The following is a 51,065-nucleotide window of genomic DNA, read 5'->3' as shown; positions in this document are numbered from 1 at the left end:
TGGTTACTGACCCTGAGCCAGACATCCTGGAGAGTGAAGTCAAGTGGACCTTAGAAAGCTTGGCTAACAACAAGGCCACTGGAGGTGATGGCATTCCAGTGGAACTATTTAAAATCTTAAAAGATGATGCTATTAAGGTGCTACAGTCAATATGCCAGCAAGTCTGGAAAACTCAGCAGTGGCCAGAGGATTGGAAAAGATCAGTCTGCATCCCAATCCCAAAGAAGAGCAGTGCCAAAGAACACTCCAACTACCGTACAATTGCACTCATTTCACATGCTAGCAAGGTTATGCTCAAAATCCTTCCAAGTAGGCTTCAACAGTATGCGGACTGAGAACTCCCAGAAGTACAAGCTGGATTTCAAAGGGGCAGAGAAACTAGAGACCAAATTGCTAACATGCGCTGGATTATGGAGAAAGCCAGAGAGTTCCAGAAAAACATCTACTTCTGCTTCATTGACTATGCAAAAGCCTTTGACTGTGTGGACCACAGCAAACCCTATGGCAAGTCATAAAAGAAATGGGAGTACCTGATCACCTTATCTACCTCCTAAGAAACCTATATATGGGACAGGAACAAACAGTTAGAACTGGATATGGAAAGACTGATTGGTTCAAAATTGGGAAAGGAGTACGACAAGGCTGTATATTTTCCCCCTGCTTATTTAACTTATATGCAAAATACATCATGTGAAAGGCCAGAGTGGATGAATCCCAAGCCAGAATTAAGGTTGTCGGAAGAAATATCAACAATCTCTCATATGCAGATGATACCACTCTGATGGCGGAAAGTGAGGAGGAATTAAAGAACCTGTTAATGAGGGTGATAGAGGACAGCACAAAATATGGTCTGAAGCTCAACATCAAAAAACTAAGATCGTGGCCACTGGTCCCATCACCTCCTGGCAAATAGAAGGGGAAGATATGGAGGTGGTGACAGATTTTACTTTTTTAAAAAAATTATTAATTTTGTTTATTAATACAAAATAAACCTACTACCACACCAAAAAACCCCTATAAAACAATACAAAACAATAAAATACAATTACACATGTGCTCCCATCACCTTCAGGACTCACTCAACATCAAAAAAACTAAGATCATGGCTACTGGTCCCATCACCTCCTGCGAAATAGAAGGGGAAGATATGGAGGCAGTGACAGATTTTACTTTCTTGGGCTCCATGATCACTGCAGATGGTGACAGCAGCCACGAAATTAAAAGATGCCTGCTTCTTGGGAGGAAAGCGATTACAAACCTCGACAGCATCTTAAAAAGCAGAGACATTACCTTGCTGACAAAAGTCCCCCTAGTCAAAGCTATGGTTTTCCCTGTAGTGATGTATGGAAGTGAGAGCTGGACCATAAAGAAAGCTGGCCGCCAAAGAATTAATGCTTTTGAATTGTGATGCTGGAGGAAGCTCTTGAGAGTCCCCTGGACTGCAAGGAGAACAAACCTATCCATTCTAAAGGAAATCAACCCTGGGTGCTCACTGGAAGGACAGATCCTAAAACCGAGGCTCCAATACTTTGGCCATCTCATAAGAGAAGACTCCCTGGAAAAGACCCTGATGTTGGGAAAGTGTGAGGGGAAGAGGAGAAGGGGACAACAGAGGATGAGATGGTTGGACAATGTCATGAAAGCTACCAACGTGAATTTGACCCAACTCCGGGAGGCAGTGGAAGACAGGAGGGCTTGGTGTGCTCTGGTCCATGGGGTCACAAAGAGTTGATTACGACTAAACAACTAAACAACAACAACAAAATTAGGACTCCCGAGGATTTTTGTCCCTGGACTTGTCTCACCAAAGTTTTTCCACAGACAGTGTCCACTAAAGCTCTATTGGGGATTCCATTAACTAAGGCTTCTACTTCCCACTCCAGTTTCTCTGATTCATGTACCTGTAAGGAAGCTGCATAAGTGTTCACCCAAGACCATTCCATAATAGGGCAGACTTCACAAAGTTGTTCCTCCTGCCACAAATAAAGTAGATCAGCTTTTTCTCTCCTTGCAGAGACCATCCCAGAGAAGGTAAAAGTATACTGGGCTTTGTGGTATAAGCGGATGAACTTGTTTAACCCCATTGGAGGGCCGAAACCTGGTCTCTTGGGCTGAGACCAAAGTTGGACAGGGACAAAAGGTCCTCTTGGCAGTGGAGCAGATGGCAAGGTGGTGTTTATTTTCTCCTTGCCTTTGCTTATTTTCTGGGGTGGAGCTGTGACAGTGCCTTTCCTTTCTTCAATGCACCAGAAGATTTCCAGTAAGGTTTTCGTTTCCTCCTAGGGGCCGGGTCTAGAGTGGCTACCAGCTGCTCTAAAACCACTGGCTCCAACACTTTGTTGGTAGAGCAAATTGTTGGCTTCAACCACCTCATAGCATTAGCCCTCATTTTCTGGGCCATGGTTCAGGGGTGCGTTTCTGGTTTCAAACGTAGCTTGTGAAATAGGAGTGAAGTCACATCCAGTATGCCTCTTCTGACAAATTTGATGGCCTTCCAGCTGTGCTTTCGGCCCCCCTAAAAACACTACTTCTCCACTCCATGAGTCTTCTTTCTCAGTGTATTCCTACTCTGGCTGGGCCTCTGAGACATCTGCCACCTCCACTTCTCCCTGAAGCATCTCTTTTGGCTGCTCCTCCAGAATATCAGTCACTTCTCTCCGGCTCCATTCTCATCTTCTTTCAGGTTTCTTCCACCTTCCTCTCTTTACCTTCAAGACCTCCTTTTCCCTCTTCTTTCTGCTCTCTCCCTCTGTCTCTAGCTTCCTTTTTATCTTCTGCATTTCCCAATTCTCCTATTCCTCCTCAAGAAACATTCTTCTCTTCCTGTCATATCTCTTATTTCCTGCCCTTTCTAACTCTCCCCACTTGTCATATTTGAGAAGAGTTTTCTCCAAGTCAACTGGAGAACTAGAAGTGAGGGATTCAGCCATTTCTACAGAGAGGTAAGACAGCCCACTACACGGATCCGGATGTACCTATAAGTCTCCTGTATTTCACAGGCACTATTTCAGATATTTTAAGAATGAAAACATAATGCCATTGCCCCCCCCAGTGGAGGTTAATGATTTTAACTCCACATGAGGAGTTAATCTGCTCTGGGTTTTAGCCTGAACTTTACATAAAACTATCCATGGTGCTGAATCTATTTTGTGAATAGTGTTCTGAATCTCAGATGGCTCCTCTAAAATGCAGGCTAAAACTTGGAGCAGAGTCATCCATTGACTCCATTATGTCATACAGTATCTTTCCCAGAGCAGTTCTTTCCACCACCCCTTCGTAGATTAGTTTTTTCATAGTCCTAATCCTTTTCATTAATTGGTATCCTGTAAACCTATCCCAATTTGCCTACTGTACCTCTTTCACATTGTGAGGGCAGGTTGAAAGAGAGTGGGTGGCCCGAAGTTACCTTATTTAAATCAACTTTCTAATAAAAAAGACTGAGAACTGTCACCGAAGGAGTCTTTTGTCTGTACTGTTATTAGCATACTGCTAATAAGTGAACAACTGCAAGGAATAAATACATATTTCCAAAGAACCTACGTCGTTTATTGCATCCCAAATCCTAAGGAAGATGTCATTCTAAAGCTCTAATAACCACACTTTCTAGGGAATAAGCCCAAAACACAGTTGGTTGTACTTAGTTAATAGTCAAAGGATTTCGATGTCTATGGAATGGAAGTGATTCTCTGCTCCAAAGAGAGCAACCCAAGAATACATGTCAGCAAAGGTCCGGTCGATCTACAGTACTTAGAGCACACTTTTGTTCCTAAATCATATGAAAAATTCGCACGAAACTGATTACTCTAGTACCGAAAGGAGATCCAAAAACAAGCATCAGGTTGCAACAAAGCTCTGTCCAGTTGAACTGGTACCTGCATCGCCTCGAAAGCCCTTCCTAATGAAAAAGTAGTGTTCAATTAAACAGAGACCCCTTGTGGTCCAATCAATTGCATGCAAACAACTCCTCTTTAATATTGTGCTTGCAAAATGGATACCCCCCCCTGCATCCAACCGGAAGCGGGAACGTCTGAGTCACTCTAGTCATTCACTTTCTATGACCTGGCAGGGGGAAAAGAGGGAGGGGGCTTCTTTGTGCTGCGCTTGCGTGTTTCATGGTTTCCTGAGTAGTTGGCGGCAGCGGCCATTTTGTGAATCTCTGGGTTCCCCTCCCCCGTGTCGCTTTGGCTCCTAGTTTTTCCTCTGTTAGGTTTTGTACGGAACGGGGCATTTCGGGCCTCTCCCCGTTTTCCGCCCCGTGTCGGGCCCTCCCTGTACTTTCTCGCTGTGTGCGGTGGCCTGGGTCGGTCTGGGAGCGGCCCTCCTCCACCGCCATGGAAGACGACGGGCAGCCCAAGACACTGTGAGTGGGGTGGGAAGCGGGTGTGCACCTGAGTAAAGAGGGCCGTGACAGGCTGGAGTGGTCACAGGGAAATTCTCGGGGCCGTAACCTGTGAAAAAGAGCGTAGCGACTGAGGGAAGAAGGGGAACGAAAGGAGACTGGGATGGCAGAGTCGTGTTACTGAGGCGGCGAAAGACATACGGAGATGAGGGGTTCAGGTAGTTTTCGGTAACTGGGGGCGGGGGGTGTAATATTCAGGTCAGAATAATGAAAACGACATGGAGAAAAGGAGAGGGAAGTAGAAACGGCAGGCGATTGGGGCAAGAAATACTGTCTCGGAAAACTTGCTTTTTCTCATGTGACTGTGGCACATTGTAGAGTTGGAGGGACCTCAGCTATGGCCTGTTAAGAGTCGTATCTCTGAAGCCTATGGGTCTCCCCCCCCGCCCGCCCCTTATGTAGCTATAAATTGCTCGAGTGCTGGTTTGTCAAAACGTGGGACCATGACCACTTATCTCTGTTAAGTCCCCAAGTTCTTCACTGTAAGCTATTGGGAGCAGACATGATTCAAAACAGAGTACGTCTTCTGTCTCAAGAAGCAAAAATGTGAAATGAGATCCTTCTTATTATAGCCATTGTAATTTGGCAGTGGATAGAGTTTGGCATAGACTGTGACTTTGGAATTTTGTGGGTCCTGTTCTTTCTTCGGTACTGTGTATGTTCCCTTGCAATGGGACTATCTGCAAATATCAGTAAGCTTGGTGAATATGAGAAAATGAGAAGGCCAGAAAAGTGTTATGCCTATGGTATGACTGAGAGGTGCGCTCAGTGTAATAATGAAGGGACACATTGGATGAAATGTGCAATTGAATTCAGAAATCTTCCTCCCATTTATTCTATACATACAAGAAGAGTATCAAATAATATAAAATAAAGTTAGAAGAAAGTGGTGATCAAACAAGGTCATTTGAGAGTGAGACTATCTGGAATTTAAATTCGTCGTTGTTTAGTCGTGTCCGACTCTTTGTGACCCCATGGACCAGAGCACGGCAGGCCCTCCTGCCCTCCACTGCCTCCCGGAGTTATGTCAAATTCATGTTGGTCGCTTCGATGACACTGTCCAACCATCTCGTCCTCTGTCGTCTCCTTCTCCTCTTGCCTTCACACTTTCCCAACATCAGCGTCTTTTCCAGGGAGTCTTCTCTTCTCATGAGATTGCCAAAGTATTGGAGCCTCAGCTTCAGGATCTGTCCTTCCAGTGAGCACTCAGGCTTGATTTCCTTTAGAATGGATAGGTTTGTTCTCCTTGCAGTCCAGGGGACTCTCAAGAGCCTCCTCCAACACTACAATTCAAAAGCATCGATTCTTCGGTGGTCAGCTTTCTTTATGGTCCAGCTCTCACTTCCATACATCACTACAGGGAAAACCATAGCTTTGACTATGCGGACTTTTGTTGGCAAGGTGATGTCTCTGCTTTTTAAGATGCTGTCAAGGTTTGTCATCGCTTTCCTCCCAAGAAGCAGGCGTCTTTTAATTTCATGGCTGCTGTCTCCATCTGCAGTGATCATGGAGCCCAAGAAAGTAAAATCTGTCACTGCCTCCATATCTTCCCCTTCTATTTGCCAGGAGGTGATGGGGCCAGTGGCCATGATCTTAATTTTTTTGATGTTGAGCTTCAGACCATTTTTTGCACTCTCCTCCTTCACCTTCATTACAAGGTTCCTTAATTCCTCCTCACTTTCTGCCATCAGAGTGGTATCATCTGCATATCAGAGGTTGTTGCTATTTCTTCCGACAACCTTAATTCTGGCTTGGGATTCATCCAGTCTGGCCTTTTGCATGATTTATTTTGCATACAAATTAAATAAGCAGGGGGACGATATACAGTTTGTCATACTCCTTTCCCAATTTTGAACCAATCAGTGTTTCCATATCCAGTTCTAACTGTTGCTTCCTATCCCATATATAGGTTTCTCAGGAGGTAGATAAGGTGATCAGGCACTCCCATTTCTTTAGGGACTTGCCATAGTTTGCTGTGGTCCACACAGTCAAAGGCTTTTGCATAGTCAATGAAACAGAAGTAGATGTTTTTATGGAACTCTCTGACTTTCTCTATAATCCACCACATGTTAGCAATTTGGTCTCTAGTTCCTCTGCCCCTTTGGAATCCAGCTTGTACTTCTGGGAGTTCTCGTTCCACATACTGCTGAAGCCTACCTTGGAGGATTTTGAGCATAACCTTGCTAGCATGTGAAATGAGTGCAGTTGTACGGTAGTTGGAACATTCTTTGGTACTGTCCTTCTTTGGGATTGGGATGTAGACTGATCTTTTCCAGTCCTCTGGCCACTGTTGAGTTTTTCAGACTTGCTGGCATATTGACTGTAGCACCTTAACAGCATCATATTTTAAGATTTTAAATAGTTCAACTGGAAAGCCATCACCTCCAGTGGCCTTGTTGTTAGCCAAGCTTTCTAAGGCCCACCTGACTTCACTCACCAGGATGTCTGGCTCAAGGTCAGCAACCACATTATCTGGGTTTTCCGGGATATCCAAATCTTTCTGGTATAATTCCTGTGTGTATTCTTGCCACCTCTTCTTGATGTCTTCATCTTCTGTTAGGTCCCTCCCATTTTTGTCCTTTATTTATGACCATCTTTGCACAAAATGTTCCTCTAATATCTCCAATTTTCCTGAACAGATCTCTGGTCTTTCCTTTTCTGTTATTTTCCTCTATTTCTTTACATTGTTCATTTAAGAAGACCCTCCTGTCTCTCCTTGCTATTCTTTGGAAGTCTGCATTCAATTTTCTGTAACTTTCCCTATCTCCCTTGCATTTTGTTTCCCTTCTCCTCTCTGATATTTCTAAGGCCTCGTTGGACAGCCACTTTGCTTTCTGACATTTCCTTTTCTTTGGGATGGTTTTTGTTGATGTCTCCTGTACAATGTTACGAGCCTTTATCCAAAATTTTTCAGGCACTCTGTCCACCAAATCTAGTTCCTTAAATCTGTTCTTCACTTCCACTGTGTATTCATAAGGGATTTGGTTTAGATTATATCTGACTAGCCCAGTGGTTTTTCCTACTCTCTTCAGTTTAAGCTTTAATTTTGCTATGAGAAGCTGATGATCAGAGCCACAGTCAGCTCCAGGTCTTGTTTTTGCTGACTGTATTGAGCTTCTCCATCTTTGGCTGCAGAGAATATAAGCAATCTGATTTTGGTATTGCCTATCTGGTGATGTCCATGTATAGAGTCGCCTCTTGTGTTGTTGGAAAAGAGTGTTTGTGATGGCCAGCTTGTTCTCTTGACTAAACTCTATTAGCCTTTGCCCTGCTTCGTTTTGAACTCCAACGCCAAACTTCCTTGTTATTCCTTTTATCTCTTGACTTCCTACTTTAGCATTGCAATCCCATAGAATAAGAAGATCTTTCTTTGGTGTCAGTTCTAGAAGGTGTTGTAAATCTTCATAAAATTTGTCAACTTCAGCCTCCTCAGCATTGGTGGTTGGTGCATACACTTGGATTACTGTGACGTTGAAAGGTCTGCCTTGGATTCATATTGAAATCATTCTATCATTTTTGAGATTGTATCTCATTACAGCTTTTCCCACTCTTTTGTTGACTATGAGGGCTACTCCATTCCTTCTACGGGATTCTTGCCCACAATAGTAGATATGATAATCATCTGAATTGAATTTGCCCATTCCTGTCCATTTAAGTTCACTGACGCCCAGGATGTCTTGCCATCTCCTGTTTGACCACATCCATCTTACCAAGGTTCATAGATCTTAGATTCCAGGTTCCTATGCAGTATTTTTCTTTGCAGCATCAGACTTTCCTTTCACTTCCAGGCGCGTCCACAGCTGAGCGTCCTTTTGGCTTTGGCCCAACCACTTCATTAGCTCTGGAGCTACAGTACTTGTACATGTCCTCCGCTTTTCCTCAGTATTATGTCGGATGCCTTCCGACCTGATGGGCCCATCTTCCAGCGTCATATCTTTTAGCCTTTTGTTTCTGTTCATGGGGCATTCTTGGCAAAGATACTGGAGTGCCATTGCCAATTCCTACTCCAGGTGGATTGCGTTTAGTCGGAACTCTCCACTATGACCTGTCCGTCTTGGGTGTCCCTGCATGGCATAGCCCATAGCTTCTCTGAGTTACTCAAGCCCCTTTGCCACGACAAAGCAGCAATTTGTGAAGGGGGAATTTAAATTCAAAGGGTGTTTAATTTGGAGGGTGTGATCATAATACGGTCCCCCAGGCCTAAGGAAGATATAAAATATTTACTCAGTGAAAGGTAAGTTTCTTGCTGCATTCTAGAAATCAAGTGTTCCAAATAGATGTGCACTATACTATTGTAATTATTACTATTTCTCAACTATTGATGCCTGCATTTTAATTTTCATGAAGTAAAATATCAGTTTTCCACAGGCCACACTTCTGATTTTTGACAGAAAAATGTAACAGAGAAGAACCCTGGTAGTGAGGGCTTCTCAGACTATCAATGTGCAAATAAGTCCAGTGTGTTTCTTCGTAATACATGTGTCTTAAGGGATTAAATATTTACTTTATGAGTGTTAGCTTTGAGGTAACAAGCCAAAGTAATTGGTAACTTGTTGGTTGTTTCTGATCATGTTGCAAAAAAGCAAGCACTAAAAACAAGCAAAGTAATAGTAAACATACCTTTATCTTAGTTGAAGATGCAGATGAGGAAAACAGCAGCATGTTATATACATTACACAGTTTCAAAAACTGATGCTCTAATGTGAGAAATACAGCAATTTTTGAAAAATTCCGATACTGTAACTATTTTAATAGGAGTCCTAGCCAATCATTTAGAAATTTTGCCACCAAGCAGGCTTGCACACATCTTCCATGATGGAAATTTCAGGTTAAAGCAGGATATGTAGGAAGTTACAGGTTATAAGAATAGCAATTATGCGAGGAAGAGTGCCCTAAGAAAATGGGTGTATGTTGGCCATTTGTGTTATTTTTGACTCTCTTGACAGTTGTTAGAGAAGCTGGCATCAGAAATTTCTCCGTAATAAAAAAGATATTTCTACTTTTAATTTATAATGAATTTGAAATGCAATTTACTTTATTTTGAAATGGTCACTCAACATCTATGGTTCATTCAGAATATCTTAAGATATTTATCTTCCATCCCCCACTTCCCAAAAGTGAATAAATCACTAAAACAGAATTTCATTGCCAGCCTCATCTCCATTCCAGTTGCATGCCAATTCACCAGTTTAGCCTGGTTACTTTGGATCTTTAGGAAGTAATCTTAACCAACTCAGGGGCTTGAAATTTTGTCTTTTGGGTTAAATCAGTGGTCAGGGAACAGGAGTAAATTACCCCAAATGGGGTAAAAATGAAAATCCTGGGGTAATGAGGACAGTCGTAGCAGGCATTTTATCCCCCAGACATTTTATTTCCGACGATGCTGTGTGTAGACGGGCATTTCATCGCGGGGAGAATGAGCCCCGGCGAGGAACTGCACAGGGCACCTGCCTGCCCTCATCGCCTCCAAAGTGGGGGGGGGCGGCATACCGGGCCAGCTGGACTGTGCTGGGCGGAGCCCTGCCCAGGGCTCTCCTTCCTGCCCACGCCCACCCGCAGAGTGGTCTGGCAAGGAGGCCCCCTTCTTGCCCTGCCTCACCTGAGCTCATGGCTGGTGGACCTGCTGGTCCTGCGGCACCCGCCTCCACTTGTCAAGGACGTGCTTTCCCAGTGGTGTGGTGGCTCCAGATTAGCTGCCCATGTGGCGGCAGCAGGTCCCAGGTGAGCGCAGAGGCGGGGGGGTTGGCTGCGGACGACGAGAGCCAAGGGGGTAATGTATATACATATGCAGTATAAATTTTTTGAGAGATAAAAGGTAAAAAAAGTTCCCTGACCACTGGGTTAAGTGGAAGAGAGGTGACAGGACTAGGAATGGAGATGGGGTTTGGAATGTAGATAAGCAGACTAATGTATCAAACTCAAGTATAAAGCATAACTTCTGCAAACTACCTATTTGTAGCTTTTATTATTTCCCAAAGTTGCAATCATATGCATGCATATTTGGAGTAGTTCCCCTGAAAGGACTTCTGCGTAAACTATGCCAACATGTCACATTATTAGGGATCTGGCTTACATACTCTTGTTTCTGGCACCTGCTGCAGATCTGTAAGTGTGTGTCTTAAATGCAGGTTGGTTCTGTGTTTCCTGCATGTCTGCTTAGTTTTCTTTATCAGAACACTGCCATAGTTTTGCATTTTTTGCTTTATAAAGGAAACAACACAGCATTGTGTTAGCTTTTTGACTTCTGTTTTACATTCCAGTCTTCAGCTTAAATGAGAGACAGGTGGTTTCATCAGCCATTGTACTGTTTCTTTCACTATCATAACATCAGTTAGTCCAACTTTTCAAACAGTGGAAGTAAAACATGCTTGAAGGATAATATTGTGGTATGAAATATTGAATGTGCATGCTGTGCTCAGATGTATTTTTCTGTAAAGTTAGTATCTCTGTGATGCAAGAGGAGGTTTCTTAAGAAATAAAATGCATTCTGAATTCTTCTGTATCCGAACATTGAACTACACTTTGTCTCATGCATCTTGTCCTGAAAACATTCATTGATATACTCTGAAGTATTTGTAACTCTTTACAAAAATGAAGAAGTCAAATAATCCTTGTACTTGAAGACTTTGGACCAGTGTACTCATTATCTTTTTGAATGTTATATCACATCATGTGATATTGAACTCATATGGTAGAATACCATTCCCTAAGTAGCCTTCTTTTCAATGTTTTGCTAGTTACCCTGTTTTCCTGAAAATAAGACCTAACTTGAAAATAAGCCCTAGTATGATTTTTCAGGATGCTCGTAATATAAACTCTACCCCAGAATAAGCCCCAGTTAAGTGAAACCCTGCCCTCCACCATTCTGCAGCAACCAGAAGAAGATGAAATGACGGTATTTGAATAAATGTAGATTGTTGTACATGGAAAAAAACATCCCTTGAAAATAAGCCCTAATGCGTTTTTTTTGGGGGGGGGGAGCAAAAATTAATATAAGACCCTGTCTTATTTGGGGGGAAACACGGTAGTAGATATTTTTATTGTGACAGTCCATTTCCTACTATTTTATTTAAATTTTATTTATGGTCTTGATTTCTTTATTTATTGAATATGGGATTTGATATTACATTGGAATTTTACATTGTTCTAAACTGCTCTGAAGGGCGTACAGGACATTAATTTCTATGTAAATATGCACAGATCCAATTATAATGTGTCCCCTGCCAAAAGAAAAGTGACCAGACAGTATAAGCCGAGCTTAATGGTGTATAGCTAAGGGCATGATATGAGTCCTTTTCTTGCCATATGTTGAGACATTTCCTTAATCATTCTGTCTTTTCATACTTATCTACCTTTTTGTTGAGAAAAAGCAGAAAGCTGCAGCAAAAACTGAGCAAGTTTATTATGTCATCAACTATTAATTTCCTTTGCAGTCCTTGTAATAGGATCACTGCTCTCTGCCCGCTAGAGGAAGATTTCTGTTGGATTTACATTGCCAAGAATCAGAGCTGGAAAAATATCAAGCATCTGGTTGTGTGGGTGCCAACAACAGTTATGCCCGTTCATCTGAGTTTGAAATATTTTGTTTTCCCTTGCAAAAGTTGATAAAGATACAACATTGCCATAACATTTATTTAGAGGCAACATGGTTCTTATATTACTAGACTTTATAACACTTGAATGACCAGAGGTAACGTATTCAATTCCATGTTATTTGGGATACTTCTTTATTACACTTCTAGTATATTTACTAGATAGTTATTTGCCACAAGTGGAGCACAGGAGTCCAGGAACTCTTGTCAAAGAAACAGGAAATACTTAGATAAAGCAAATAAAAATTAAATAAAGGTTTCTAGTTTGAGAGTTCTTCACCACATGACATCAAACGTTGCAGAAGATATATTAGGGCCCCTGGGTCGTATAGTTAGTGAAATAATGATAAAGGAGGATCTGATGAAATGAATTTTTTGGTTTCCTAAACATAGGAAAGGCTGACCCTGTCTTTGCTGTCCTTCTGCAAGCAAGCAGATACCTTTCTCTTCAGGCAGGCTTGCTTTTAGTAACAGGCTGTCTAAGAAGTTTTTGAAAAGACTGTTTCAATTTTTGTTCTTTTTAATGTGTTTCTAATATTGCTTTTCTCTGTAGATTTAATACACTATTGTTTAATTCTTTTTAATACTTTAATAATTTATTATTTTTAGATTTTATACTGTTCATAATACTGTAAGCCACGTTTGATCCTTTTAAGGAGAAAAGCGGGGTAAGAATATTTTAAATAAATAATAAAATTTTCGACTGAATTTGAATACTTCTAATTTCCTGTTGAGAAAATGCTGTAAACTGTCAGTGAAAACTATTGATTTTTGAAGTTACATGTTTTTAGACTTTTTACTTTTTTTCATTTGTTATTTTTTAACAACCTTTTGTGCATTGTGTTTTGTGTAGACAAATAGTATGTTGAAGGAAATAAAAATTCCATCCTGTTTGTAATTTTGTCAGCTTTTGACATCACTAGTACACAAAATTACAGTAATCACATCAGATATGAAGAGGTATTTGGGTCCAACACTCCTGCAGTGTTTGCTTGTGATCTTATGATAATGAGTTTCCCAGTACTGTAGGACTTATTTCTGGATGCAATAAGTGTGCATAGGATTGACCCCTTAACTAAACATAGAGGCAGAATTATTTTAACTTCTATTTTATAGAGCCTGAATAAATGCTTATTTCCTGATGTGCAGAACAGTACCTAGTATTGGAACCTATATATGTCAGAATATAAACTACTTCTGTTATCTATCTAGGTTTCTATACTATGCCTGTCAGTGCAACATAAGTGATGTCTCATGAATTAGGGAGACAGCCTATAGAGGTATAGTATATGCCTTTATTTCATTTATTTATCATTTTACCAATTATATGTTCTTAAGAAATGGCTTGCAAAATCATAGCATTTTGTACAGATATTTAGTTTGCTGTAAATATTTGGTTGTTGTCTTCCTTCAGATTAAGGTAATTCATTTATTTAGAATAAATATTTTCCAAGTGGTAAAATGTGCTATTTTTAAAAAAGAAAAAAGAGACCCAAATCTTGTGCTTCTATAGGCTGGCTTCATGTTCCTAATTATTTTCTTCAGTTGAAATGAATTAATTCAAAAACAGCTAATATGTGATTTCAGGTACAACTTGCATATTTTTTTTGTACTGAATATTGTTGATTTACCATTGGTTTTCTAGGTAACTCACATTTTCATTTAAGAGATTTTTAGGCTTTGTTCTCCAGTGTCTCAAAGGAGTTATGTAAACGCTAATTAATGTTAAATGATCAAATCATTTCAGATATTTTCAGTACTCTTTCAACAAGCCTGCAGAGTTAAGATAGTGCTCATCTGCTATCGTCTTTTTACAACTAGTGCTGTAGTGAATTGACTGAACTGACCAAGATCATTTTTGTTAAATTCAGTAATAAATAATTTCAGTCAGAATAGTCAAGTATGTCAAGCATACCTTATCACTCAACATCTGATGGCATTCTAACCCTCAAACATTAGGTCTGCACATTGAGTCCAGACCTTCAAATACAGTGGTGCCTCGCTTAACAAGGATAATCCGTTCCAGCGAAATCCTCGTTAAGCGAAATAAAAAATCCAATTGAAACGCATTGAAAACCCGTTCAATGCGTTCTAGTGGACTGAAAAACTCACCGTCCAGCGAAGATCCTTTACAGGTGGCCATTTTCGGTGCCTGTAAAGCAAGGAATCCATCAAAAAACACAACGGGGAGCCATTTTGAAACCACCAATCAGCTGTTTTAAAAATGTTGTAATGCGAAGAATCAGTTCCCAAAGCAGGGAACTGATCATCGCAAAGCGGATTTTGCCTTTTAAAATCATTTTGCGATCGCAACAGTCATAGGATAGCGGTTTTGTCGTTTAACGAGGCAATCGTTAAGTGAGGCACCACTGTGTCAGCCTATCTTTCCTCTTATAAAAATTTTTGACCTTGAACACTGAGATTGAAGAAGAATTCAGTATATCATGATGTGCCTAGTTCTTTGTTTATATTGTTCTTGATAAAAGCTGGAATTTTATTAATTGTATGAATTCTTGCTTGGATCACATTGAGAGTTGATGTGTACATCTGGCAGGGCCTAGGATGCCCCCTTCAGAAGATGAGTTACCCGTATTTTTCGCTCCATAAGACGCACCTTTCCATAAGACGCACCAATTTTTTAGGAGAAGAAAACAGGAAAATATAATCTGTTTTCTTCGCTCCATAAGACGCACAGACTTTCCACCCCCCTGTTTTGTGGGGAAAAAGTGCTTCTTATGGTGCGAAAAATACGGTATCTTTCCTACAGTGAACCTAACATCTGTAGGACATAAGTATTTTCCCCCAAAGATTCTGTCTGCATGATCCACACTTACCAGAGAATGAGTTTATGGCCAATAGGCAATTCAGTTTTCTCTCAGAATCTCACTGCTATTGGGATGCTGAAGTACTTCCTTACCATCCTTAGGACACCCTGTGTTTTGTTTTGGGAAGTCCACAATAATTGCATTTCTGTGAAACTGACTTGTGATGACATAGTGTTTGTCTAGTTCTAAGATTAACAGTTTGTGGAATACACAATATTTTGTTGTTGTTTAGTCGTTAATTCATGTCCAACTCTTCCTGACTTCATGGACCAGAGCACGCCAGGCCCTCCTGTCTTCCACTGCCTCCTGGAGTTGGGTTAAATTCATGTTGGTCGCTTCGATGACACTGTCCAACCATCTCGTCCTTTGTCGTCCCCTTCTCCTCTTGCCTTCACACTTTCCCAACATCAGGGTCTTTTCCAGGGAGTCTTCCCTTCTCATGAGATGGCCAAAGTATTGGAGCCTCAACTTCAGGATCTGTCCTTCCAATGATACACAATATTATTAAAGTGAAATAGGATCCTAAATGTGCCACTGGACACAGTTACAATCCATACTGAATAATTGTACCATTAACTGAAATTCAGCAACTGAAATTCTCATCTTGTGTTGAACCAGCTCCCTTGTTTTCAGCCCAGCTCCCTGTTTTCATGCTGACTTTGAAGCTTTAATCAGAATACAGATTAAGCTCTGCCCTTCTAGATCCTGTACAGTGTATGGCTGACTACATATTTAAAGCTGACTGGTTCTTTTTTCAGCTAATGTCTTTTTTTTTTAATATGGCATCTGTACCCATGCAGAGGCCAGTCTGGACATTTAATGGATCCTAGATTTGTAAAAGAATAGGGTTTTTTTTTTACAGTGTTCCCTTCTTGGACTAGGCTGGGTATCTGATCAATCAAACGAGATGACTGACTAATCAGGAAAGTGTGGTCAGACATTTTTACAGTATTATTAACAAGTTGTAAATTAAGAAGTAACAAGTTCTCTCCAGTTCATTTTTCAGCTGTATGTTTTCATTCTGGTTTGTGCTGATAGTTGTAACTACAGTATTTAATAACCAGGCTATACTGAAACTACCTGTTAAAGTGAGAATCTTGTGAAAAATTTATTAACAAAAGGAAAAAAAATAATTCAGTTATTTTTATTAGTCTGAAGTTATTATAAACTTAATAAAGCAAGTTATCTTTACATAGTATGCTGCTGTTCTTCCATATATTCTAAGAAAATGTAGAATAAACAGGATCAAAATTCAGGAGACAAGGACCAGCTAGAATGTTTGCAGTATCTAAATGATAATATTGAACATGGTGAGCTAGAGTGAAAAAAATTACTTGAGATTGTATACAGGGCAGCAAGATATGTACATACGTGAGTGCAGAAAGGACTATATATGTATGAGTCAGTATCTATACGACTCAATGTTGGGATCATTGATGGAAGAATGTTAAAAAGAGATGTTATATGCAAAAACATTTGCTGTTTCTTCAGTATTCTTTCAGTTTCGAAGTGCTAACATCAGAACATGATGAGCCAGGTTGACCAGATACTTGAGAGCAGCATACGTGCATGCATGTGTGCAAATAGAAAGAAAATATTATGTCTGCATGAGTCAGGTTGGAGAACAGATGTTAAATGCAGAAATATTGATGTTTCATGAAACATGAGAAAAGCTTAAGAAAAATTATCGCAGTGCAGTTGAGCTAAATTAATTGACTCCTTGCAATAATTATCAAATGACTAGCAGTGCTGGCCTGTTGCAACAAAAGAAACAAGATTTTTTGGTACTCTTTGAAGACTAAATATTATGGCTTGACAGTTCATGGGCTGCAGTCTGCATTGTTTGCTAAAGTGGATGCTAGTCCACAAAAAGTGTGCTACAATAAATTTGTTCATCTTCAAGGTGCTATAAGAATTTTTTGCATTAGTCAGTTTTAAGTTAAAGATTACAGTTTTTCTGGCATATTGTAATGGCCATGCACTTTCCAAAAATCTATGTTCTATGAAATTTTGGTGGCTAATAATAATCTATTATCATTGGGTACTTGTGATATTGAAAGATTTATGTTTATCAAAGAGTTTAATCTTCTTTTGACATTTGAGCCAGCAAGAACTTCAGATATTGAGCTGTAGTCACTTGTTGCAAACATAAGTCTAGAGATCTTTGAAAAACAGTTCAGAGCAGAAGAATGAGCTCTTTTTCCATTTCTTCAGTGACATTTTCATTACTGTTTAACTTAAGACAGGGATGGGAAAATTTCGTTCATTTTTTCAGTGGAAAAACAAAGGAATGCAATAGGGTTGGAGAACACAAAAACAGTCTGGGACAAGAACATATGATCCCAAGATAGCAGTTTATCCACCAGTGGTCTGCATATTGCATTTCTGGGCTCTGATATTACCGTACTTTATCTAGTATACATCAGGATGGATTTGATTTAAATCATGTTTAAAGAAAAACTTGGATTTTTAAAATTTAAATCATGATTTAAATCAATTTGATTCTTAAAAATCATTGATTTTTATCCACCCTAATAGAGATATGGTTTCTTCTTATCTCTGTAGACTTCAGAGACTACAATAAATAAGTTGAAAATGAACTAGCTTCTTAGAGTCTAGTTGTTTGAAATCAGCATAATTATGATATATTAAGATTACAGTTACAACTTCTCGAACTGCTATGTCAAAAATGTTTGATACTGTAAAATTCTGAAGTAAACAATTATTTTCAAAACCTTGCATTTTTATTTCACTAAAATGAACTTTTAAAATACTTTCCACAATACAGAAAGACAAAAGTTTGTGATTAGCTGGTGAGGTAATTGTTGTTCACATGTCTCTATGTGACCATGTTGCATCATAATGCTTCTGGAATGCCACTGAAATTTCAGAAATCCTTCATAATATTTCCTAAAGATACCTGTAATGCATAATGATTAGCATTTCTGATTATCAGAACAAACTTACACATGTTTATTCAAAATTAAGTTCGACTGGCTGAAATCTTGTTAGCATACCTATTCCTGCAGAATGGTGATGTCACCAACTGGGGGAGATTTTTCAATAAAGAAGCAATTGTCCCTTCTCTTCTCCAGCTTTTCTGATTTCAAGTACTTCCTGTCCTTGTGTGGAATCTGAGGAGTGGAGGGGAGGAAGCTTTTTGTTATTGATTATCCCCTATAATCTGGCAGCAGCAATTTTCAAAAATGAAAGACTTCTTTCCCCATCCCGTCCTTCCCACAGCTTCCACATGGTGAAAGGGGTTATTTGCAAGTCAAAACAGCCATGGGAGAAAATGGGAAAGTCTTATCAAAAATCTTCCCTGATGGTGACATCACACTTCTACAGGCATAGCTGCACTAATAAGATTTCAGCCACTGAGCTTATTGGCTCATAGTTCCATGTGAGAGCCTGGTTTATGAGAGTTCTAAAATGCAGTCTAACTTCAACATATTTTTCTATATTTCTATACATTTGATGATGGTGTGAGCAGGAAGTGGTTTTTAATGCATTATGCATTTTTCTGATGCTTCCACCTTGGAAGGTTCCCTCACACTTCAGCAGAGTTCTCTCTTTAAATTTCTCTGGGTCTAGTCCAATATTATCAACACTGGTTGGTGGTGGTTCTCCAGGGTTGCAGGAAAGATGTTTTCCTTGCCTTGGCTAGAAATGCCAAGGGCTTTTCTGCACAAAGAGCTAAACCAGGGACCCTTTCTGCATGCAAAGTCTGTTGCTGTACCACTGAGCTACATTCCATTCCATTCTAGAATTTGATTCTTGCAACAGTTTGTAAAATAAAAGAAATTATACCTGTGTGCATTGACTCCAAGTAAAAATTCTGTTCATGTGTATTCACACTGTTCATCTATTGCTGTTGACTTTGGATTTAAGAGGGTAGTTTTTTGGATTCTGTGATGTCATCTTCTGAAAAGGAAATTCAAGAAGATATGGGTTGTGCACATATATATCTCTGAATTGTTTCCTAACCTTTTGACATAGACTGGGCAAACAGAAGTATTTATTTGAGCACCTTGTGTACTTTGGATAACCAACCTTATATGCTTTGGATTACTAACCACATGATATTTTTCAATGAAAAATACATAGATATTTCTTTCAAGTAAAAATGCTGTGGACTAGTTCTGGTGTTTGAGATTCATTTGTAGGTGGCATATCTGTACAGTGTATAAAACAGATAGCCTATGTCTTTATAAATCATATAGAACATCATGGGCAAGAAAGGAATACTTGGATTAATATTATCTTTTCTTTTGTCTGTCTAGCTATGTAGGAAATCTTTCCAGAGATGTGACTGAAGTACTTATACTTCAGTTATTCAGTCAAATTGGACCCTGCAAAAGCTGTAAAATGATAACAGAGGTAAGATGCTCTATTGGTCTAGTTTATCTCAAAGTTTAATAATAAAATTTGGCTAATAATTGATCATGCTCTCTAAAGTGTCTCTACTATGAATGTAATATTTATAGTGTGACCTTATACTTGCCTGTTCAGCAGTAAGCCCTGTTGAATTCAGTGGGACTTATTCCTAGGTGTGTTTATAAATAGCTAGAGTAGTGTCCACCTCTTTGCAACCCTTCTTAGATCTAAAAGGAGCCTTTGACTCTATTGACAGAGGCATCCTGTGGTTAAAGCTCTCTAGGCTGGGTATTGATAGAAGGCTCCTCTTTATGATCCAAAAACTTCATGCGGACTCTGCCTGTCGTATAAAAATCTCAATGCAGGGGGCTCTCTCCAGTCAGAGGAGTGAGCAAAGCTGTGTATCTTGACAGAGCAACCCCATGAGCAACATGGGGATTCTGCTTTAATTTACTGTGGAGCAGAATTTTTTTTCTGAGCCTTACATCTGCAGGAGATAGATACCTTAAGCAATGTGCAGTTATTTTCTGGTGTCTGTAATATTGTTATCAGTGGCAAAGGATGAGATCATCCTCAATTTTCTATTGTTTATTTTTCTTCTAGCAGACAAATTTCACTGGCTTCATCTTTAAGTTTTATATTTCTGGTACCATGTTCCAATAATTGCTCAGCTCTGCAGTACAATGTGACGCCAGTTTGCATAGTGATTACCCTTTTGGGAGAATTCTAAGTTTGTATTTTGACATTTTTGACACTACAAATATAGCGGTGTTTCCAAACTTGGGGGTTGTGACCCCAAAGTGTTTTCTGGGGGGTTGTAGCCCTTGTCAGATAATTTCTTCCTTGACCTTTTGGAGTGGGATATTAAAATTAGCATGTTTGTGTATATAAGAGAAGCAGGCCTTTGAAGAGGAGAAAGAAGCTTCTTTCTGAGAAGGGATGATGGACTTTTTTTACCAAAAAGAAGAAGAAAAAGAAGAAATGCTAGCATGAAGATATAAATTCTGCTGCTTCCATATGAAGGGGATTTTAACTATGGTTCATCACTTCTGGAGAGGATAAAGAAGGGGAGGGGAAAAAAAGAAAAGAAAAGAAAAACAAATGCCCAGGAGGGGAACATAGAAACAGCCAGTGCAAGGAAAGCTTCATTTCCATTTCTGAGGGAGATCCTCTCTGCATTAAGGTTTTGCCCCCTCCCTGGGTGTCACAATGTCCTTTCATTCCCTGGCCCATCATTGAAGTCCTTTGCCTTCTCTTTTCCCTACATTTGACCTCCCCAGCCTGTTCCCTCCCCAGTTTTGAAGTGCTGGCAGTGGAGTTGGCTGGAGAGGTAGGAGGGCAAGCAGCAGCATTGACAGTGTTGCCATGTTATGGAATGATGGTGATGACCTATTTATGCAAACATGATAGGGGAGGTCCCAGGTTACTTGGCTATTTTAAAAGGGGGTCGCAACTTGAAAAAGGTTGGGAACCACTGAAATACACGGAAAGATCTATTTCAAAATGTGTCTTTATGCCTATTAAGAATTGTTACTTCAAACAAAGTCCTAAGAAACCTGAGGAAGCCTATGAACCAAACGTGGGGGGATAGAAAGCTTTAAATTAGTGTAAATTAAGTATTTTCTGTTCCCAATCTGAGATGTGCTGGGCACAAAGTTATGAAACGGGGTTTTGCCCAATATTTGCTAAGTGCTTTGGCTTACCTGCTTTCCTTCCACTTGCTGATTATTCAGTATATTTCAGGAATTAATATTTGTTTTGTGCAGTGACATTGCTATAAGGATATTGCTAGGATATTCAGAGTTCATTAGAAATTTTTATATAAAAATCCTGCTGTGTGTTTAGGAATGTTGATTGGGGAATAGCAGTCTTATGATCATGGGAATGTTTCTGTACATTGTGAACAATTGAAAAGATGTGGATATGCACCTGATTTCCTTTTACTTAGTTGTGGCCACAGAGGTGAAGATAGTCTATAATGATGTTTTTTTCTATGCTTTAGTAACATTAATCAGGGATTGTTGCTGTTTCTATCTTAGCAGAGCTAGTAGCATTCTTTTAGCATATGAAACATGACTATAGATTATAGTATTTCATAGTACCAAATCAAGTAGGAGATAATGTGGGCAAATACATGAACGAGTTGGAGATTTTTCTGTAAGAACTTCATGTTCTAGCCCAGATGATGCTTTTTTAAATGGGTGCTTTGTAAAACATTGAAAGCAGTGTTCTATTAATATTAGAAACCTGGGCTCTACCAATGATAACTGCTTGGGACTGAATATCTATGTAGGATATTGATACCGTTATATGGAGTAAAAACTTAGAATATAAAAGCTACGTATACATAAGCCAGTGTACTAATGGTAGTCTTTTAGGATAGGTTTTTGTGCACAGGACAGTTTTGAGACCTTTCCTAAGTATGCAGTAGCGTTTTGAAAACTTCAGTTTCCAACATCCTATATACACAAGAGTCCTTATGTTTGTTTACTTTGAATAAAAGACCAGTAATGTTGGTTTTGAAACATCAGTGACTTTAGGATTTCAGTCTTCTCCCAGGAGGTGATCAGTGATGCCTTTGTGTTGTTTATTTGAAAGAGAGATCCAGATTCTCAGCATTGAACCTGCAGTCCATTGATACATGTTGACCTCTCGACTGGAGCCATAATTGCCATTTTGTGAATGTAATTCATTAAAGAATCAGTGTGACAGAATGAAGAACAATTCTTAGGGCTGTTTTATACTCATTTATAGCAATAGTTTATTTTCTAGCTTTAAGTAATATATTTTCCTGGATTTTCTTCTCAGCAACCCGATAGCAGAAGGGTCAACTCTTCTGTTGGATTTTCTGTTTTGCAGCATACAAGCAATGACCCTTATTGCTTTGTGGAATTTTATGAACACAGGGATGCAGCTGCTGCGCTAGCTGCTATGAATGGGAGAAAAATTTTGGGAAAGGTACGTTGCATAAAAAAAGAGACATGTAGCAAATGAAATGAATAGGTTAATTATGCTTGATGTCAAAAATGTATAACCATGTTCATTATTAGAAGTTCCTTGAAAACTGATGTTTCTATAAAGAATGAAGAGCATTTTAGTTGACATTTGAGCCTATCTTGGTTGATGTGTGGTTTCTAAAATTATGTTAGTATTGATTTAGTTTCTTAATTTCAGGAAGTAAAGGTTAACTGGGCAACAACACCAAGTAGCCAGAAAAAAGATACATCAAGTAAGTAATGCTAATGATCTGAAATAATTCTACTAGAATTACAACAGGGAAATTGAGTTCAGATACTTATACTTTATCATGTTTTATGTTCACTTGTATACAATAGTAAACGGTTGATTTTGTTTTCCTTTTTAAAGATTGGTTTATTCTCAGAGTAGTCAGTTTGGCTGGAGAGGTCTAATTACTGATTAAATGCAACCATGCATGTAAACACAAGATGATTTGAATCTCACTCATACATTTACTCAGTGTAAGAAAACTAAATTATTGGGGAACAGCAATATATGCATTTGTTGCATTCATTTTTGCCAATGAATTGCACTTGGAGCAATGATATTGCTAAATCATACAAAACAATTAAGTATAATTAAAGCATTAAAACAGATAAAAGCATTGTTTAACAACACCATCTAATCAGCCAAAGCCTATTGAAGCAGAAATCCATCTTAAATGCTAAATGCCAGTGTGATTTTTATAACAAATAGATAATGCTTTCCCCTCCAGATCATTTCCATGTATTTGTGGGAGATTTAAGTCCAGAAATAACAACAGAGGACATCAAGTCAGCATTTGCTCCTTTTGGTAAAATATCGTAAGTGTCATACTTTTTACCTTAAATCTTTAATACAGAAAAAGCCCTAATGGAATACTGTTTTTCAGTTAATGTCATTCATTTTGCTTAGGTTGTTTTTTAAAGTTTTCCTAATGATGAGCAGTGGGTGATGTGGTATGGTTTGTGGGCTTGTATCTTAATATCTCATGCAAACATGAACAAGGTCTTTGGTCTGTGGAAAGCTGTGTGCTTTTAATGCTTGGTGTGGGTTTGGGGATTTGTATTGCAGATGAACAAGAAAACTGCTGGTTTAGACTTGTATAGAAATGTGTTAGAAGCATTAAGGTATGCATCTGATGACTAGGTAGCGTTGGACTGCAGGCAAATCATATAGGCCAAAATCTGATTACTAGTTCCAACTAGAGGAGAGCCATTGAATAGACTGTTGAATGGAGGGTCAATATTTATGTGAAGGTGTTCCCCTCTATTTGAGACTACCTTTAGGTTTTTGTTTGTAATACAGTTTAGCAAGCTACAAAGTCTTATGTGCATGCATTCTTTTGAAAAGTAGTGACATTATATGTAGGGCTTCTGAATCTGGAGATTAAAACTGACACCTTTCTGGTAAGCTTTTAAATAAAAGTATTTGTAGTTTTGCACCAATCGTACCAATCCAAAAATACCTTTTCTTTGTAAACCAAAACTTGAAAATAGATTTCCAAATATCCATAGCTTTTCAGCTTCACATTTTAAACATTACAAATGTTCCTGTTAAGTGCTGTGCCATGTCTGTCTCTTTTGTTGGATAAACTAGCTTCTTCAAAGATTTTGTCCTATTGTTTTCTCTTAACACAGAAACAAAACCTGAACATTTTGTGTTACTTTTCAGGAGTATATTTATGCTAAAAACATCTTTTCTCTATACACTGTACATATTTTCAAATGAAACATAAATCTTATTTTGTCTATTTAGTTTACTTTGCTTTTTATCTCAGTGTGGTAAGTAATACTGTTTGCAAACCAATATAAGAAGGTTTAATACAGGTTGCTATTTCTCAGTCTTTATTTATACATGAGACCTGCAGTTTTTCTAAAGTCCAAGTCACAATTAAAAGTAATAGCATTCTGATTATTTTGCAGAATTGCTCATAAGAATGGACAGGATCTTGAAGCTAACTGCAAGGAACTGTGCACACTGGAACTCAGTTGTAGATTTTTTTCTCATTTCTATTTATTCTTATTATACATTATTTATATATACATATCTTAGTATTTACATTTTAACATTTTATATTCAGTGCAGTTCTATATTTCCAATCATTTTAACTTACTCACTAAAATTTATGTGTAAAATTTGTTGTTTTCGTACTGGTGTGCTTAGCATTGTTGTTAGTTTTATTCTCCTTTCTTAAATTTCTGAAAATGTCAATTTTTCAAAATTTACAGCTGCCCAAACTCCAAAATGATGGTAGAGAATTGACCAAGAAAAATAAAGAAATCTGTTAACAGGCCATGTATGCCTTTTAATTCCTATTTTTTTCCTCTTTTTCAATTTTTTAATATTTCATATTTTATATCACTAGGTAGAGGGCATTTATTTAGAGAATGCATGGTAAAATAGTTAGAAATGTTACAGTAATTTATAGAACAGTGAACCTTTGTGGACCCTAGCCAGTAGAATATTAGAAAAGGAAACATTGTTCCTTTTTAAAGTTTCAGATCTGAACATTTTAGTTATAGAAAGTGCAGGTTATATGGATAGGTTGCATGTTTATTACATGTTTTTTTTATCCTACTGCTTTTTTTCTGGCAGGCAAAGAAGCATTAGGGAGAGTTTAGGAATAGCTATAGTTACAGGAGATACTGAGATAATAATAGGAAAAATTATGCTCACAATACAGTGTGTGTGGTTCCTTTTAGTTTTAGTTTTGGAAATCTTTAATGTTTTCCTCATATAACTGTGCTTGTCTTCCCAGGGATGCACGGGTAGTTAAAGATATGGCAACAGGAAAATCAAAAGGATATGGCTTTGTATCGTTTTATAATAAACTGGTAAGTAATCACAAGCTAACATTATGTATGCAGGGTTATTGAATAAAATGAATATAATCAATTACAAATATACTCACGAACATAAATCCATTTATTATACATTCCCTTTCATTGGTCATTAGTTATTGAAATTCATGAAGGGCAAAATTCCATATTCTTTTAGAGGCATGGTTTAGGCATACTGTGCAGTGTTACAGCTCTTGATATGAAAACTATATCATTTCCAAACTTATAGTAGTCCAAATATCATGGCAACATTGTTAACAGAGCAACAATGTGAATGGAAAACTCTTCTTCTATGAGGGAGTAGGTTCCCTGATACTCACTGATCCTTTTTACTGAATCCCACATGTTGCATCTTAGGCTATCCTTTTAGTGGTGACTTCCCAGGAAACCTAGAGGATGGCAATATGTGTTAAAACACAAGAAAACCCCATTCCATGACGAGCCAGAGTCTTCATAGTTTAAATATCTGTCCGCAACATGAAAATTCTGCCTACTGAGGAAGGACTAGTAATTTGTATATTCAGTCAGTGACAGGTGCAAGCTTCTCCCCATGGGAATTAGCTGTCTAGGATTTACAAAATCACCAGCATATCCCCATGGCAAGGTTTTCTCTTTGATTTGAGCATCTTGAGCTCCTATATAGATTCCTTTACAAAATACTGTATCTTTGGGCTTTTCATTTTGTGTTAAAGACTTAATTCACCAGTCTTCAAAGCAGTATTTTTAATTATTCAATTTGGAATTTGAAACAATAATTGAGACAGATGGTTGTTGTGGGTTTTTTGGGCTTCTTGGCCGTGTTCTGAAGGTAGTTTTTCCTAACGTTTCACCAGTCTCTGTGGCCGGCACAGTTTGCTGTCCTCTGAAGATGCCGGCCACAGAGACTGGAAAAACCACCTTCAGAACACGGCCAAGAAGCCCGAAAAACCCACAACAACCATTAGATCTTGGCCGTGAAAGCCTTTGTGAATACATTAAATTGAGACAGAATTTATAATAAAAGATTTAATGACTGGAACAAGTAAACAACTTAAAAACAAAATAAGCAATGATAGAGTGTATCATTGAAGAAGCCTTGGTCCCTGCTTTGAAAGAAGTGTGGGGTAAAACTTCATTAAATAAATACTTATTGTTCTTTCTCCCTTGTATGTGCAGCACATTTTAGGGTGGATTTGATTTAAATCAGATTGATTTAAATCATTATTTAAATCACAATATAATTTTAATTGGATTTTTGATGAATTATGCAATGATTTTAATCAATTGAATTTAAAACTATCATTGATTTTTTTCCACCCTGCCTCCTATGTGTGCATATTTTCATCAATAATGCATGTCCAGATAGAAATGTGCATAAGTGTGTAAACTAAGATGTGATTTAGGGCCCATTGATGGTGCTTAGAGAGTTCTTGGGGCTTCTTACTGTTGCGTCCTTTCCTAAGCATTCTTTGCTTCTAGGAAATGTTGTCCATTGTGCAGTTTGATAATGGATCATCTTGGAAACCCTAAGTGATTACAAGTCAGAAAGTAAAACTGGATATGCAGGAAAAAGACATAGATATTAAATATTCATTTTCAATGTTTTTCAGTAAAAAGATGGTATTTTCTGTATGTATTGAAAACTAAAACTGTTTTTCAATCAGGATGCAGAGAATGCAATTGTGCATATGGGAGGCCAATGGTTAGGAGGTCGTCAGATCAGAACTAATTGGGCTACACGAAAGCCACCTGCCCCTAAAAGTACACAAGAAAGTAAGTAAATTGGTGGGTGTTGGCCTGAATAGCATTACTGTGCTGCTTTTATTTCTCACCTTGAGTCTGAACGTAATGTCAGATGTACGCTCAATAAATAGCACTTCTCATAACTTCAAAAATACAGTTTTGATAGTTTTAGTTGACATATTGGTTGAAATTCTCTCGTGCAGGGCAACCTCCAGGGCAACATACAGAAGAGTTGCCGGGTCCCCTTTCCAGCAAGCACCTAGACTAGAACTCAGCCTGTATTAGGTTATAAAGCCTTCCAGTCCAGCCTTTCTCTAATTTAGGTGTGTGACAGACAAAACTCTTAGAATGGAAAATTCTGAGATTTAGGTGTGTGACAGACAAAACTCTTAACATGGGGAATTCGGAGATTTGAAGTCCAAAACAATCAAAGGGCACATGCCAAGTGTGTAACTTAAATTACCTGGGAGTAAAGACCTGCATAGTTCCACAGGACTAACTTTACATTACACCAACTTCAACAGGATTTCAATGTGTATATCATACTAATATTTAAGTGAGAGCTTTTTTTTTCTTTAGGAATAAGGGAGGAGAGTTGACCTTTGGGGCATATTTAACTGCCTGATTGATAGCAATTGTAGCTTCATGGTGATTTAAAAAATTCATACTATGTTGCCCATTTATTTTACTAACAACCCACACTTCGTGGCTCTCTATTGATCATATTTCATATACCAACTAAAGTAAGTTACATTGACTATAATGTAAATTCATAGGCGGAGCTAGACTCCCTATAGTATATTCAAAGAAATTGGACTTTTATGAGCTACAGTGTTATTTCTTAGTTGGCTCAGATTCTGATTACTCTGTTCTCCCCCTCCCCCCCCCCCCGATTTTGAAACAGTTCTCTATAGCAAATTTTCAAACAAATAAATGTTGGTATTCTAAAATGGTCTTATCCCCATATTGGCATTTGTGATGGTTTACACTAGAATGTTAACACTTTGCTGGGGAACGGGGAGCCTGAAAAATAGTTTTTTTAAAGTGTTTCATCTTGCAGACAGCACGAAACAGCTGAGGTTTGAAGATGTAGTAAATCAATCAAGTCCCAAAAACTGTACAGTCTATTGTGGTGGAATTGCATCTGGATTAACAGGTAGAACTTATGTTTATTCTTGTAACATACTTACTGAACCTTTTGAGCACAAATATGACTAACCAAAAATGTTGCATTTTTAGATCAGTTGATGAGACAGACGTTTTCCCCTTTTGGACAAATTTTGGAAACCAGAGCATTTCCAGGAAAAGGCTATTCATTTGTGAGGTACAATTAATATTAATTTTTTATATTTTAATGTAGTAAAATATTTACATAATAAAATGTGGAAAACACTGTATAAAACCTGTTCTGCTTACCAGGCTGATATCTTGCTGCTTAGCATAGCAGTTTGCAGTTTTCCTACTAAATCCGTCAGGATTTGATGGGGCAACTCCTCAACAAGATCCATTGATTTAAATAGGCTTACTATAGTTGTGAATTCCTACACAAAACTCAATCAAAACTAAAGTAAGTCCATTTGAATCAATAGAATTTAGGATGGAGTTTACACACTAAATCCCCACTGATTCATTAGGCCACCTCTACTGTGACACTATGCTAAGCAACAGGATTTCAGCCAATTTATCTTTAAAAGAAGAAGCAGATATATATCGTATTTTTCACTCTATAAGACACACTTTTTCTCCCCCAAAAAGTGGGGTAGAAAGCCTGTGCGTCTTATGGAGCGAAGGTGGTGATTTAAGCCTCCCAAGGGTCTGAGTGAGTCTTCCAGGACCCTTCCGTCACTTCCCCCACCCCCCACGGGGCTGGCGCGGGCGAAATGGAAAGCTTCCAGGACCTTTTCTGAGCCTGGAAAGGCTCAGAAAAGGTCCTGGAAGCTGACTATTTCGCCCGCGCCGGCCAGGTGGGGGGTGAGGGGAGCGTTGGAAGGGGTCCGAGTGAGCCTTCTAGGACCCTTCTGATGCCCTCCACCCCCAACAGGGCTGGCGCGGGCGAAATCGGGAGCTTCCAGGACCTTTTCTGAGCCTGGAAAAGCTCAGAAAAGGTCCTGGAAGCTGCCTATTTCACCCGCGCCGGCCAGGGGGGGGGGGAGTGTCGGAAGGGTCCGAGTGAGCCTTCCAGGACCCTTCCGACGCTCCCCCCAGCCCCCACAGGGCTGGCGCGGGAGAAATCGGGAGCTTCCAGGACCTTTTCTGAGCCTGGAAAAGCTCAGAAAAGGTCCTGGAAGCTGCCTATTTTGCCCGCGCTGGCCAGGTGGGGGGGGAGCGTTGGAAGGGTCCAAGTGAGCCTTCCAGGACCCTTCCAATGCACCCCCCCACCCCTCACGGGGCCAGTGGAGGCGAAACCGGGAGCTTCGAGGACCTTTTCTGAGCCTGGAAAGGCTCAGAAAAGGTCCTGGAATCTGCCTATTTCGCCCGCGCTGGCCCCATGGGGGGGTGGGGGGAGCGTCGGAAGGGTCCGAGTGAGGGTCCGATCAACTGACGGACAAGGCACAGACTCTCTTGTGGGTATAGTGAAGAGGACCCTGAACTGTACATATGCTGGTAACATCTCTCTTCATGTTTTGTTAGGTTTGCAACGCATGAAAGTGCAGCGCATGCTATTGTTTCCGTCAACGGTACTACAATTGAAGGACATGTTGTAAAATGCTATTGGGGAAAAGAGTCTCCAGATCTGACTAAAAACTTCCAGCAGGTAATTGGGGTGTTAGTATTATAATGTAGTATGGCCTCTGCATATATTTGTCCTAGTGGATGAGACCATTATGTGAGACCTTGATGGAAATATGTTTTTTTCATTCTTTTCTCTTGTCTAGTAAGCAGCAATTAATCAATGCTCAGCATGTTCATTATTATCTAAAATGTGACCTCTTTTTTTAAATCCCCAGGTAGATTACAGTCAGTGGGGACAGTGGAGCCAAGTGTATGGGAGTCCTCAGCAGTATGGGCAATATATGACCAATGGATGGCAGGTGCCATCTTATGGAATGTATGGGCAAGCATGGAATCAACAGGGATTTGGTGTAGAGTAAGTAGCGCCATTCTCTCATATTCTTGCTTACCTATACTGTTCCTAAGAATGTAAGCTCTGAACATAACCTATGCCATCCTTCTTTTGGTGTTGTTTTTGCTCTTAAGCTGAACAATGTACTAAGGTGCTGGTTGACATTCTTTGTGAATTAGACTGTGGGCTTACACACGCTTCCCCTGCAATTTCACCAAAAAAAACCACACCCCTACATTTCTCAGGCAAATTGCCTTGCTTAAACTATACGTACTTTGCCTCCAGACAGAAGCAGGGTAGAATATAAACCTTTGACTTCCTGCAGCTGCTTTAAATTGGCAATCAACAGTACCAGGTCTAGATGCAGCCATGATTCAAATCATAAGATCATGTTGTATGAATCCATGTCATTTTTAAATATGCAAAGTGTGTGGGAATTTTGAGATGGTTTTCGTAGACTCAAAGTTTAAAGTGATAAAAAAAGACCACCCACACATCAGCTCTTTAAAGGCTAAAGGCTGTCAAAGAACTAGAATTGTTATCAATAAAACAATATTTTTATTATACCATTATTTGTAAACTTTAGAAAGGCATACAGGAAAGATAACATTTTTATCCCATACATGCACAACAGCTTTGAAGTGCATAACAGCGATGGATAGGAATTTACCCACTGCTGAACACTTGTTTCCAATTACTAGTCCCACAAAATGTATGTAGACATGAGTGAAAAGAAAAATATAGGATTTGCTGGATGTTTATAGTGTTATTGAAAGATAATAGGGATAATTCCGTTGCCTAGCAGTTGGTATGTTCCTGTTACATACAATTAGAACTATCACCCTCTATGACTGGATAGCTTAGTGAATTAGGTACTGGCTGCAGAACCAGAGGTTGGAAGTCTAAAATCCCCACTGTGCACTCCAGAAGAGCTCATCCGTATGTCCTTGGGGCAAGGCACATGGTCCTAGGACGCCCCCAGAAGAAAGGAATGATAAGCTACTTCTGAGTACTCTGACTAGGTCAAACTTTACTTTGAAAGCATATCATTTTTATTAAAATATTAGAGGTAGATACCAGTACAGTGGTGCCTCACATTACAGCGTTAATTCGTTCCAGCGAAATCGCTGTAGAACAAAAACATCGTAATGCGAAAATAAAAAGTCAATTGAAACGCATTAAAACCCCTTCAATGCGTTCCAGTGGGCTGAAAACTCACCGTCCAGAGAAGATCCTCCATAGGGCGGCCATTTTCGGTGCCTGTGCAGTGAGGAATCTGTCCCAGAAAACAGCGGGGAGCCATTTTATTTACCTGGCGGCCATTTTGAAACCGCCGATCAGCTGTCTGAAAATCGTCGTTTTGCGAAGAATTGGTTCCCGAAGCAGGGAACCGATCATCACAACGTGAAAAACCCCTATTCAGACCATTGTTTTGTGATCGCAAAAGCAATCGCAAAAACGTCGTAATGTGATTTCGTCGTAATGCAGGGCAATCGTAAAGCGGGGCATGACTGTATCTACAAATTGTAGGGAGAACATGTTTCTGTCAGAACATGTCTGGTTGCTTAATTGCCCAATAAATGATACATTGCTTTTCTTCTTTTGTTTTTTTTTTCTTAAACTGAAGTCAAGCACCATCAGCAGCCTGGATGAGTGGATTTGGGGCTCAGCCTGCCCAGGGACAAGCGGCTCCTGTAATACCTAATCAGGCTGGATATGGTATGGCAAGTTACCAAACACAGTGAGCTGGGACTCTGTTTAGAAGTGTGATTTCAAGATAGATTTCAATTTCCAGTGGTTGTTCTGAAGACTGGAATATAGACATTGGGGACTGGGTGGGAAGAATATTTATTTTGAAAATTGAAAAGTGTTTGGAACCTTTAGCACAGCATTTGCTTTGGTGAAGGACACAAAATGTCTTCTAGTTACGCCTTTTTAAGTTTGTGTTCATGATGGAGATGAACATGTTTTGTTTATGTACAAAATTGAAAATAAAGTCAATAAAGACAATTCTGACTTAAATTTTGGTATGTTAGGAAAAAATAACCATCTGATTCTTAGATTAACATTGGGTTGTTGTCTTTCTTTCTTTCTTTCTTTCTTTCTTTCTTTCTTTCTTTCTTTCTTTCTTTCTTACAATTTTTTGGGTTTTTTGTTTTGTTTTTTGTCTCCAGTGTTTTACATCACAGATTTTAAGAAAAAGGACATTAAAGATGCTTTTAGTTGAGCATAAAAACCTGACATTTTGGCAGTGGACCAAACATTACATCCAAGAAGAAGTTGTTTTCTTCAGTAACCACAAAGACATTCAGAAGACATACAGAAATTCATTTTTTATTTTTTTAATGTGAATTGAAGAGACTGAAGTGTGCTGTAAACACTTTAGGCTTTCCTGAAAAACATTGCTGACTGCAGTACTTGAGCAAACACTAGCCATCCACATTCAGGAGCAATTGAAAAACATCTAGTTTGCTTAAAATGCAAAATTATATTTAATTTTTAAAAGTTTGGTGCTTAGGCAGTCATTCTTGTTCTTTCATGTAAACATTTGTATCTCACTGCAGAAGCATATTTAGACATTGAAGTAGTTAGTGTAATTATTTAGCATAATGTAGTCTGCTGATATTTGCAGTAGATTGACATGAATGTGCAAGACACTTCCATAGCTGGCTACAATGTGAAGTGAAAAAATACTATACAAAGAGCCTTAATATTAAATTCCTAAGTCCTTAATTCAATTTATTTTATCATTAGTAGTCTATACTTTGGTTTATGTTATTCCTTATGCAAATATTTCAGTTAAAAACCTTGTATATCTTCTTCAAGGTTCCTTTAAATTGTATAATATCTGAGTGTTAAAAAAAACGTGGAATTTTTTAAAGACTAGAAATATTTAGCCCAAGAACTTTTTTAACCAGATTGTTAAAATACCTTATTTTAGAAATTCCTGAATTTGCCATTTTGGTTAACAGATGCAGTTTTTTAAGTATATTGAATTGCGGCTTACTTTTAGTTAAAATGTTTTTGGATTTTGGTGTTGGTTGAAATGAACCTGTACAGAGGTTGGGTTGTTCATGCATTGAATATTAATGGGGAAGAATCATGAAATTGTTCTAATAGTGTGCTTGGGTTGTTTCTCATTTAAACAGATACAGTACACTGAAACAACTGTCTCAATAAATTAGAATTTAAGAAAATGAATGTAAGTTAGATGCAAAGAACTGCATGTGTTGCACATAACAGCTAGATGGTGCACATGCTTCACTCTAAATTTGACCATGCCAAAACCATTACTGAGCTGAACAATCTGTTTCAGTACTTTTAAAAAATGGCTTACATTTTGGTGGACTGTAATTCCAGAAAAAATATGGGAAAGCCTCATACTTCGTTTCTTCATTAAATAAACCGTGATATTGAGTAACAGTATAAAAAGTCTTATATGCAAATCTAGCTCAATTAAAACAAGGATCAAGTGTTTTTTCCTTTTGACCACCTCACTTTTTGGACAACACTAGCAATTCTTTACAGTAACACCTCTAAATTGGACACAGAATTGATGGTCCTTGTTGTTTGCAATACACTAATCTCTGTGTTGTATTTAAAATATTTCTAAAGTTTCCAAATTTGGGATTTTTAAGACTGGAAAGTTAAGGGGGAAACTGAATACTGCCAATGCTTAGGTGTGAAGTATTGTTCATAATGAAAACCATGAAAGAGTTACTATGACAAGAGTTTACATCCCATAGTTTCATTTACATGTGAAGCAATAAATGGAAAAGTAACAAATGTTAGCATCGTCCACAGTGATTAACCTTATACCAGCCTTCCCTAACCTGATGCCCTCAAGACGTTGCAGACCACAACTTCCTTTATCCTGACCATTTGTGCTTGGGCTGATGGTTGTTGTTCAAAGCATCTGAAGATACTAGTTGAAACAGTCTCTGTTAGATAAACATATTTTGAAGCTTCTATATTAGAGTCAGTGCTATATCTTATATTGATTTAACACAGTACTCCAAACCTGAAGTTTTTAATAGGCATTATTTGTTTTCTATCTTCCTTTTAGTTTTGAATGAGAGTCAGATTCTAATTGTTCCTCTCAGTATATTAATCTGTCTAATACCAGATAAGTTTTCCTCCATCTTTCCTTCAGATTTTACAGCTTATTCAAGTTACACAATCCAGATACCCACCTGAAAGAGGACATGGGTAGAAGCTTACATTTCCGTCTCTACTGAAAAAAGGAGCATAAAAGCCCTGTTGATTGGATTTGGAAAGAGGAGGTTTCAGAAAATCGTAAGAATGCACTTTCTGCAGGATTCACAGAAGATGCCTCTATCTCACTTACCTTTCTACCTCAGCACCCATGTCATAGCCCAGTAAAGTTCCCCTGGCTTCAAGGGAGTATTTTTTTGGAATGTAGTATAGAGAAATGGCATGGAAAAATCAGCTTCCATTTGTTCCCTTCTATAGGCACATATTTGAATCCAGACGTCATGTTTTGACCAGCGATGCAGTGTGATATAATCTGTTCAGAAGTACATATGTATACAGTTGCAGCCTAACAAGACATCTTGGCAGTTTTACATTTTTAAGATGAAAGTGTTGCTTGCTCAAGTATTTGACCAACTGAACTGGGTTTTTTAAACATCAAAGTATGTCACACTGCATCCCTCCTGATTGTTTTACTGTGTTGCAATTAACCTGCTCCCAGGATTGCAGAGATCAACTGTTACCACATCTCACTGCAGGATGTGGAACACTGATGAGAACAGCGTGAAGTCCGAAGTACATATGGTAACATGGATTAAGGTTTCAATCTACATCTGTTGAAAATGTTTCAATAAAACATATTACAGATCTATGCTACATTACTCATATACATTTTCTTTGTACAATGGGCCTTACAGAATGGCATTGTCATATGCTTGAGCCATATATGTACATTTCTGTTAGCATCCTTAATTTTCTTTTACATGAAGATAATTACTCTGTTCTAGATTCTTTGTTAAAAGGAAAACCTTTTCATTCTTTTGATATAGCCATGTATAAAGAAATTCTTGTTCATCTAGATCTCTTCATCAACTTTAAATTTCAATTCACTATTATAAAACTTTTTCTCAAGGTAAAATAATCATGTATATCCATGTATTAAAAAGTAAAGAATTTCCATAATCCTTCTAGAAAGAACAAGGAAAAGGCCTTGTTCTTTCTGGACCATATAAGGTATCATTAATGGCCATGAGCAGCAGCATCTACAACAGGAGTGGGCGGCATATAAGTTAAATAAATAAACGGGTCCCCAGCCGCCAGTCCGCAGCCCAGTACCAGTCCGTGGCCTTGGCAGGACCAAGCTGCAGAGATAGATATTCCACACCCCACACGTATGCACAAATGGCCCACCCACCTGAGCATGCGTGCATGGGTGCCCTGCCCATTCCAATGCGGCCCCATCCATGTGCACGAGTGCGCCCTGCCCACCCATGCATGTGTGAGTGCCCCACCCACCTGTGTGCGTGGGGGTGCCCCCTCATGCACAGACCCCACCCCCCAACTGGTCTGCAGTTTGGAAAAGGTTGGGGACCACTGATCTACAAGATTCTCAACATCAGTTACGTGGATTTTTTACATCAACCAGAGGTGACTGCAACCTTGAAATACATCTTATGCTCAGTAGGTAAAAACATCAATTTGCCTAATTTAACACAGCGAGCTTCACCTACAGTACCTGGTGAATAAACAAAATTATAACCCCTAACTTGTGCTGGACTAGAGGCAGCTATATCTCTGTGCTGTTTCTCCCCATCCCCATAGCCAAAAAGAAACTCCATGTTTCAAACAGGTGTGTGTGTGTGGGGGGGGTGCAGTCACAGAATAATTGGCAGCCTTTTGGTCTTAAGACCAGAGGTGCAAAAATTCCAGCAACACTACAAAGCTGCTCAAGACAGCAGCCTCAAGAGGACTTAACATCATCTCTCACAGACAGTTATCGATTTCTGGACTTTTTTCTACCATTTTTGTGCTAAGTCTGAAGAAATGGAATTTTATCCACAAAAGCTTGAAATTTGTTTAATCTTTAGAGGTCCAATAAAAGGTATAATCCTTCTGAAGAGGCTGCGTGGGAAACTCCTCATGCCACATAGGCTTACCGGGACATGTATACATGAAGCTGTTCCTTATACTTAACTATTAGAATCTTTTGTGTTAGTGCAAAGGAATGTGTGAGCAATTTAAAAGACTATTTTTAAAATATCAGCTCTGATGCTGCATTTAATATTCACTTTGTTAAACAGTTTTCACTGTAAAACTTCATATTAAGGAAGGAGAGCCTCTCAGTGCACATACCTTTTTAAGTACCAGCCTTAAGAGAAGAGCTACCTTGAATTATAGTGATCAGAGTATTTTTGTATTTTGTTCAATGTCCCGATTTTTGCCTCCGAAGATGAGCCTACAGCAATATATTGTAGTACAGAAAGAACTGTTAATATTAATTATTGTACCATACCTCTACTAGCAAAAGCTTCCTTTGTTAGATATGCTGGAGCTAAGCAACAGGAAGCACATGCATGTGCATGTAGTGGTGCTAATGTGTGCACATTCACACGAAGAGAAAGGGGACATAATCTGGGATCTGATTAACCTGAAGTAAAAAACAGGATGAGGAGAAACAAAATGCCTTCAGTAGTTTGGAAGATGAAAGTCCAGTGCCAGGACAAGCACTGCTGTGCTTCATCTGTTAAACTTGCTTACTATTAAATGTTCCACAAATATGGTCACCAATAGTGACCAGAATTCCTTCCTCCAACAGCAATGTAGATGAAGTCAAAGCAAGAGTTCCTCCAGAGTTTGTGCATTGCCCTCAGAAAAAGGAATAAGGGTATCAGTTCATACCAGGCAGAGCATCTTGAGTTCTCAGTACTGAGTGGCTTATATGAGATGAGTTGAAAGCAACCACAAATAGCCAAAACTGTGGATTATACATATCTTCTAGGACGTTTATAGTAGCATATTCACAAGATTCTCACACAGTTCCCTACCTAGGCACCTGTATAGCTTTAATAAAGTTTGTTGCATCATACAGTGGTGCCTTGCTTTACGATTGCTCCATTTAACAACAAAACCGCATTACGACGAACTTTTTGCAATCGCTTTTGCGATCGCAAAACGATGTTTCCTATGGGGGAATTTCGCTTTGCGATGATCAGTTCCCTGCTTCGGGAACCAATTCTTCGCAAAACGATGATTTTCGGACAGCTGATTGGTGATTTCAAAATGGCCACCGGGTAAACAAAATGGCCCCCCACTGTTTTCTGGGACGGATTCCTCGCTGCACAGGCACCGAAAATGGCTGCCCTATGGAGGATCTTCGCTGGACAGTGAGTTTCCAGCCCTATCGGAACGCATTAAACGGGTTTTAATGCATTTCTATGGGCTTTTAAATTTCGCTTTACGATGTTTTCGCTCTACAGCGATTTCGCTGGAATGAATTAACATCGTTAAGCGAGGCACCACTGTATTTGATACTACCTGTAGTGATTACCTAGTGATGCATGGTCTTGGACATTGTGTGCTGTTTGCAATTTCTTAGTTTATAGACTTCTCCAGCAACATGTTTCCAAAATGAAGTCTACCAAGATGACAGACACTTCTGATCTATGCTGTAGGTTACATTTATTTGTTTCTGTAGGCCATAACTTCATATTTTAATTTTTCACTTCGACTTGGAAGTGAAGGAGAAAGCACACAAGCTGTTCTAGAAAACTATTGGGGGCCTCATACTATGAAGGCATCAAGATGTACAGTCATCTGCTGATTCTTCATTAAAGTATTCCTTTAACTAATGCATTTATAATTGTTTTTAAAAAACTACATCTGTGCACACTGATTTAAAATCCATTTAAACCATCAGTATTTAATAGTTGCACGGAGAGGAATATATAAATGCAAATAAACAGCTCAGGGGTGTTTAATGAGAATGTCCGGAAGTAAAAGAGTGGTTTATTATTGGAAATAGGCATTTATCCCATATTGAATTCCTTATTCAATTCAGGAAGGGGCCTTCTTAAAACGAAAATGAGTCTCTTTCATCCTATACAGTACACTAAATAATGAAGTTCTTAAAGTGAATGGTATTTTGCCAGTTAACATGTGTTTAGTTACATAATGCTAGCATCTCAAATGGGTATACAGTAATTCTAGTTTGCAAATCTATTGGAAATATAGGTTCTAACAAGGCAGTTGAATGTGCAAGCAGGGGGGACAGGATTGCAGCTGGAGATTGATAAACAAATAGTCAAGGAATACCTTACCTCCTTGAATCTCCAGGTAATCTCCAGGGTCAGATTACACTGCTGCCTCGCTTAACGTTTGCCCCGCATTACGATGAATCTGCTTTACGACCTTTTTGCGATGGTCTAAATGTAAATGAGGGAATTTCGCTTTGCGATGATCGGTTCCCTGCTTCGGGAACCGATTTTCGCTTTATGGCGATCAAAAACAGCTGATCGTAGGGTTTTCAAAATGGCTGCCGGGTGCTGAAAATGGCTCCCCGCTGTGCTTCGGGACGGATTCCTCGCTATACAGGTGAGCTGAAATGGCCACTGTATGGAGGATCTTCACTGGACCGTGAGTTTTTACCCCATTGGAACGCATTGAACGGGTTTCAATGCGTTTCAATGGGGTTTTTAATTTCGCTTTACGATGTTTTTGCTTAACTGTGATTTTCCTGGAACGGATTATCATCGTTAAGCAACAGTAGGGGTATGGTGTTGTCGTCTCGGACTTCACTCCACCTGGCATGTCCTGCCCACACGGGGGTCGCCCAGGGAACTGTATTCTCTCCTCCTCACCTCGTTCACTCTCTCCACTCTCTCCTTTTCCTCTCTCAACTTCCTCCGCCACTCCCTGGTTTCAGATTCTCCCCAATAAGAGGGTCTGGGGGGTATATCTCTCCTCCTTCTATAATCTGCCTCTTACTTTGGTAGCCTTAAAAAAAGTAAAGGTTCACTTGACATTTAGTCTAGTCGTGTCTGACTCTAGGGCGCGGTGCTCATCCCCGTCTCCAAGCTGTAGAGCCAGCATTTGTCCATAGACAGTTTCCATGGTCACATGGCCAGCGTGACTAGACACGGAACGCCGTTACCTTCCCACCATGGTAGTACCTATTTATGTACTTGCATTTTTACATGCTTTCGAACTGCTAGGTTGGCAGGAGCTGGGACAAGCAACAAGAGCTCACTCCACTGCTTGGATTCAATTTTAAGACTGCTGATCTTCCGACCTTGCAGCCCAGAGGCTTCTGCGGTTTAACCTGCAGCACCACCACTCCAGTCCATGGATCCTCCATCCGGACCCACTCCCAGCCTGGAGGCAACTGCCCTTCTTTCCTTTTTATCTCAGCTGTCCCTTTTATCTCTATCTCCACCCTTTTTCTCTGTTCAGTTCTGACCAATTTATCCCAAGTTCCCTCGACCATTAACCCTCGTATCTCTTCTTCCAATTCCCAAATATCTGTTTCCCGTTGTTCTGTCCTCTTAGGAGGTGAAGTGGGTAGAGTCTGTATCTCTCTTTCAACAGTGTGAGGGAGGGACAGCACTCTGGTGAGAAAGCTGCTACTCTCGCCCCGTCTCACACAAATTCTGTCAAACTAATTTGATCTTGTTTTTTTAAATCAGCTCACCTCCTTGATAGACAGAGGGAATGCTGTAGATATAGTATATCTTGATTTCAGTGAAGCGTTTGACAAAGTGCCCCATGATATCCTGATTAGCAAGCTAACTAGATGTGGGCTAGATAGATCAAGTGTCAGGTGGATAGACAATTGGCTACAGAATCATACTCAGAGGTTGATGATTAATGGGTCGTTCTCTAACTGGGAGGAGGTAACTAGTGGGGTAACCCAAGGCTCAGTCCTGGGCCCAGTGCTCTTCAATACTTTTATTAATGATTTGGATAAGGGAGTGCATGGAATGCTTGTCAAATTTGCAGATAATACCAAATTGGGTGGAATAGCTAATACCTTGATAGGATGGAACACTGGGCTGAAAGCAACAGAATGAAATTCAACAGGGATAAGTGCAAAGTACAGCACCTCGGAAAAAAAAACAATTGCACAGTTACAAGATGAGGGATACCTGGCTCAGCAAAACTACGAGTGAGAAGGATCTTGGAATTGCCGTAGATCACAAGCTAAATATGAACCAATAGTCTGATGTGGCTACAAAAAAGGCAAATGCTATTTTAGGCTGCATTAACAGAAGCAGTGTTTCCAAATCCTGCGAGGTGCTAGTCCCCCTCTATTCAGCACTGGTTAGGCCTCACCTTGAGTATTGTGTCCAGTTCTGGACATCACACTTCAAGAAGGATGCTAACAAATTGAAATAAGTTCAGAGGAGGGCGTCAAGGATGATCAGGGAGCTGGTAACCAAGCCTTATGAGGAAAGGCTGAAAGAACTGGGCACGTTTAGCCTTAAGAAAAGAAGAGGGGTGATATGATAGCACTTTCAAATATTTGAAGGGCTGTCATACAGAAGAGGGGCAAGATCTGTTCTTGATTATCCCAGAGTACAGGACATGCAACAATGATTCAAGTGAAAGGAAGCCAGATTTTGGCTGAATATCAGGAAAAACATCCTAACTGCTAGAGGAGTACGACAGTGGAACCAGTTACCTGAGGAGTTGGTGAGTAGTAGGGTAATGGTAGCTTTATTCAAACTCAAATTTGACAGGTGCCACGCCCCCTTTTGGACCCCCAGCAGCGGAAGGGGAGGGACTTCCGGCGTCTAGGCTCGACCCAGGCCCCTTCCGGCGGAAGGGGCTGGTCGAGCGGTGACGTCGGGGGTTGTGGGGGTCACCGTGGGCCTATAGGAGTGTATTCCTAGAGTCTGGGGTCCCCCGTGACCCTAGGGTGGCCTGAGGATTGGTCCCCGAGGGGTTGTGCCACCCCCACGGCCCTATGGACCAATGGGGAGCGGTTGGAGGGGCTTGGCTAGAAAGGGCGGCCCTAGGGCATGCCCCAGCATGCCTTTAGGCCCTGCATGACGTCAGGGGTTGTGGGGATCACCGTGGGCCTATAGGTGTCTTTTCCTAGAGTCTGGGGTCCCCCGTGACCCTAGGGTAGCCTGAGGATTGGTCCCCGAGGGGTTGTGCCCCCCCACGGCCCCTGTGGACCAATGGGGAGCGGGTGGAGGGGGTTTGGCTAGAAAGGTTGGCCCTAGGGCATGCCTCAGCATGCCCTAGGCCCTGCAAGGGTGGGAAAGTCCCGGGGATTTGCAGAGAAGCTATAAACGTGGTTCGGGACCCTTCTGCGCGCTCTTGCGGCTCTTTGCAAAGGTCTTGTGGCTTTAAAGACATGGCTGACAAGGAGAACAAAGCTCCCGAGGCATGCCAAAAGCTTGCGGGAAAGCCCGGGAGGCGTTTGCGTCCCAAAGGCTACTATTATGGGCCGGTGGGATTTTCCATGCCGTTGTGTCCATTAGGAACTCCTACAAGACTAAAGGCTAGCCTTCCCAAAGACCCAGAAAAGTTAAGAAAAAAATGCAAGTCTGCAGAAGACGTATTTGTATTTACCGCAAAGCCTAAGCAGAAGCCGAAAAACACAAGAAAACCGGACTGCACACTGATGTGGGGTGATGATGAAGATGCTGAGCCTCAGTGCGTTGATGGCGAACAAGGGATAAAAAGAGATTTACAGAAGCCGCCGGGTTTTGCGGAGATTGACGATGGTGCTGAGCAGCAAATGTTGGCAGAGGCTCCAGACGAAGGCTTTGAGAGTGATAAAGAGAACCAAGTCAACCTGGTAAGACCAATTTTCTTTTTAAAAAGTCTTATTAAGGGTTCCGTTATAAGGGCTTTAAATGCCATAGTTAAGGATTTATGCTAGGGTTGGGGGGGGGCGGGGCGGTAAAGGGCCTTTTAAAAATGACTAAAACCTTGTTTCATTTTCAATCACAGGAGAGCTTGTTTCAAGCTCAAACTCAGGAGGGCCCTGAACATGATGGTGATGATGATGATGAGGGGCTTGAATGTGACTGTGGATATTGGGCGCACAGAAAGGCCCTGAAAGCGGCAGGTTGCATCCCTTCAAGAGAGAATACTTCCTGAATGACTATATAACCTGCAAATATATCCTGTATTGTGTGTGTGTGTGTGTGCTTCTACCTGTACCTTCTGCTGTATTGCGTGTGTTTCTACCTATGTCTTCTGTAAAAGCTAAAATGTCTGCCCTGTATTTCTACTAGCACTGAGATTTAGATGTATGCTTTACAATATTCTTGTAATATACTGTCTTTTAATAAAGAGTCTTTATTGTACCATACATTGCTCATATATGTGCTAATGGCTGAGCTGGATGCACGGGGGAAATTATTGCACAATATCTATTATACACCCTCATCAGCGGGGAGTTTTGGAGGTCTGAAGCCTCTCTTTAGGGAGGCCAAAAAACAGGTGAAAACCTTGAAACTCGGAGATGTTTCTCGATGGCTGTCCGACCAGGATGCCTATACGTTGCATAGGCCTGCTAGAATTCATTTTAAAAGAAATAAGACCGTGGTTTCCAAAATAGATGATCAATGGCAGGCAGATTTGGTTGATATGCAACAATATGCTCGGCACAACAAGGGTTGCAAGTATATTCTGGTCTGTATAGACATTCTTTCTAAGTACGGCTGGGTAAAAGCGCTCAAAGGCAAAACAGGCAAAGAAGTGGCCAGAGCCTTTGAAGCCATTTTCAAACAAGATGGAAGAAAACCTGACAAAATACAGACGGATCGTGGCGGTGAATTTCTAAACAGACCTGTAAGCAGTTTATTCAAGAAATGTGGAATACAGCATTTTGTCACCAATAATGAGGTCAAAGCAGGGGTTGTTGAGAGGTTTAACAGAACATTAAAAACAAAAATGTGGAGGTATTTCACGGCTAATAACACCTACAGGTATGTGGATGTATTACCGCAGTTCCTTAAAAGTTATAACCATAGCCTTCATAGAACTATTAAATGTAGGCCTGTAGATGTGAATCATCACAATGACATGGTCGTCTGGAAAAGAGTCTATGAGCCCTCTGTTGGAACCAAAAAAGAAGTTCCAAAACTCAGAAAAGGGGACCGTGTGAGGGTTTCTAAAAGGAAGGGTGTATTTGATAAGGGCTATGAACAGAATTTCACCACCGAGATATTTATTGTGGACCGTGTTGTAAAAGGTACAGAGAGACCTGTATATCAGCTAACGGATTATGATGGGGATGCCATAATCGGAACTTTCTATCCTGAAGAACTGCTGAAGATCAATGACAGGGAAGACCGGTTGTACAGAATTGAAAAGATTTTGGGCACAAAAGGTCGAGGTCGAAGAAAGCTCCACCTAGTCAAGTGGTTAGGTTGGCCTAGTAAGTTTAACAGCTGGGTGTCAGCCTCAGAGGTTTCTGAGATCGTATAGGGACAGAGAAGCAAAATGGGAGATTATGGTTTTTACATCACACTACCCAGCAACGCCTGTAAGAAGGTTTTTCCTCAAAATACAAATGCCAGCTTTACGACAATGTTGCCCAAGCCCTTAGATTTGATTGGTGTTTGGGAAGTTGGTCTAGCAGAGATACAGTATCCTCGGAGCTGGTACACACTCCTGAAAAATACCCCATTTTCAATTTCTGAGGGTACAAATAAATGGATCTTTCAGTTACACAGGGGCTATTACAAGGACATTCCTGATCTTCTGAACAACATGAATGACACTATAAAACAAGCTATAGATCTACAAGAAACATGGTTGGCCTACGACCCCGTCATGGGAAAAGTTAGATTCACAGGCCCTGAAAATTACTTATTTTCAGCGGGTGCTGAGTTAGCCCACATTTTGGGGGCCCCCCCGGATGTGCCCGTCAGAAAAATACCGCATGCTGCAGACCTTACTGGGGGATTCAGTTCCTTGTACGTCTATACAGATATCATCGAGCACCAAATCGTGGGAGACCATGCTGTGCCTCTGTTACGCTGCATCCCCGTCAAGGGAGAAACCTACGAATGTGTTACAATTACCTACGACAAACCGCATTACATGTTGATGAGCAAGAACCACATCAACACTATAACCATTGAAATAAAGACGGATCAGAACCAACCCGTGCCATTCACTCTGGGGAAAGTTGTTGTGCGGTTGCATATACGTCCCAGAAAAGGCTGTGTTTAGGAAGAGATCAGAAGGACGCTAAAATGGTGGTGTTGAAAGACTACGGGGATGTTAATGTTTATAGAGCGTACTATAAGGCCCAGGCAGGGCGTGGCCTCCCCGGTTTTCACGGATCTGTAAACATGTACGGAGCAGGACTGGGGGGCATTTTTCGTGGATTGTTCCGAAAGGCCGTCCCCCTCTTGAGGAGAGGCTTTGAGTTTATTAAGCCCCACATTAAGACGGCCGTACATAATATCGCCGGAGACGTCGCGAGTCATGTTATGAAAAAAGTGAGACCCCAAGAAGGCTCAGGACTCACGTACATGAAAAGAAGGGGTGGAGTTAAACGAAAAGCGGGTCATCTACGCCTAGGTCCACCTAAACGGTTAAACAGCGGATTGCCTCCCAAAAAACGTCAGAAGCTTGAGAACAGGAAGAAGAAAGCAAGCCGTAAGATAAAGGGTCTGAAGCGGTGCAGGGGAGACATATTTTAAAATGGCGTTCATTCACGGCTCCTCTGAAGAGTGTGCCAAATCTGAATTGGATATTTTTCAGCTATCACCTACACAAACCAGCGTGGAAAGCTGTATGTATATAGAGGTCCCTCCCTTAGCAGCGCTAACACCCAACGGCCAAATAGAGTTTTATATAACTGGTAACAGTGAAGATTATATCGATTTAAACAATACCTTGCTCTACGTGGTGTGTAAGATCACAAAAGCAAATGGGACAAACATCGCTGTGGATGCTAAAGTGGGCTTTGTAAATTATCCCATTGCCTCGCTCTTTAGCCAACTGGACGTTACCCTTGGAGATCGGCTCATCAGTCAGAGTAATAATTGCTACCCCTATAGAGCGATGATAGAGCTGCTTATGAATTACGGCGCTGACAGCTTGAGCACTCAATTTGCGGCGGGCGGCTTTTATAGAGATGGTTATACAGCCATGGAACAAACCACCGTCGCCCCCCATACCGGAAACTGGGGTTTTCGAATGAGAGCAGAACACACCGGAACCAGCAAGAAATGGGATCTGATGGGGCCGTTGCATAATGAGCTATTTTTTCAGGAGAAAATGTTACTGAACGACGTAGATGTGAAAATCAAACTTACCCGTAGCAAGGACATGTTCTGTCTGCTGAGTGGTGATGCTGGTGAGCACTACAAAGTGGATATTTTAAACGCCTCTCTGTTTGTCAAAAGGGTGAAAGTGTCCCCAGGAGTTCGCATAGGACACGCAGAGGCCCTTCTCACTTCTAATGCAAAATACCCCATTGAACGCGTGGGCATGAAAGTATTCAGCATACCTGCAGGAAGCCTTGTGTGCAATCAAGAAAACCTTTTTCTGGGGCAGTTGCCTAAACAGCTCGTCATAACTTTTGTCGACAATGAGGCTTTCAGTGGTGCATATGACAAAAACCCTTTCAATTTCCAACATTTCAATGTTAATTTTATAGCCTTGTACGTTGATGGGGTACAAGTTCCAGCAAAGCCCCTCCAGCCTGATTATGCAAACGGACTATGTGTCAGAGAGTACATGCAGCTGGTACAAACCTCAGGGAAAGCCATGAAGGACCAAGACACTTTATAAAACACATTAATAAACACCAAGACAGATAAAACATTTAACTTTTGTCTTTTATTTTATTTATGCACAGCTTACATTTTATGTTTTACACTGGGGGCCGCAGGCTTGAATATGATGAAACGGTTTGCAGGATCGGGGTGCTGTTTGAATTTTCCTGTTCTTGACAAACTCTACAACCATGCGGTCATTTTTGGTCGCATCTTCTGAGTACAACTTTAAAATTTGGTCAAACGGCAGACCTTTTGTTCTGTTCTGTAAAAAGAACACACAGTTATAGCCACAGGTCACTGCCGAAGGGTTTTGTAGCTGTCTCTTCTGGAATATTATTTCTTTGCCCTGACGCCATAAAAAAGCTGTAATTGTTTCAGGGATCCGTGGGTTGTCTGGGTCTATGCCGTATGAGTCAAAAAATTCCCCAGGCCCCTTAGCTGGTAAATAGAGGGCCAGCCAGTGTTCCCCAGGCATCGTGTGGGGATGGGTGTTCACCACTATTCCGGTAGGTCTTTTGGTAATAAGGTTCCTTGGTAACAGGTCGCAGGGGTACACATCTAGAAAGGTCTTATCTCGTTGTAACACGCTTAATAGCTGCAACGTATTCATGTTCACATGTAATCAAAGAGGACGTTTCTGCTATGGCTGATTTCAATCACATTGTCAAATACCCCGTATAAGAGCATGTTAATAGTGGCCGTTAGGGGTTGGGCAAAACGGATCTCAGCTCGAAGGTTTCCAGTCTTGATCAGAGAATAATGTTCTGAGCAGCCATGATCCGGTGTCAGGTCAAAGGCATATAGGGTGTATCCGTGTGCAAATTCGTTAGGGGTGATGAAAATGTCTTGGTCCTTCATGGCTTTCCCTGAGGTTTGTACCAGCTGCATGTACTCTCTGACACATAGTCCGTTTGCATAATCAGGCTGGAGGGGCTTTGCTGGAACTTGTACCCCATCAACGTACAAGGCTATAAAATTAACATTGAAATGTTGGAAATTGAAAGGGTTTTTGTCATATGCACCACTGAAAGCCTCATTGTCGACAAAAGTTATGACGAGCTGTTTAGGCAACTGCCCCAGAAAAAGGTTTTCTTGATTGCACACAAGGCTTCCTGCAGGTATGCTGAATACTTTCATGCCCACGCGTTCAATGGGGTATTTTGCATTAGAAGTGAGAAGGGCCTCTGCGTGTCCTATGCGAACTCCTGGGGACACTTTCACCCTTTTGACAAACAGAGAGGCGTTTAAAATATCCACTTTGTAGTGCTCACCAGCATCACCACTCAGCAGACAGAACATGTCCTTGCTACGGGTAAGTTTGATTTTCACATCTACGTCGTTCAGTAACATTTTCTCCTGAAAAAATAGCTCATTATGCAACGGCCCCATCAGATCCCATTTCTTGCTGGTTCCGGTGTGTTCTGCTCTCATTCGAAAACCCCAGTTTCCGGTATGGGGGGCGACGGTGGTTTGTTCCATGGCTGTATAACCATCTCTATAAAAGCCGCCCGCCGCAAATTGAGTGCTCAAGCTGTCAGCGCCGTAATTCATAAGCAGCTCTATCATCGCTCTATAGGGGTAGCAATTATTACTCTGACTGATGAGCCGATCTCCAAGGGTAACGTCCAGTTGGCTAAAGAGCGAGGCAATGGGATAATTTACAAAGCCCACTTTAGCATCCACAGCGATGTTTGTCCCATTTGCTTTTGTGATCTTACACACCACGTAGAGCAAGGTATTGTTTAAATCGATATAATCTTCACTGTTACCAGTTATATAAAACTCTATTTGGCCGTTGGGTGTTAGCGCTGCTAAGGGAGGGACCTCTATATACATACAGCTTTCCACGCTGGTTTGTGTAGGTGATAGCTGAAAAATATCCAATTCAGATTTGGCACACTCTTCAGAGGAGCCGTGAATGAACGCCATTTTAAAATATGTCTCCCCTGCACCGCTTCAGACCCTTTATCTTACGGCTTGCTTTCTTCTTCCTGTTCTCAAGCTTCTGACGTTTTTTGGGAGGCAATCCGCTGTTTAACCGTTTAGGTGGACCTAGGCGTAGATGACCCGCTTTTCATTTAACTCCACCCCTTCTTTTCATGTACGTGAGTCCTGAGCCTTCTTGGGGTCTCACTTTTTTCATAACATGACTCGCGACGTCTCCGGCGATATTATGTACGGCCGTCTTAATGTGGGGCTTAATAAACTCAAAGCCTCTCCTCAAGAGGGGGACGGCCTTTCGGAACAATCCACGAAAAATGCCCCCCAGTCCTGCTCCGTACATGTTTACAGATCCGTGAAAACCGGGGAGGCCACGCCCTGCCTGGGCCTTATAGTACGCTCTATAAACATTAACATCCCCGTAGTCTTTCAACACCACCATTTTAGCGTCCTTCTGATCTCTTCCTAAACACAGCCTTTTCTGGGACGTATATGCAACCGCACAACAACTTTCCCCAGAGTGAATGGCACGGGTTGGTTCTGATCCGTCTTTATTTCAATGGTTATAGTGTTGATGTGGTTCTTGCTCATCAACACGTAATGCGGTTTGTCGTAGGTAATTGTAACACATTCGTAGGTTTCTCCCTTGACGGGGATGCAGCGTAACAGAGGCACAGCATGGTCTCCCACGATTTGGTGCTCGATGATATCTGTATAGACGTACAAGGAACTGAATCCCCCAGTAAGGTCTGCAGCATGCGGTATTTTTCTGACGGGCACATCCGGGGGGGCCCCCAAAATGTGGGCTAACTCAGCACCCGCTGAAAATAAGTAATTTTCAGGGCCTGTGAATCTAACTTTTCCCATGACGGGGTCGTAGGCCAACCATGTTTCTTGTAGATCTATAGCTTGTTTTATAGTGTCATTCATGTTGTTCAGAAGATCAGGAATGTCCTTGTAATAGCCCCTGTGTAACTGAAAGATCCATTTATTTGTACCCTCAGAAATTGAAAATGGGGTATTTTTCAGGAGTGTGTACCAGCTCCGAGGATACTGTATCTCTGCTAGACCAACTTCCCAAACACCAATCAAATCTAAGGGCTTGGGCAACATTGTCGTAAAGCTGGCATTTGTATTTTGAGGAAAAACCTTCTTACAGGCGTTGCTGGGTAGTGTGATGTAAAAACCATAATCTCCCATTTTGCTTCTCTGTCCCTATACGATCTCAGAAACCTCTGAGGCTGACACCCAGCTGTTAAACTTACTAGGCCAACCTAACCACTTGACTAGGTGGAGCTTTCTTCGACCTCGACCTTTTGTGCCCAAAATCTTTTCAATTCTGTACAACCGGTCTTCCCTGTCATTGATCTTCAGCAGTTCTTCAGGATAGAAAGTTCCGATTATGGCATCCCCATCATAATCCGTTAGCTGATATACAGGTCTCTCTGTACCTTTTACAACACGGTCCACAATAAATATCTCGGTGGTGAAATTCTGTTCATAGCCCTTATCAAATACACCCTTCCTTTTAGAAACCCTCACACGGTCCCCTTTTCTGAGTTTTGGAACTTCTTTTTTGGTTCCAACAGAGGGCTCATAGACTCTTTTCCAGACGACCATGTCATTGTGATGATTCACATCTACAGGCCTACATTTAATAGTTCTATGAAGGCTATGGTTATAACTTTTAAGGAACTGCGGTAATACATCCACATACCTGTAGGTGTTATTAGCCGTGAAATACCTCCACATTTTTGTTTTTAATGTTCTGTTAAACCTCTCAACAACCCCTGCTTTGACCTCATTATTGGTGACAAAATGCTGTATTCCACATTTCTTGAATAAACTGCTTACAGGTCTGTTTAGAAATTCACCGCCACGATCCGTCTGTATTTTGTCAGGTTTTCTTCCATCTTGTTTGAAAATGGCTTCAAAGGCTCTGGCCACTTCTTTGCCTGTTTTGCCTTTGAGCGCTTTTACCCAGCCGTACTTAGAAAGAATGTCTATACAGACCAGAATATACTTGCAACCCTTGTTGTGCCGAGCATATTGTTGCATATCAACCAAATCTGCCTGCCATTGATCATCTATTTTGGAAACCACGGTCTTATTTCTTTTAAAATGAATTCTAGCAGGCCTATGCAACGTATAGGCATCCTGGTCGGACAGCCATCGAGAAACATCTCCGAGTTTCAAGGTTTTCACCTGTTTTTTGGCCTCCCTAAAGAGAGGCTTCAGACCTCCAAAACTCCCCGCTGATGAGGGTGTATAATAGATATTGTGCAATAATTTCCCCCGTGCATCCAGCTCAGCCATTAGCACATATATGAGCAATGTATGGTACAATAAAGACTCTTTATTAAAAGACAGTATATTACAAGAATATTGTAAAGCATACATCTAAATCTCAGTGCTAGTAGAAATACAGGGCAGACATTTTAGCTTTTACAGAAGACATAGGTAGAAACACACGCAATACAGCAGAAGGTACAGGTAGAAGCACACACACACACACACAATACAGGATATATTTGCAGGTTATATAGTCATTCAGGAAGTATTCTCTCTTGAAGGGATGCAACCTGCCGCTTTCAGGGCCTTTCTGTGCGCCCAATATCCACAGTCACATTCAAGCCCCTCATCATCATCATCACCATCATGTTCAGGGCCCTCCTGAGTTTGAGCTTGAAACAAGCTCTCCTGTGATTGAAAATGAAACAAGGTTTTAGTCATTTTTAAAAGGCCCTTTACCGCCCCGCCCCCCCCAACCCTAGCATAAATCCTTAACTATGGCATTTAAAGCCCTTATAACGGAACCCTTAATAAGACTTTTTAAAAAGAAAATTGGTCTTACCAGGTTGACTTGGTTCTCTTTATCACTCTCAAAGCCTTCGTCTGGAGCCTCTGCCAACATTTGCTGCTCAGCACCATCGTCAATCTCCGCAAAACCCGGCGGCTTCTGTAAATCTCTTTTTATCCCTTGTTCGCCATCAACGCACTGAGGCTCAGCATCTTCATCATCACCCCACATCAGTGTGCAGTCCGGTTTTCTTGTGTTTTTCGGCTTCTGCTTAGGCTTTGCGGTAAATACAAATACGTCTTCTGCAGACTTGCATTTTTTTCTTAACTTTTCTGGGTCTTTGGGAAGGCTAGCCTTTAGTCTTGTAGGAGTTCCTAATGGACACAACGGCATGGAAAATCCCACCGGCCCATAATAGTAGCCTTTGGGACGCAAACGCCTCCCGGGCTTTCCCGCAAGCTTTTGGCATGCCTCGGGAGCTTTGTTCTCCTTGTCAGCCATGTCTTTAAAGCCACAAGACCTTTGCAAAGAGCCGCAAGAGCACGCAGAAGGGTCCCGAACCACGTTTATAGCTTCTCTGCAAATCCCCGGGACTTTCCCACCCTTGCAGGGCCTAGGGCATGCTGAGGCATGCCCTAGGGCCAACCTTTCTAGCCAAACCCCCTCCACCCGCTCCCCATTGGTCCACAGGGGCCGTGGGGGGGCACAACCCCTCGGGGACCAATCCTCAGGCTACCCTAGGGTCACGGGGGACCCCAG

At 40.7% G+C, this 51,065-nt stretch overlaps 2 protein-coding genes across 8 annotated transcripts; one reads left to right on the top strand and one right to left on the bottom strand.

The window, feature by feature from the left end:
- Positions 1-4,132: 4,132 nt before the first annotated feature.
- On the top strand, positions 4,133-31,841 carry TIAL1 (TIA1 cytotoxic granule associated RNA binding protein like 1). Of its 6 annotated transcripts, none has more exons than XM_020786497.3 (13): positions 4,237-4,360; positions 13,204-13,271; positions 19,100-19,196; positions 22,002-22,151; positions 22,368-22,422; positions 22,927-23,014; positions 24,952-25,027; positions 26,677-26,785; positions 27,816-27,911; positions 27,995-28,079; positions 29,387-29,510; positions 29,704-29,843; positions 31,447-31,841. In XM_020786497.3, the coding sequence occupies exons 3-13, from the start codon at positions 19,185-19,187 to the stop codon at positions 31,562-31,564; spliced, it is 1,053 nt and encodes a 350-aa protein (XP_020642156.1). In that variant the 5' UTR covers positions 4,237-4,360; positions 13,204-13,271; positions 19,100-19,184; the 3' UTR covers positions 31,565-31,841. The 6 variants fall into 6 exon arrangements, with proteins under 6 accessions (XP_020642154.1, XP_020642155.1, XP_020642156.1 ...); XM_072995474.2 differs by having other exon boundaries at positions 4,238-4,360; positions 22,053-22,151; XM_078389622.1 differs by lacking the exon at positions 4,237-4,360 and adding an exon at positions 12,606-12,659.
- Positions 31,842-45,857: 14,016 nt separating this feature from the next.
- On the bottom strand, positions 45,858-50,813 carry LOC144587928 (uncharacterized protein F54H12.2-like). 2 transcript variants are annotated; one of them, XM_078389620.1, is made up of 2 exons: positions 50,361-50,813; positions 45,858-50,206 (listed from the first exon to the last, which is right to left on the bottom strand). In XM_078389620.1, the coding sequence occupies exon 2, from the start codon at positions 47,492-47,494 to the stop codon at positions 46,178-46,180; it is 1,317 nt and encodes a 438-aa protein (XP_078245746.1). In that variant the 5' UTR covers positions 47,495-50,206; positions 50,361-50,813; the 3' UTR covers positions 45,858-46,177. The 2 variants fall into 2 exon arrangements, with proteins under 2 accessions (XP_078245746.1, XP_078245747.1); XM_078389621.1 differs by having other exon boundaries at positions 49,843-50,206.
- Positions 50,814-51,065: the final 252 nt, after the last annotated feature.

This window comes from Pogona vitticeps, chromosome 3, assembly GCF_051106095.1.
Source record: "Pogona vitticeps strain Pit_001003342236 chromosome 3, PviZW2.1, whole genome shotgun sequence".
NCBI classification, from domain to species: Eukaryota; Metazoa; Chordata; class Lepidosauria; order Squamata; family Agamidae; genus Pogona; species Pogona vitticeps.
Note: the sequence above shows the minus strand (reverse complement) of the source record. Positions and strands in the feature narration are given on the sequence as shown.

Excerpts from the sequence above, each read along its gene's own strand:
- LOC144587928 (XM_078389620.1), bottom strand. The coding sequence starts at position 47,494 with ATGGCGTTCATTCACGGCTCCTCTGAAGAGTGTGCCAAATCTGAATTG.
- TIAL1 (XM_020786495.3), top strand. The coding sequence starts at position 4,332 with ATGGAAGACGACGGGCAGCCCAAGACACT. Across the intron at positions 19,197-22,001 it reads GCTGTAAAATGATAACAGAG|CAACCCGATAGCAGAAGGGT; the intron begins GTAAGATGCTCT and ends TTTTCTTCTCAG. Across the intron at positions 27,912-27,994 it reads AATTGCATCTGGATTAACAG|ATCAGTTGATGAGACAGACG; the intron begins GTAGAACTTATG and ends TTGCATTTTTAG.